The following is a 72,089-nucleotide window of genomic DNA, read 5'->3' as shown; positions in this document are numbered from 1 at the left end:
GGCAGCTACGAAGGCAGTTACATCAGCCCGTAGACTAGGCCACCAGAATTGTTGGGAAATGGCCCAAACGAGTTGATTCTTCCCAGGGTGGCCAGCTGCCTTGGGAGAATGTTAAGTCTGGAGCATGGCAGTATGGAGACTCTCCGGGACAAAGCAGTGATCACAAGGTTTCTCAGGAGGAGCATGGACCTGAGCAGCAAGAATTTTGTCACCCAAAGGAGAAGTAAGACTGGTGCGAACTGTAGCCAGAATACGATCAGGAGGAATCCTAGGAACCGGAACCGACTCCAACTTGGAAGTGGAGGAAAATTGTCGTGACAAGGCATCAGCCCTTACATTCTTAGTACCAGGTAAGAATGAGACAATGTAATTGAAACTTGACAAGAAAAGAGCCCATCGCGCCCTTCTGGGAGAGAGGAGATTAGCCTCAGACAAGAATGTGAGATTCTTATGGTCAGTAAGAATGAGAACCGGTACAGTGGTACCTTCGAGGAGATATCTCCATTCTTTCAGCGCTAAAATGATCACCAACAGCTCTCTGTCACCAATCTCGTAATTGCACTCGGCAGGTGACAATTTCTTGGAAAAGTAGCCACAAGGATGCAATAGCGCTCTCAGAGATAGGACGTTGAGACAGAAGGGTGCCAACACCAGTCTCAGAAGCATCAACCTCAAGGATAAAATGCAACGTAGGATCAGGATGTGCCAACACAGGAGCAGAAACAAAGGCAGCCTTGAGACTCTCAAAGGCCTTAATGGACTCCGGAGACCAACTCTGTGGGTTACCGTCTCTGGTCATATCAGTCAGGGGCTTGACCAGAGACGAGAAGTTATGAATAAACTTCCGTTAATAGCTTGCAAAGCCCAGGAAACGCTGCAGAGGATGTAAACCCATGGGTCGGGGCCACTGTAGGACTGACAAAAGTTTCTCTGGGTCCATCGAAAAATCAGCAGTGGAAATGACATAGCCAAGGAATTTAACCTGTTCACGATGGAACTCGCACTTCTCCAGTTTACAATAGAGATTGCTCTCTCTTAGTTTCTGAAGCACACGACAGACATCTGTGTGGTGGCTCTCCAGGGACTTGGAAAATATGAGGATATCATCGAGATAAACTACCACACATAACTGCAACAACTCTCGGAGGACATCGTTAATAAATTCCTGGAAAACTGTCGGGGCGTTACAAAGGCCAAAAGGCATTACGAGGTACTCATAATGGCCTGTTCTGGTATAAAACGCAGTTTTCCACTTGTGGCCCTCCTTAATCCACACGAGATTGTATGTCCCTCTCAAATCAAGCTTCGTGAAAACCGAAATAACTCTGTAATCAACAGAATGGGGTAGGCATTCTTAATCGTGGAATGACCCCTATAATCAACACAAGGTCTCAGTTCACTGCTCTTCTTCACAAAGAAGAAACCAGCACCAGCAAGAGACGAGGATTTGCGGATGAAACCTCGAGAAAGTGCGTTTGCAACATACTCCTACATGGCCTTATCCTCCAAGACCGACAAAGGGTAAACCCTGCCCCCTTACCTTTTTATGTCAATATCCCCTCTTACAGCATTTTTCCCCTTACATCAGTGTCCCACCTTACATCAGTGTCTCCCCCGTTACATCAGTGTGTCCCCTTACATCAGAGTCCACCCCTATTTTTGTTCCCCTTTATATCAATGCCCCCTTACATCAGTGTCCACCCCCCCTTTACAATAGTGTCTCCTGTTACCCTGAAAAATCTATATTTAAGATTTTTCATATCTCATAGATATGATGTGGGTTAAATAAGAGTTCTTTTTTCGACCAAGAGTGAAAGCTTCAAATATAATAACATTTATTAGGAAGCAGTTGAAAGTCTAGCTAATACACAATCATTTATCTATCGTCTTACACCAAGGAAGAAAATATTAGGTTGAAATAAAGTATTTACATGAAGGAATACAGGGTATATTCCTCAATACAGTAATCTACACACATATTTAGTTACAAGTAAAAGGGCATTCCTTTCCCATAATTACCCATCCTTACCCAAGTTCCTTTCAGCTTGCTGGTCTATCAGAAAGAGAGCGATACCTCCCCCTTGGCTCTGATTGGAGGGCTTACTCCATAAGTCGGCCCCCTTTCATGCAAATCCTTGTGACTATGTTGGCCAAGTGAGTTAATTGCATTTCCCCAGGAAGTTAGGTCCAATGCATATCCCAGCATGGGACCCTTTTAAAGGAGTAGGTGTAAAACAATGGAATTGGCTTTCCATTGTTTGTATATACAAGCCTTGGCCCACATTCTCTGCTCTTAGCAAAAGCTTAAATTAAAAACTTTTTAGCCCGGCTTTCATAGATGCCAGCTAAATTAAATATATTCATTATTACAATATTTTACAGTTATTAATGGAGATTTCACATAAACTCATAAGGCAACACTCCCTTACATCAATTCCCCCTTTACACTATAGTACTTCATTACATTAGTGTGCCCCCTTACATCAGAGCCCCCCTTACTTCAGAGCCCCCTTACATAATTTACCCACTTTACATCAGAGTTCTTCATTGCATCAGTGTGCCCCCTTACATCAGTGTCCCCCTTTATATCAATTTCCTCTCTTATGTCAAATTCCCCTTACATCAGTCCACCCCCCCTCCACTTACAATAGTGTCTTCTTTGCATCAGAGCCCCCCTTTACATCAGTGTTCTATCTTACTTCAGTGCCCCTGTTACATCAGTTCCCCTTTGTATCAGTGCCCCCTCTTAAATGAATTCCCCCATCTTACATTAGTGTCCCCCCTTACAACAGTACCTTCCTTGCATCAGAGCTTCCCCTTACATAAGCGCCCCCTACACCAATGTACCCCTCTTACATTAGCGTATCCCCCCTTACATGTGCCCCTGTTTACATCAATGTGCCCCGCCTCCTTTACATCAATGTGCCCCCCTACCTTAACCAGCATGGTTGCACAGTACACCAGGAGCTGGGGGTGGAGCAAACAAGTGATGTAAATGGTTGCTAGGACACCAGCAGACCTAGCAACCAAGGACTGGGGGGTGCAGAGTTTTAGAGCCCTCTCTTAGGTAGTGCAGTAGTTAGAACACAGAAGGGATCTTTCAGCTGCTCTTGTCACTGTTGGCTGCAGCTGAAAGATCAGATCAGCTCATTGAAGGATCAGCTGGCCTCCACTCCACTAGCCCTGGTCCTATGTCAGGGCTGGGCTCAGCCCTTCCTTCTCTGAGCTGGCCGCTGAGCTGTTGGCTAATTGCTCCTATCTCTCCACAGTTACTCAGCTGTTGATGATATCCTGCTCGTCAGTCCTGCCTACTTAAGCCGTCCAGTCCAGAGGAGCTCTGCCTTTGCCTTGGTCAACATCACAACAAACATCTCCTGTGTTCCTGTTTAAAGACTGGCTTTGCTGACATCCCTTCTGGCTCCAGATCCTGCTTGCTGTTCCACTACTTTGATTCCTGACTTCTGGCTTGTCTGACTATCCATTCCGGTTACTGAACTTTGGCTATGTTTTGACTACGTTTGTTCTTTTTACTTTTACTATTAAACAAGTTTGATTTAAACTGTACTTCTGTCTCGGTCTGATTTCATGGTTTCTGACATCCTAGAAGAAAATGATCTGGCTTACCTGGCTCTTTCCTTTACAAAAAGGCAATGTCTTTTTGTTTGCATTTGTAGCGGATGCGCCCTATCTTACTCGGGCCACCGCTGGAGTAACACAGTCTCTATTGAGAGGGAGAGCGTCACCAGTCAGCTCCTACGGATGATTCCTCCCCCCTCACTCTGCTCGCTGACACTGCATAATGCGAGCGCTCACACAACCATGGCCGCCTGATCTGCTCCTTCCCCTGCATCCTCATTGGCAGGGAGGCAAGTTGCAGGAAGGACTCTACCAGGACTCTCAATTACTTAGGACAGGAGAACCAGCCTGTAAATTCCAAGAGATGCCAGACCAGCGCTGTCAATAGCAGGGGCAGGACAGCAAGAGGAGGCTGGGGAACCCCACAGTGGCAGAACACCAGGGCCCAGAGGCAAGACAACCTTTGAAACCCTGATAGTTCTCCCACTGCTTTGGACCCTTATATTTTCTTGGTATGCTGGTGACATATATCTCTTGTTTTCTACCACCCTGGGGGGGCCCCAATACAGTAGGAAGGGAGCTCACTGCAGAACATGTGAAAGGGCCGTTGCGGGATCATAGTAAAGGGCCTCAGGATATATATATATACAGTATATATATAAAATTGCATTTTATAGTTGCCCCCCTACTTTCGTCCCTGTGCCCCCCCAAATATGAAAGCTGGAGACGCCACTGCCTCTGCTCCCGGCCAATCAGGACAGGAACCGTGTCCTGAGACCAGATTGGCTAGAAGGAGAAGCGACCGGATTGGCCGGGAGGAGAAGCCAGGGAAGCCGCCCAGGACCTGGATGGGGCTAGTGCCAAGGGAGCTTGTGGATGAGAGGAGACGGTTTTCTTGCCGCACCACAAAAAATGGAGCACAAGCCACAACTGATTGTGTCACTTTGCTGCTCTTCAAAAATCTATCTTTTTCTCAAACTAATTGCCATGGATCAGACCAGCCGCAGGTGTCACGGAATGGAACATAGCCCTGCTGATCAGCTAAGCAGCTCAGGTGAAGAGGCACCTATGCTTTGCTTTTAAATATGGACATATTGGAACATCGTTTGGATATACATACCATACAGATCTGCATCAAGGTCGTTTATCTCAGAGGGACATCCATGTTAAACTACCATCAGTGAGAAAACCTGGCTTTTTTTGCATATACCCTTGTCTGCACTTATGCTAGCTACAATATATGGAGGACATACAGCTATCAATTGTTTATTGGAATTGTGTCCTCATCTAGCATCCATTCAGCTGTGAAGACATACTGTCTTATAATAGACTCCTCAGCATATGGGTATAGTGCATATCTATTTACTCACATGTCCCCATTTGTGTGGTTACACATTGTTTTCATATCCAGTGGTAAACACTATGCTGGACATCTGTTATATCCTTGTCTAAAATAACACAGGAAGAGAACTTTGGATTGATTTACATCTCAGGATACTCATTTCTACCAGACGGAATCAGGCCCCTCTGTTTTCTCCTATATTACAGCATTTCATCATACATTTTTTGTCCTTCCATTTTTTTTTGTTTCTTTCCAATTTGTTCCTATTTTTTACTACCCATCTCTCCTTTTGACTGACTAATGGACTGCAGATACCATGGCTAGCCATTGAGCTGTTTGTGTCTGGGAACAGCGTGAACACTTAGACCCCATTCACACCGAGGCGACCTGCACACGACTGCCCGGGCGACTTGCAAAACGACTTCTGTATAGAAGTCTATGCAAGTCGCCCCAAGTCGTCCCCGAAGTCGTACAGGAACCTTTTACTTCAGTGCCCCTGTTACATCAGTTCCCCTTTGTATCAGTGCCCCCTCTTAAATGAATTCCCCCATCTTACATTAGTGTCCCCCCTTACAACAGTACCTTCCTTGCATCAGAGCTTCCCCTTACATAAGCGCCCCCTACACCAATGTACCCCTCTTACATTAGCGTATCCCCCCTTACATGTGCCCCTGTTTACATCAATGTGCCCCGCCTCCTTTACATCAATGTGCCCCCCTACCTTAACCAGCATGGTTGCACAGTACACCAGGAGCTGGGGGTGGAGCAAACAAGTGATGTAAATGGTTGCTAGGACACCAGCAGACCTAGCAACCAAGGACTGGGGGGTGCAGAGTTTTAGAGCCCTCTCTTAGGTAGTGCAGTAGTTAGAACACAGAAGGGATCTTTCAGCTGCTCTTGTCACTGTTGGCTGCAGCTGAAAGATCAGATCAGCTCATTGAAGGATCAGCTGGCCTCCACTCCACTAGCCCTGGTCCTATGTCAGGGCTGGGCTCAGCCCTTCCTTCTCTGAGCTGGCCGCTGAGCTGTTGGCTAATTGCTCCTATCTCTCCACAGTTACTCAGCTGTTGATGATATCCTGCTCGTCAGTCCTGCCTACTTAAGCCGTCCAGTCCAGAGGAGCTCTGCCTTTGCCTTGGTCAACATCACAACAAACATCTCCTGTGTTCCTGTTTAAAGACTGGCTTTGCTGACATCCCTTCTGGCTCCAGATCCTGCTTGCTGTTCCACTACTTTGATTCCTGACTTCTGGCTTGTCTGACTATCCATTCCGGTTACTGAACTTTGGCTATGTTTTGACTACGTTTGTTCTTTTTACTTTTACTATTAAACAAGTTTGATTTAAACTGTACTTCTGTCTCGGTCTGATTTCATGGTTTCTGACATCCTAGAAGAAAATGATCTGGCTTACCTGGCTCTTTCCTTTACAAAAAGGCAATGTCTTTTTGTTTGCATTTGTAGCGGATGCGCCCTATCTTACTCGGGCCACCGCTGGAGTAACACAGTCTCTATTGAGAGGGAGAGCGTCACCAGTCAGCTCCTACGGATGATTCCTCCCCCCTCACTCTGCTTGCTGACACTGCATAATGCGAGCGCTCACACAACCATGGCCGCCTGATCTGCTCCTTCCCCTGCATCCTCATTGGCAGGGAGGCAAGTTGCAGGAAGGACTCTACCAGGACTCTCAATTACTTAGGACAGGAGAACCAGCCTGTAAATTCCAAGAGATGCCAGACCAGCGCTGTCAATAGCAGGGGCAGGACAGCAAGAGGAGGCTGGGGAACCCCACAGTGGCAGAACACCAGGGCCCAGAGGCAAGACAACCTTTGAAACCCTGATAGTTCTCCCACTGCTTTGGACCCTTATATTTTCTTGGTATGCTGGTGACATATATCTCTTGTTTTCTACCACCCTGGGGGGGCCCCAATACAGTAGGAAGGGAGCTCACTGCAGAACATGTGAAAGGGCCGTTGCGGGATCATAGTAAAGGGCCTCAGGATATATATATATACAGTATATATATAAAATTGCATTTTATAGTTGCCCCCCTACTTTCGTCCCTGTGCCCCCCCAAATATGAAAGCTGGAGACGCCACTGCCTCTGCTCCCGGCCAATCAGGACAGGAACCGTGTCCTGAGACCAGATTGGCTAGAAGGAGAAGCGACCGGATTGGCCGGGAGGAGAAGCCAGGGAAGCCGCCCAGGACCTGGATGGGGCTAGTGCCAAGGGAGCTTGTGGATGAGAGGAGACGGTTTTCTTGCCGCACCACAAAAAATGGAGCACAAGCCACAACTGATTGTGTCACTTTGCTGCTCTTCAAAAATCTATCTTTTTCTCAAACTAATTGCCATGGATCAGACCAGCCGCAGGTGTCACGGAATGGAACATAGCCCTGCTGATCAGCTAAGCAGCTCAGGTGAAGAGGCACCTATGCTTTGCTTTTAAATATGGACATATTGGAACATCGTTTGGATATACATACCATACAGATCTGCATCAAGGTCGTTTATCTCAGAGGGACATCCATGTTAAACTACCATCAGTGAGAAAACCTGGCTTTTTTTGCATATACCCTTGTCTGCACTTATGCTAGCTACAATATATGGAGGACATACAGCTATCAATTGTTTATTGGAATTGTGTCCTCATCTAGCATCCATTCAGCTGTGAAGACATACTGTCTTATAATAGACTCCTCAGCATATGGGTATAGTGCATATCTATTTACTCACATGTCCCCATTTGTGTGGTTACACATTGTTTTCATATCCAGTGGTAAACACTATGCTGGACATCTGTTATATCCTTGTCTAAAATAACACAGGAAGAGAACTTTGGATTGATTTACATCTCAGGATACTCATTTCTACCAGACGGAATCAGGCCCCTCTGTTTTCTCCTATATTACAGCATTTCATCATACATTTTTTGTCCTTCCATTTTTTTTTGTTTCTTTCCAATTTGTTCCTATTTTTTACTACCCATCTCTCCTTTTGACTGACTAATGGACTGCAGATACCATGGCTAGCCATTGAGCTGTTTGTGTCTGGGAACAGCGTGAACACTTAGACCCCATTCACACCGAGGCGACCTGCACACGACTGCCCGGGCGACTTGCAAAACGACTTCTGTATAGAAGTCTATGCAAGTCGCCCCAAGTCGTCCCCGAAGTCGTACAGGAACCTTTTTCTAAGTCGGAGCGACTTGCGTCGCTCCCCTTAGAACAGTTCCATAGCACAGAACGGGAGGCGACTTGTCAGGCGACTAGGTCGCCTGACAAGTCGTCCCTATTTGAACGGGGTCTGAGTGCATTTGCATTATCACGCTGTCCCCTCAGGAACTGTATGGTTTAGCCTGTAATCTCAGGTAGTAGGGAGTTTCATAGGTGCTATAGGGGTGTGCTACTTATTGGGTAGAGAGGAACCTCCCCCCTGCTTGCGGTCTTCCTAGCTTTGCTATGAGGGATCATATACTGTTTACAGGGAGGGTTTAGACAGATTGGTTGGATTCTCTTTACCGGTATTCCCTCCATATCTGCCTTTTAGGGGTGGTTGTGTACACATTTTTCTGTGTTCAGCTTTGTATAGCTAATAAAATCTTTTTGTAGTTTACTCTGTTTGGTGTGCCTTGGTCATTTAGTTTTTTATTTTTTATTTTTTCTTCATGTATAGTTTTTTGATCACACCCCTTTTAATATATGTGGTGAGTACTACTAAACTTCCATCCTGACGGGATTCCCATTTTTTTTTTCATATTTTTTGGTTTATATATTTTCTGTCAAACGCATTAAACACAACGCAAACTCAAAAACTCACGTTAACACTATGGGCGTGTTTGTTAACCACTTCAATAGTCATGATAATGTATATCAGCCAAAATACAGCACCACATCCCGGGTTAACTGGAACAAAGAGAATAGAGTAATGGGACTTTATAAATGCTGAAACCTCTTCAATACTGGACACCCCCTTCTCGGCCAGGCCAATTTTCAGATTTCAGCGCTATCGCACTTTGACAATTGTGCGGTCATGCAACACTGTACCCAAATTAAATTTTTTATCATTTTTTTTAAACAGATAGAGCTTCTTTTGGTGGTATTTAATCACCAAGTTATCTATTTTTTGCTAAAAAACTAAAAATGCCAGAAAACTTTGAAAAGAAAAAGTTTTCTTAGTTTCTGTTATAAAATTTTGTAAAGAAGTAATTTTTCTCCTTCTCCTGATCTGTGCTGATGAGACGGCACTGATGGGCAGGGCTGCTGATAGAAATTGCGGGGCCCCTTATAGACTACCTCACAGGGCCCCCCAAGAAAATATTATAGCTATATTTCACTAAAAATACGATAAAATCATTATTAGCAGACACAAATACAACATAACTCACAGAATTCCTGCTAAATCTAAAAGACAAAACTGAGCTAATAAATAAAAATGAAAATGAGATGAAGAAAAAATATACAGGCTGCGGGATCAGAAAGACAGAGGGAGAGAAACAAATTTACAGAGATAAACTCATGAGCAGAGCTAACATTAGAGCCAGGGCTGGGAGGAGGGGGGCACACAGGGAGAGGGATTAGTGAGGGACTACTGCCTTTCTCAGCAGATAAAAGCTGGCAGCAGGGAGAGGGGGAGAGACCAGCTTTCAGCTGTTGGAGGAAGAGATTTGCAAGTGTCGTCCATCACTAATCCCCCTCCCTGCATGGGCCCCCTGTGTGCTCAGGCCCCTACAAGAGGACCGGTGGTCCCCCTATCAGCAGCCCTGCTGATGGGCACTGATGAGGAGGCACTAATATGCAACACTGATGGGCACTGATAGCATTGATATGCAGCACTGATGGGCACTGACAGGCATCACTGAAGAGCACTGAAAGGCAGCACTGTTGGGCACTGATTGGCATGACTGATGGGCCCTGATTGACATCACCAGTGGGCACTGGCAGGCATCGCTGATGGGGCTGCACTGATAATCATTGCACTGATTATCAGTGCAGATCTTCCCTGTGAGGAAAGCTGCTTATCAGCTATCCTCTCCTCACACGCTGCCAGCGAGAGTAGAGGAGTGCCATTAACTGGCACTTCCTAGTTACACTGTGATCAGCTGTGATTGGACACAGCTGATCACATGACATGGTAAAGAGCCTTTGTCAAAGGCTCTGTACCGTGATTGTAGATGCGGTGTGTCTGAGTGATACACTGCACCACCAATCGCCACGCAAGAGAGGCTTGTTCTGAGAGACGTCATATGGCATCCACTCAGAACAATTAAATCCCCGCCCGGCTGTCATTTTGCTATAGGCCGGGCGGGAAGTGGCTAAGCCTCAGTATTTTGAGCAAGCATGAACAATGGCTTACCCACTCAGCAGCTTCCTCATGGCTGCAAGAAATACGGGGCGGCTGGGAGATAAAGTTCCAAACTGCCACTCATTGGAAGAACAGTACAGGCAACAGGAGCGCTGCAGTGGCAGGAAGGAGAAAGGGGAGAGAGAACACAGCCTGCACTGCCACCCAGCTCTCTCCCCCGAGCTCCCATCGCTGGGCTGACAGGAGTAATGATGTCACTATCACTACACCTGTCAGCTGTGGCACCCCTCTCAATGTTCCCCTCTCCCTCTCCAGTTCTGGCCCAGATCACATGACCCTCTTTTGTTCTACTTATGGAAGTTGAGAACATAAATCAGAAGCAGCAGACTTACTGTCCCACCAACCAGTCTTGCTGAGTGATCTTACCATGTCGTTGTTGGAAGACTTCAGGTCTTCATGTGGACTCTTTAAGCACACTGCAAGGGCCATGTGGTGGACACTTCTGGCAACCAATTCTTCTGATGACGTCACGCTTGATGATGAAATGCGTAAGCCTGGAACGCATGTTGCGCTATGTCACCTCTTGGTGGAACGCATGTTAACTCTGTTTTGGGTCTAGTGGCTTCCATCACCTTTGTTGTCTACTGCGGTTGCTCACATAGGAGGTTTCATTGTTTTATTGGTTTACTTGTTATTAGGGATGAGCTTCGTGTTCGACTCGAACATCGTGTGTTCGGTCGTTCGCCGAATTGCAAACGTTATGGACCGTTCGCACCAAATTCGAGTGGCGCATCATGGCCCACAATTCACTGTGGCATCACAGTGCATTGCTGGCTGATGATTGGCCAAACATGCACTATGACCCGCATGCTTGGCCAATCACAGCGCTGTCTTACAGAGAGCCGTAATTGGCCAAAGCCAGGGTGGCTTTGGCCAATTATGGCTCAGGGGGTTTAGTACACGCCCCACACTATATAAGGCTGCCTGCATGGCCGCCCTGTGTAGTGTGTTCCGGCGTTGAGAGAGAGATAGACAGAGAGACAGTGTCATTTGATTTAAGTTAGATAGAGTAGGCAGGTCGAGTCAGTTAGCTGCACTTACAGTGTATTGTGTATATATATGCATCCCAGGTGTTGTGTGTGTGTGTATATATATATATATATATATACACTGTATTCAGTTTAGCTAGATCCTGTTCTTCTCTTCCTAATATACTGACAGGCAGGCAGGTGTTTTTACAGTATTTCCAGTTACTGTACTGTGTACCCTGCACAGTTGCACCTACAGTATAGCTACCCGAAGCCAGGTGCTTGTGTAGGCTCTTGACGTATTTCCAGTTACTATACTGTGTACACTGCACAGTTGCACCTACAGTATAGCTACCTGAAGCCAGGTGCTTGTGTGCTTCTTGTGATCCTATTAATATCATAAGCAGGCTCTTGACGTATTTCCAGTTACTGTACTGTGTACCCTGCACAGTTGCACCTACAGTATAGCTACCTGAAGCCAGGTGCTTGTGTAGGCTCTTGACGTATTTTCAGTTACTGTACTGTGTACCCTGCACAGTTGCACCTACAGTATAGCTACCTGAAGCCAGGTCTTTGTGTAGGCTGTTGACGTATTTCCAGTTACTGTACTGTGTACCCTGTACAGTTGCACCTAGAGTATAGATACCTGAAGCCAGGTGCTTGTGTGGGCTCTTGACGTATTTCCAGTTACTGTACTGTGTACCCTGCACAGTTGCACCTACAGTATAGCTACCTGAAGCCACGTGCTTGTGTGCTTCCTGTGATCCTATTAATAGCACAGGCAGGCTCTTGACGTATTTACAGTTACTGTACTGTGTACCCTGCACAGTTGCACCTACAGTATAGCTACCTGAAGCCAGGTGCTTGTGCAGGCTCTTGACGTATTTCCAGTTACTGTACTGTGTACCCTGCACAGTTGCACCTACAGTATAGCTACCTGAAGCCAGGTGCTTGTGTAGGCTCTTGACGTATTTCCAGTTACTGTACTGTGTACACTGCACAGTTGCACCTACAGTATAGCTACCTGAAGCCAGGTGCTTGTGTGCTTCTTGTGGTCCTATTAATAGCACAGGCAGGCTCTTGACGTATTTCCATTTACTGTACTGTGTACCCTGCACAGTTGCACCTACAGTATAGCTACCTGAAGACAAGTGCAGGTGTTCACACACTAATAATACTACAAACAGGCAGTTGATTCTGCTAGCTGCAGTGTGTATATGTGTATATATATATATATATATATATATATATATATATATATATATATATATATATCCCAGTTTTGTGCAGCTACATCTCACTGCAGGCCAACACTATGTCTGGAAGGCCAACAAGGAGAGGCAGACAGTCACAAGCCAATAAAAGAGGGCAAGCAGGTTCTGTGTCTAGAGGCAACAGTGCTGGTCGTGGACATGGTGCATCCTTATCAGCACGTGGCCGTGGGACACGCTTGGCCTTTTTTTCAGCAGCTGGCCATGTTGAGCCGCAACATGTGGAAGACTTGGTCGAGTGGATGACAAAGCTATCCTCATCCTCCTCATCCTCTCTCACCCAGGCTCAGGGTACGCTGTCTGGCAAAGCAGCTGCCAACGCGGCCTCTTCCCTCGGCTCAATGGCATCAGTCACTCCTTCCCTAGCCCCACCATGTTCTCCTGAGGAGTCCCCCAAACTGTTTGACCACAGTGTTGGGTACATGCTCCAGGAGAATGCCCAGCATTTTGTGGGCTCCGATGATGGTGCTCAGCTAGAGGAAGGCAGTAACGTGAGCCCAGACAGAGGGGGTGCACAAGAAGGACAGCAATCTGGCAGTCATGTTCCCCCTGCTGCAGCATACTGCCAGGTTTGCTCCAGTGATGAGGAGGGAGGGGATGATGAGGTCACTGACTATACGTGGGTGCCTGATAGGAGAGAGGAGGAGGAGAAGGCACATCACCAGGATGCCCTCCAGGGGCCAGCTTAAGGGCAGCACATTGACTACATCACACCACAGAGCTCCACATGTGCAGGGTGCTGCTGTCTCTGCACGTTATTCCAAAAGTTCTTTGGTGTGGGCCTTTTTTGAGACAAGTGCATCAGATCGCACCGCTGCTATTTGCAACATATGTCTCAAGCGTATCGTATCTCGCGTGGCCAAAACATCTCCCGCTTGGGCACCACATGCTTGACCAGACATATGTTGACCTGCCATGCAGTTCGTTGGCAAGCGTACCTAAAAGACCCACACCAAAGAACAAAGAGTACCTCTCCTTGTTCCTCATCAGCTGGGATCTCCTACCCCACTATACCTTCAGTCCTCTCTGAGACCTGCACTGAGAGGAATGAAGGTGTAGAATTAGGTGTGTCACAGCCAAGTACTTGCGGGCAATCTGCTATCGGTACACCAACGTCAGATTGTACCAGGCAAATTTCCCTGCCCCAGCTGCTGCTCCGCAGAAAGAAGTTCACTCCCAGCCATCCACATGCCCAGCGGTTGAATGCTAGCTTGTCAAAATTGCTAGCACTTCAACTGCTACCTTTTTAGTTGGTAGATTCTGCCCCCTTTCGTGAGTTTGTGGAATGTGCGGTTCCTCAGTGGCAGTAGTGACTATTTAATAGTGACTAATAAATAATACGGTAAGAGAAGCTAAGCGGAGTGTGGCTGATAGTCTTTCATATTTTCAAAGGAGTGTGGAGACAGACTAAACTTCCTTTTTGTCAGACTAAAGAGGCCATCACCCAAACCGTGTATGTGTAAAAAAAGGCCAGTTTTGAGTGGAACTATGGAATGATGTGTGTCAGGGCCCAGCCTGTCACATGACTGCAATATCAGGTGGCTAAACCAAGCCTTTTTTTTAATTTAATTAGTCTGTTGATTAATGGTGGGAAGGGAAAGAATAGTTGATCATTTTTACTTCTTTATTTTTAAGTTATGTATTAAAGACCAACATCATGTGACTCTTTTAATACAATGCAGCCGAAATACACTGTATCAGGCAGAACTACCTTTTTTTAACCACTTGCCTACTGGGTACTTTCACCCCCCTTCCTGCCCAGGCCAATTTTTAGCTTTCAGCGCTGTCGCACTTTGAATGACAATTGTGTGATTATGCAATACTACCCAAATTACATTTTTATAATGTTTTGAGACAGATAGAGCTTTCTTACGGTGGTAAATAATAGAAAAAAAGACCAATTTTATACAACTTTTTTCTTTTTCTGTTATAAATATTAGCAAATAAGCAATTTTTCTCATTCACTGATGTGCGCTGATGAAACTGCGCTGATGGAGAGACACTGATAGGGTGGCGCTGACGAGCACTGATAGACGGAACTGATGGGCATTGATATGTTGCACTGATCATCAGGGCATTGATTATCAGTGTAAATGTCTGCTGTCACAGGAATGCCGGTTATTGGCTTTCCATTCCTCACATAGTGAGAGCACTGAGAGGAGAGGAAAGAAAATGCAGATAACCAGCATTTGTTTACATGGGATCAGCTGCGATTGGACACAGCTAATCACATGGTAAAGAGTAAATGCCATTGGCTCTTTACCCTGATCGGTGATGGGCTGTGTGCGAGGGACACTGCTCACCACCAATTGCCGCGTTGTGACTGGAGGCGAGCACAAGTGGCGTGACTAGGACAACATCTTATGACGTCAACCCAGAAGGAGGAGAGTCCCAACTGGCCCTCAATCTGCTATAATATGTGACAAAAAAATTGTATTTTTATGAATTAATAATTTGGATTCCTGTAAAATCCACATATTTATTCTCTAAACATAAGAATTACCATTAGGTAGGGCTTTACAGAAAATTACACTTTGAATTCCAGCAAGAATGATGCATTTCATTTCTATTTATCACCTTTTATTCATGTAAAATTCCAAAAGAAAAAACTTGCTGTAATAGCAGTGTTCCTTGGAATTTGGCTTAAATTTGTTAGTGTCTAATCTAAATCTGCTGGTACAATTAATATTCCCCTCCCCTAGACTGACAATGCTGCTGTCCAAAGGCGTCTCTGTTGCTCCTTCATGCAGAGTGGGGGCGCTCTAATACAGGAGGTGTGTTACTGGCCAGATTTCCAAGTGAATACGAATGCAGCCATCACATCTAATAAATCAGGGGTCGGCAGCGTACGGCCCGCGGGCCGCACTCGGCCTGCCACCACTAACTCTCTGGCCCATCAGTGCCCATGATTAATTCACGGGCACCCAGCCCACAAACATTTTTGCCGCTGCCCTCAGCAGTGAGTGGCTGGTATCACAGGGCTGGATGGGAGCGGGAACTGCTGGAGTATACTTTTCACATTAAACAGCAGTTGATTGGTTGCTGGGCGATCCTAGCAGCCTATTAATGTGAAAGTTAACTTCAGCATTTAAAAGTAAAAATACTAATGTGTAAACCAAAATAGATAAAACTATATATGTGAGTGGCTGCCAACATGAAATGGTGTTCCCACACAGTGCTAAATAATTAATACTATATGTGGCGCTTACTCAGTGACCAATTAATATCTTCAAACACAGTATAAAGTGCACTGTCACTTTTGTATTTTTGCACTTTATACCGTGTTTGAAGATATTTATGCTCATTGAGTAAGCGCCACATATAGTATTGATTAACTTCAGCAGTTCCTGTCCCCATCCAGACCTGTGATGTCGATCTCTGCTGTGTAAGGTAGGAGAGTTCTGTGTTTGTGTGTGAGTGGGGTGGGGTGCAGGGGGGCAGGGGATACTGCTTGGGGGGGACACAGAAAACTGCTATGGGGGGGCACAGGACACTATAGGAGTGATGTAAAGGGGGACAGAGGACACTGTAATATGGGGGGGAACCTATTAGGGACCCCATCACCCCTGGAGACAAGGACCTCTTCTTACTTGGGGACCGGAACCCCATCTCTCCTTAGGAGAGGGGCCCCATCTTCCCTGTAGGCAGGAACCTCATCTCCAGACCATGCTGGTGGGCAGGGCTGGCGTCAGCCACCCTTGAGTGCTAGGATGGGGCAGTAGAATCTGAATCCCCAGCCACACACTCCCTCAGGGTGAACTGGCTTTTGTATTAGTGAAGCACCTTAAAGTGAGGTAAACCTGTACTGTTATTATTACTATGTCAGGATTATTATTATCTTTATTTATATGCATTCACATACATTGAATCCGACCCTTAAGTGGAAAAAAGGTTGCTGACCCCTGGAATAAATGGTTATATAGTTAGTCAGGTTGAAAAAAGACACAAGTCCATCTAGTTCAACTAAAAAAAAGAATACATTTTAATTTACACAATCCTATACCCACAATTGATCCAGAGGAAGGTGAAAAACCCCAGCAAGGCATGATCCAATTTGCTACAGCAGGGGAAAAAATTCCTTCCTGATCCCAGAGAGGCAATCGGATTTTCCGTGGATCAACTTTACCTATAAATGTCAGTACCCTTTTATATATTATGTACATTTAGGAAAGAAATGCTGAAATATATGATATTTTTGGTTTTGAGTTTAAAACCACTTTAAGGAATACAGTAGCGTCATCTACCCACCCCCATCCTCCTGGCTGGAAAGTGAAATAGTGACAAGACACTGGTGGGCTCATCTCTCTGCTCTCTCCTCCTGTCAACAAACCCTCATATTCTGCAATTAGCCAGACTGAGTGAAATCTTAAAGCTTTATTAAAGTGTTACTAAACTCACAACAGTAAAATCAGTCTGTATATGCAGTAAAGCATGGTGGTTATACTCACTGTGGAACCTAAGGGGTTAATCCTCTGCACTGAGTAAAAAGGCTGTTTGATCCTGCCCTACTTCCACAGTCCCCAGTCCATCTTCTGATAAGATGGAGCCTTTGGAGTCACTCTGCACGTGCTCAGTTTGATGTGTATTGCTAGAGAGTTTTATTTCTTGGGAGAGTGCATGTGATCAGCACAGGGCCAATCAGCACTGTGGAGACAGAGGGTCAGGGGTCCTGCAGCCTCTTAGGACGTCAGAGGAGAATGAAAACTCATCCTACAAACTTTAACCAGACACTGATAGAAGTTACAAGACTGCTATACAGTGGGGACGGAAAATATTCAGACCCCCTTAATTTTTTCACTCTTTGTTATATTGCAGCCATTTGCTAAAATCATTTAAGTTCATTTTTTTCCTCATTAATGTACACACAGCACCCCATATTGACAGAAAAACACAGAATTGTTGACATTTTTGCAGATTTATTAAAAAAAAAAACTGAAATATCACATGGTCCTAAGTATTCAGACCCTTTGCTGTGACACTCATATATTTAACTCAGGTGCTGTCCATTTCTCCTGATCAACCTTGAGATGGTTCTACACCTTCATTTGAGTCCAGCTGCGTTTGATTATACTGATTGGACTTGATTAGTGTGACAGACCTAGCCGGGAGAGAGAGACTTTTGGAGGGGACTGAATGCTAGCCTCTTGCCGATCGATCGTGGACCCTGGCATTTGGGGGAACGGTTCTCTTTGTGAGCTGCATGCCTGGGGACCCTTGAGGTGGTACTACTGTGGATTCGGGTCATGGTCCCCCAGGACACACAGACTCTGGGGACCCTGGATTTGCCATATTAGAAGTAGTGGCTGATTCATAATGCTGGGACAGATACTGTTAGGAGATGCTGATGTAAATTCCAGCCACCTGTCTGTCTGTTGCCTGCTAAAATGTGTATTGTAAATAAGTCTCTAGTATGGGATCTAAGAGTCATTAGATCCCCATTGTTGTTTGTGTTAATTAACTCTGCTATTGTGATAATGTTGATTGGGTTTTCTGAGCTACAAGACTGCCAGTCTGGCCTAAAGGTCATGTCTGAGTCATCTAGGCTGTCTAAAGGGATTAGTTAATTTGCCCATGTTAATTAGGTTAATTAGGTTACAGGTGTATTGTTAGGGTAATATGAGCCGGAGGTATGCACCTCCACTTTTAGTGTATAAAAGAGCCTGTATTTTTCAATAAAAGAGATTCCTGGTTGAACTTACATACAGCCTGCCTGGTGTTTGGATGACCGAACCATCAGAAGTTGCGATCTGCAATCTGATTCTATAGCTGCATAGGAGTGTCGGGAGAGTGGAACCGAGTGAGCAAGGAGCTTGTTACAATTAGGAAAGCCACACACCTGTCTATATAAGACCTTACAGCTCACAGTGCATGTCAGAGCAAATGAGAATCATGAGGTCAAAGGAACTGCCTGAAGAGCTCAGAGACAGAATTGTGGCAAGGCACAGATCTGGCCAAAGTTACAAAAATTCTGCTGCACTTAAGGTTCCTAAGAGCACAGTGGCCTCCATAATCCTTAAATGGAAGATGTTTGGGACGACCAGAACCCTTCCTAGAGCGGGCCATCTGGCCAAACTTAGCTATTGGGGGAGAAGAACCTTGGTGAGAGAGGTAAAGAAGAACCCAAATATCACTGTGGCTGAGCTCCAGAGATGCAGTCGGGAGATGGGAGAAAGTTGTAGAAAGTCAACCATCACTGCAGCCCTCCACCAGTCGGGGCTTTATGGCAGAGTGGCCCAACGGAAGCCTCTCCTCAGTGCAAGACACATGAAAGCCCCCATGGAGTTTGCTAAAGAAACACCTGAAAAAAAACACCTGAAGGACTCCAAGATGGTGAGAAATAAGATTCTCTGGTCTGATGAGACAAAGATAGAACTTTTTGGCCTTAATTCTAAGCGGTATGTGTGGAGAAAACCAGGCACTGCTCATCACCTGTCCAATACAGTCCCAACAGTGAAGCATGGTGGTGGCAGCATCATGCTGTGGGGGTGTTTTTCAGCTGCAGGGACAGGACGACTGGTTGCAATCGAGGGAAAGATGAATGTGGCCAAGTACAGGGATATCCTGGACGAAAACCTTCTCCAGAGTGCTGACTTAAACTCAATTGAGCATCTCTGGAGAGACCTAAAAATGGCTGTCCACCAATGTTTACCATCCAACCTGACAGAACTGGAGAGGATCTGCAAGGAGGAATGGCAGAGGATCCCCAAATCCAGGTGTATTAGATCAAAAGGGTGCTTCTACTAAATACTGAGCAAAGGGTCTGAATACTTAGGACCATGTGATATTTCAGTTTTTCTTTTTTAATAAATCTGCAAAAATGTCAACAATTCTGTGTTTTTCTGTCAATATGGGGTGCTATGTGTACATTAATGATGAAAAAAAATGAACTTAAATGATTTTAGCAAATGGCTGCAATATAACATAGTGTAAAAATTTAAGGGGGTCTGGATACTTTCCGTCCCCACTGTATACTGCTGATGAGAAAAGGTATTTAGCAGTTTATATTTACTAAAATTATTACATTTCCTTGTACTGTAGGAGACCAGATATAGTGACTTCAGGCTCTAGGGTTGGGTGAAGCTATTGAGAAAAACAGATAAGTACATACAATCAATGTATGAAGTATTTAAAAAAAAAAAGACTATGAAATAACTAGGCTGCAGATAAGTTTAGTCCACGACATGTGCTGAAAATATGATAGCCGGTTTCCTCTCCCTCACTTCTTAATATGGAGTCAGAGCTCCCAGGATGCACCTGTTTCCTTTTCTGAAAATGAAAGATGATAGGACTTTCTTTTTTTAACATTTTTATTGTCAGACAATGAAGTATCAGATTGCATACATGGATCATAACAAAGCTATACAGAACATATAACAAGGGACCGTAGTTTAATGTACAGTCTCAACATTGACCATTGTAGAAAGACTTACAATAGATTGTAAACATAAGCCAGGTATCATTATTTAATCCAAGTCTAGCATAGAAGTTTACATTTCCAAAAATAAAAGAAAAAGTAAAAAAACGCAGAAGAAAGAAAACAAAAAATAAATAGATACATTCAAGTATAAGTGTAAACATTACTGTCCATCAGGACCATTGGCATGTGATATAATGCTATACAGGCAGTTAACGGAAAGTCCACTAAAACAATAAGAAGGGGAAACTCCTCCATAGTTTCTGGAGAATCCTCCTATCAAACCATATCTTCATACATTTTTTGGGGGCATCTGTGGGCCTCATACTTCATTCTATAAGGTGGAAGAGTAACAATAACCAGTTTCTTCTACATAACCGGGTACACACTAGTAGTTTTTTTTTTTTTTTCATTCAACCCAGCGGAAAAAAAAAAAACTGAAGATCTCAGGAGGAGCCACTGTACTAACAATCTGATATTAGTACAGAAATCTCCCCTGCTGAGCTATTGTGTTCTGACAGGGGGTGCTGCCCCCGCAGGCCAGAACACATTGGTCAGCGCTTTCAGCCATTGGCTGAGAGCGCTGATTGGGTGCCGAATGGCAGACCATTTTCAGCCATGCTCCTTCGACAGAAGCCAGCCAAACGGCTTTTTTGCTTCTGAAAGATGGCCGCCTCCAGCAAGAAGAAACAATGCTGGAGGCAAATTACAACACACACTCATTTTGGCAGCATAATTATTAATGTGGAACGTATGTTCCTTGCTAAAGAAAATGTTTTTTCTCAACTTATTATAGGTAAAGTTCCACTTTAACTACTTAACAACCGGCCCATAGCCGAATGACAGCTACAGGGCGGTTACATAACTCTGGGAGGGCGTACAGTGACGTCCTCCTAGAATCCTGGTCTCACGCGCCCCCTGAGGTGTGCACCCGAACACATCCGTGACCCCTGAAACCAGCGCATCACAGATCACAGTAAATGGCCGTTCACCGCGTGATCGCTCCGTCAAATGATGGAACGATCATATATAAACAAACCGGCGTGATATCCGGTTCCTCTTTCCCCTCTCCGTCTAGTGTGAGCGGAGAGGGGAGAGTTCGGTGGCAGCAGCGCTGTGGGCTGCATGTGTAGTGCCCACAGCGCTGATAAGTGAAAAATCCATCCATTCTCAGCCATGCATACCCATCCATACTCTGCATACCCATCCATACTCTGCATACCCATCCATACTCTGCATACCCATCCACACTCATACATTTATGCTCCAAGAACGCCTGATGGTGCTCCCTGCATGTTGCGCCTCTGTATGTGGCCATGCTGTGTAAAAGTCTCACACATGTGGTATCGCCATACTCAGGAGGAGTAGCAAAATGTGTTTTGGGGTGTAATTTGTTGTATGCATATGCTGTGTGTGAGACATAACCTGCTAATATAACAATTTTGTGAAAAAAAAAAGAAAAAAAATCTTGATTTGCAAAGAATTGTGGGAAAAAATTACAACTTCAAAAAACTCACCATGCATCTTACTAAATACCTTGAAATGTCTACTTCCCAAAAAGGGGGTATTTGTACTTTCCTGGCATGTTAGGGTCTCAAGAAATGAGATAGGCCATCAGTACTTCAGGTGTGATCAATTTTCAGAGATATTGGCACCATAGCTTGTGGACTCTATAACTTTCACAAATACCAAATAGTATACACCAATTTGGGTTATTTTTAACAAAGATATGTAGCAGTATAAATTTTGGCCAAAATATATGAAGAAAAATTACTAATTTGCAAAATTTTATAACAGAAACGAAGAAAAATGCATTTTTTTTACAGAATTTTCTGTCTTTTTTCTTTTATAGCGCAAAAAATAAAAAACCCAGAGGTGATTAAATACCACCAAAAGAAAGCTCTATTTGTGTGAAAAAAAGGACAAAAATTTCATATAGGTACAGTGTTGCATGACTGAGCAATGGTCATTCAAAATGTGAGAGCACCGAAAGCTGAACATTGGTCTGGTTAGGAAGGGGGTTTAAAGTGGTGTTCCACCCAAAAAAATAAAAAAAAATAAAAATAAAACATTTGGAAAACATTTTTTTTTTACTCACCTCTAAATGGCTGTTGCTAGGGGGTCCCTCGTAGTCTGCCTCCTTCAGTGCCTGGGCTTGTGAAATCACTTCCCCTCGGCGCAGGAAGGGCTCAGCTCTGCCCCCTTCCTCTTGTCAATCATCTGGGACACGTGACAGGTCCCAGATGACTGAGCGGCCAATCACGGCGCGCGGCACCGCTCGCGCATGTGCAGTGGGTGCCCAGCTGTGAAGCCACGACTGGGCGCCCACAGTTGCAATGCCGGCACTGCCGAATGGGGAGGGAGACGAGCGGGGCTTCTATCCCCCGCATCGCCGGACCCTGGGACAGGTAAGTGTCTGATTATTAAAAGTCAGCAGCTGCAGTATTTGTAGCTGCTGATTTTTATTTATTTTTTTAAAATGGGAACTCCTCTTTAAGTACCCAGTGGTCAAGTGGTTAAAGTAGTTGTGGGTTGTTGTTTTTTTGTTTTTGTTTTTTTTTTTTTTTACACTGCTGCAGGTGTAAAGTGCAGACACCTAGAGGTGCACATGCTTGCAGCAGACTGCATTTTTCCACCATCATGCCTGAATACCTGACACTTCTGATGACCAAAGCTCCGGCTCTTCCTGGTTGTACTGAAGCTTTCCCTGACCCCATAGGAGGAAACTTCCACAGTCTTCTGCATCTGGAAGTGTCGGAATTTTCTCCATCAGGAGAGTTGGGAATTTAGGCGTAGCAATGGGAACTTGCAGTCTGCTGCAGACATGCTCACCTCTAGGTGCCAGTACTTTATACCCAATAGCAGCTTTCTTTTTTGTTTTGGTACTTTGAACAGTAATGAATTTTTGCGTACAAGATTAAACAGCATAAAAGTAATATAAATAGGTAATAAAGATGACATGTATATATGAAAGCAAAAGAATTGCAGCGGGGCTAGTCAACTATTATTTTCCTCCATCTTCTCTTCTTCTGTTTTTACAAGCTGTCCACGTCCTATAAAGAAAAGCAAAATGAAGGTCATCATTTACAGTAATTTCCTTCTTTACCTTTAACCATGCTTTTAAGATGTATTTTAGATACATGTGCGAATTCGATAAACTCAAAGTTTAGGGCTTGGGTCACACTAAGGTGATGTGACTTTCTTATGGTTTCCAGTGCAACTATGTACTGTATAGACATAGATGGCAATGTTGAATAAAGATACTATTCCATCCAGTTTAATCTGTGTAAAAAACGGTGGTGCGACTTGCTTGCAACTTTTGTGCGACTTTGATCCTACTTCAATGCAACTTTACTCACAGAGGTCACATCAGCATTAGAAGCAATTAGAAGAAGCGATTCGGATAAGATTTTGATTAACCACTTGCCGACCTTTAACAGGTGGCCGGCCACGATGTCCGCCGGCCACCCGCGATCGCTCCTCAAAGAGCCAGAACGGGATCTGCCAATGTAAACAAACAGATCCCCATTCTGGCAGGGGAGTACAGAGTGATCGTCTGTTCCTAGTAATTAGGAACAGCAATCTCCCTGTACTTCCAGACAGTCCCATCCCCCAGGGAACACATTTAACCCCTTGATCGCCCCCTAGTGTTAACCCCTTCCCTGCCAGTGACATTTATACAGTAATCATGCATTTTTATAGCACTGATCACTGTATAAATGTCAATGGTCCCAAAAAAGTTTTAAAAGTGTCTGATCTGTCCGTTGCAATGTTGCAGTCCCTCTAAAAATAGCTGATCGCCGCCATTACTAGTAAGAATAAAAAATAATAATAAAAATGCCATAACTCTATTCCCTATTTTGTAGACGCCATAACTTTTGCGCAAACCAATCAATATACGCATATTGCGTTTTTTTTTTTTTACCAAAATAATGTAGAAGAATACATATTGGCCCAAACTGATGAAGAAATTTTTTTTTTCTACATTTTTTGGGGGGATGTTTATTATAGCAAAAAGTTCAATATTTTTTTTTTTTTTTAAATTGTCAGTATTTTTTTGTTTATAGCGCAAAAAATAAAAACCACAGAGGTAATCAAATGCCACCAATAGAAAGTTCTATTTGTGGGAAAAAAAGGACGTCAATTTTGTTTGGGTACAACGTCGTATGACCATGCAATTGTCAGTTAAAGCGACACAGTGCCGTATCGCAAAAAATGGCCTGGTCATTAAGGGGGAAAATCTTCCGGTCCTCATATGGTTAAAGAAGTACAGCCAAAGCTCGTTTGGCTGTGCATCTCCTGTGGATCACAGGAGTGCAGTCCGTTCTCCGTTCCTGTGACTCGTTTTCAGCAGCTGTCCCCCACAGAGCTGGTCCAGGCTAGGGAAGGATCGCAACCATGTGGTCGGGATCCACCCACATGCCCGGACTGGCATCTGGCTCAGCCTCTCAGCGAGCTGCTGAGAGCCTGAGCCAGCCGCTCCCTTCCACAGCCCAGCACTCCAGTGAATGAGGGGGTGGCTAGAGCAGAGAGCCAGTAACTGATGGTCAGCAGCTCTCTGCTCACGGAGCTTTGAGAACCGAGCGATCAGCGGTGTTTGGGCCACTGGGGGACACCTAGGTAAGTATAATTAAAAAACAAAAAAAAGGAAAACCCATACTTCTCTTTTACATCAGTGTTTTTTTTTACTTTCACCTCTCCTACCCTTGCTGCCTAAAACTGGTCCTCTCAAGAACATGTTACTCACACTGAGTGCAGTGGAAATGTGCATTCGTGCTCATTTTTTTTTTTTTTTTTTTTTTGAGCGTTTTTCATGTGTAAACGCGTGTTGTGCATAGGGCAGCACATTCACCTGAGAAGAGGTGCAAAAAAGTGTGTGGAAACATGTGTTTCTGCTATGTCCAGATGACCAGGGAGGAGAGGTGACATTGCTGCTCACAGTGGGAGGATTTCAGCTCTACCAATCCAGAAATCAGTGGACAGAACTAGGTGTGGCCAGCTGCTGATTGACAAGCTACAGCAGTGGCGGCCCGTCCATAGGGGGCTCACGGGAGCCGCCCCCCAGACAGTCACAAAAAAACAAAAACCAGTAAAAAAAAAAGGCCCTTTAAAAAAAAAAAAGGTCCTTTAAGTGCACTGCGTTTGGGCGCCGGACACAGCACACTATGGGAAGCGCGATGTCTATGCAATCATGAGATTGCAGACGAGACGCTTCATTTGCAAGGTTTTGACTTGCCTTGTGGAGCAATGGATTGCGCTGGAATACTTCCACCCATAGTATCACTACAGGTGCTTTGTTCTAGCTTGGCACCGCCACAGGGCATGGGCGGTGCTTTCCCCCTGAGTTACGACATCACTTCCGGTTTCCCTGTGCCAGTGATAAACCGGAAGTGAAGTCAGCAGCTCCATGGAACGCACAGCCCGAGCGGAGCTATTTTGGTAAGCAATGTTTCTGCAGTGCACTCCCAGTGTGTAGTATGAGTAGGCTCTATAGTATAATTGTGTGACCAGAACCTCAGTCCTATAGTATGAGTCTGTGACCAGAACCTCAGTTCTATAGTATTATTCTGTGACCAGTACAACAACCTTATAGAATTAATGTGAGAACAGTACCTCAGTCCTATAGGATAAGTGGGTGATGGGCACAGCAGCCCCATAGCATCAGTCTGACCAGCACAATAGCCTGTGGCCCTATAGGAGTCTGTGACCAGTGCAAAAGCCCTATAGCATGTGTCTATGACCAGTCCAGCTCCCCATATGAGAGCCATAGACCCAGCAGGCAGGAATGTCAGTAGCAGAGCATAGCTATGTGTGTGTATATGTATGTGTGTTTGTATGTATGTAAATATGTGTGTGTATGTAAGTGACCTTATGTATGAATGTGTGTGTATATACTGTATGTGTGTATGTGAGTCTATGTGCATATATGAAAGTTTGCGAGTTTATTTATGTGCCTATGTATGTATATGTATGTATGTTACTTTTAACTGATAGTGCCATTGAATGTGACAGGGTATATTTCCTGCTGTGACTGAAGCATGTGTTTGACCTCAGCCACTGCTTCTGCAGCTAAAGGCGATGCAGCTGGGGGTGGTAAAAACAAAACTCAACCGCATAGTTTCACTGTCCCCAAACCTCATGTGTATCTATGTGCTGGGGGTAGGGCTGTCCTACCCAAAGAAACGATGGAAAGAAGTCCCTGACACTTAAAAAATCTCAGCACATCAACTTCAGAGACAACATGTTCACTTGCTGCCTAATATATCCCACTGACTTTCAGATGCCATTGTAAATCGGATAAACAGTATTATTCACAGATGGCTGGTCAGTGGTCATAATGTTATGGCTGATTGGTGTATGTGACTTGTGTGTATATACATTGTACATATGACTTTTATGTACATACAGTAATTGACTTGTGTGTTCATTGTATACAATGTACATATGCAGTATATGATACGTAGATACATTGTACAGAGAAATGACCTGTGGAGTATACATTGTAATATATATATATATATATATATATATATATATATATATGACCTGTGGGGTATACATTGTACAGATATGACCTGTGGGGTATACATTGTCTGTGATGCTGTGTTATATACCATGATCTGTGAGGCTGCACTATATACCCTGATCTGTGATGCTGAGCTATATACTCTGTCCTGTGATGCTGAGCTGTATACTCCTGACACTATGGGTGGAAGCAAGTGGAATACAGGGGACGGATTGGGTGGATTCTATACGGGGTGGGGCTTATGAGAAGTGGGAGGGGTCAAAAAGGAAGGGCGGGGTCTCGCACCCACCATCCTAAAACTACACCAGCCGCCAATGAGCTACAGGCTTATAAATCAAAGACAATGTGGATAGCCACACCCCCTACAACATCTTCTCACCCCACTGTAGTGCAAGCAGCCACAGCCTAGATCAGCCTTTTTCAGTCTCTTTGGGGTGCCTTTTTCAAAATGCCTAAAAACTTCCCCACAATTGTATACAAGCCGGTGGGTGGATGAAACCTGCCTTCTAATTGCACAAAGCCACAGGTTTTCATTGTACACCATTACAATTACTTCTAGCTGCCAACTTCCTAACGACCAATGACATCATCAGTTGATAAGGAGAATGCCATTTGCCTGCATATCATCCTTGTTTGACCCTTCCTTGCCTCTCTCCATCAGCTTTGGGTTCTCATTAGCTGAGTGATGGAGAAAAACTGAGGGAGAAGAGAAACATTGGAATCAGTGTCAGTTTGCAAAAGTGTATTCGCTATGGAAGAATAAATCACCTCTATCGTTGTTCTACGTGTATTGTTATTGCTGAATTAAAAGCTATTAGAAGAGTTTTTACATTTTAGAATGGGGGGCCTCAATGTTGTCCATAGTTTTAAAGGGTGCCTTGACTGAAAAAAGGTTGAGAATCACTGGCCTAGATGATGGTGACAACGCTGCTTTGAAATCAGTAGCAGTGCAGCAGTGCTGTCCACCCAGTCACAGGAAGCTGAATGGGGTGGACCTCACTGGTAGGCTCACCAAAGAGAAAGCAGTAGGTGCAGATGACCACATGTAAAAATAATGCATGCAGTTGCCTCCCATTTATTCTTGCATTGGTTCCTACCCCACTAGGAGCACCTCTCACGCAACAAAACAGTCACTTTGTTTCAGGTTTCCAGCATGTGCCTTCAACAGAAGTCGATCTAATAATCAACTTCTGTTGAACAGGAAAGGCAACACACTGATGGAAATGTGGCTTCTTGCTGAACTGGCCATAAAAATAAAACATATAAACATTAAATCACACAAAACCATTATACTGTATACCCTTTAAAACATACAAATTAACCCAAAGTACACTGTACCCATATACAGATCTTTCCAGCCCAAGCCGCCATACTTACTTGAATAGAATTTCTTCACAATGATCACAATGATCACAAAACCACAAATCGTCAAAAGAATTAAAACAATAATAACGATATACAATCTGGGCTGTTTTCCCGTTTTTGATTCTGTTCAGGGAAAATAAGAAAAGATAATGAATAGGTTTGCTGCATTTTAGTTTATTTAGAGGTACAGATAATATTTTTCAATGGCAGTTGAAAATAAGCCACATTAGCCATCACAAGTGGCAGTTGATGAAAGGGCCAAACTCCATCTGTGCTTTCATACCCCCTTCAATTGCCACATGTTGGCATTTGATAGTGGATGTACACACTGGCATTTAACTGCTTTCTGATGAGAAGATTGTTTTTATTCTGTTTTGTGAGGCATTCTTAAAATGATTATATGGGTGGCAGTAAGCCTCCATACACATTAGTGCATCTCCTAAGTCACACTTTCCAGGTGTGACTTTGGACTACCACTTTGATCCATCTTTACATTCTTTGGACCAAAGTCATACTAAAGTACACAGACACCTTTTCAAAACACCACACCATAAATACATATACATATCAGCAAGGTTATCACTATAAACATAATTATTAATAAAACTACTTATTCTTTTTTTAACATTTAGGCCTCTTTCACACGGACTGTCCGTTCAGGTCCGCCTGTCAGTTTTTTAGGGGGACCTGAACGGACCCTCCATAGACCTCTATGGAGTGTCGGATGTCAGCGGTGACATGTCCGCTGACATCCGACCCTCTCCGATCCGAAAAAGTGTAACGGAGGAAAAACCTACTTTTCCATCCGTTTTCGGATCGGATGACGATGGACTCTACGGTCCATCACCTGATTCCCCCATAGGGGAGAGCGGCACTCTGACAGGTCCGTCACTGCACAGTGTGCAGAGACAGACCTGTCATCTTCCTGCTCAGCTGGGATCGGCAGAGTGATCCCCGCTAAGCAAGCGGATGTTCACGGGGCGGATCATCACTGAATCGTCCCATGTGAAAGAGCCCTAAATGTGGTGGCTCCTGAAACCAAGAACCTTATAGGCAAATAGCAAAAGAGCTGTAATACACTTTCTCTAAGTCATTCAGCACAGGAGCCTGTTTCCACCCAGCTCCAGCACATTCAGGAGACTGAAATGGAATCTCTATTCTAATAACAGTTATTGAATTTCATATACCATATATACTCGAGTATAAGTCGAATTTTTCAGCACATTTTTTTGTGCTGAAAGTGCCCCCCTCGACTTATACTCGAGTCAAGCACTTTTCTGCAGCAAAAAATTTCATTTTCCGAACCGACTTTGGGGCCCCGTATCTCAGGGCCACTTGGTGCTAGGAACCCCAAATTTGGTGTGCCACAACATATCCAAAGCTAAAGTTCCTAGCACTAAGTGGCCCTAAGTGGCCCAAAATCGGTTCGGAAAATGTCATTCTCTGCTGCAGAAAAGTGTTTGACATTTTCTGAACCGAATTTGGGGCCCCATATCTCAGGGCCACTTGGTGCTAGGAACCCCAAATTTGGTGTGCAAACCCAGTGGAACTGGTACCATAACATATCCAAAGCTGGGGTTCCTAGCACCAAGTGGCCCTGAGATACGGGGCCCCAAAACTGGTTCGGAAAATGTCATTTTCTGCTGCAGAAAAGTGCTTGACATTTTCTGAACTGATTTTTGGGGCCCTGTATCTCGGGGCCACTTGGGGCTAGTAACCCCAGCTTTGGAAATTTAATGGTGTTCCACTGGGTTTGCACACCAAATTTGGGGTTCTTAGCACTAAGTGGCCCCAAGATACAGGGCCCCAAATTCGGTCAACTGTGTCCATCTGCAGCAATGTCATTTCGGGACCCTTTGGGTTCAGAGACCCCAAATTTTGGCTACAGCTAGAGGGGCATCTAGGAACCCTTAACTACTGAGTTTGAAGTTCAGGGGACCTATGGCTGCAAATGGGCACAGTGAGGCTGCAAATGGGCATTGTTGACCCTCTTTTCCACTTACAGTAGCTGTGCATTTCTCACCCTCGTCTTATACTCGGGTCAATACGTTTTTCCCATTTTTTTTGTTGTAAATTATGTGCCTCGACTTATACTCGGAACGACTTATACTCGAGTATATACGGTATAAAGAAAATCTCTAGAGACTTCTGAAACACTTGGGAAATGTAGAGTAATCTAAATGTATACTTATATACAGAGGACAAAGAACGTCCCAGCATCTTGCTTAGTCATATGCAGATAGGCATTACCTTTCTCTGGCTGGTTCTCTTATTGGCAGTGGCAGCAGGTGCCCAATATTTGAGGGGGGTCAAACTAACGCTAGCCCCCCATGGGTAATTGATGGGAAGGCGGCGATCCCCCCATTCCCACCCCTGCGGGAGCTAGACGGGAAGGTGGCAATCCCCCCATTCCCACCCCTGCGGAAGATGGATGGGAAGGTGGCGATCCCTCCCCCCGTGGGAGACAGACAGGAAGGCTGCCATCAGAGGCCTCTTTTTCTTAGGAGGCAGATGACGAGGATCTGGGGTATGGCTACTGCTCCTCGCTCCAGCTTGCGAAGCTTGAGAAGAGCAGGGGCTGTTGCTTCTCCTCCAGGCTGAACGGGAAGTGGGTCCTAAGACTCCCTGGCCAATCGGGTCACAGGACCCTCTTCCTGATTGGCCAAGAGAAGAATGAGGAAGACATTATCGAATATTTATTCCCTATTGTCACACAACTGGGTGGGCTCAGGGCGCAGTGCCCTACGCCCCGGGCCCACCCTTTTTTTACGCCAATTAGAGCCTCGGGCTCTAATCATGTGCTTAAAAAAAAATAACCCATGCGTCCGGCACCCTGCATATAGATTAGGGGCCGGGCGCATGGATTAGGGGGGCGGCGTCCCTGCTTATTGGCAAGGTGGGAGTGAACCATTATCCAAGATATGAAAAGCAATGTATTGTCTGCTGCTCTTAAAAAGGACTTTTAAAAGTTTAAAGCCCAGTTAAAGTTCTACAAATATTATATTTTTGTAGTCCTGTACCCTGCATTTTATAATTCATTTCATTTATCTTATGTTTGCTTGGAAAGGCCCTGTACTCTCAGAGAAAATGTTACTTCCAGGGCTCACACTGCAATGCTCTGTGGTAGTAGAGCTGACTAACAGCCACACCCCCTGCACAAACTTCCACACCCAGACTTGAATTGTAGAGAATGGGAGGGGCTGTCTGACCAGATCAAATCAAATTAACCCCTCCTGCCCCTTGCCAGTGGCCCTTTAAGTGCTTCTTAATGCTGGGAGGTGGTACAATCATCCCATTCGCATTATCTCCTCCCGCCACCTCCCAATCATAAACAGAGAGCAGGAGCTTTCTGACAGCTCAGTGACTGTGCAGGGAGAGCACAGAGAGCATGCTTTCAGAACAGAAAGCTAGGTCCCCATATATGTATATGTGTGACATGTGGGCATAAGGTCCACCATTCTTACAGCTGCATATAACAGGATCTGCACCTGCCAACCCCGCTTTTTTTTTTTTCACCTCACCCTACCTTAAAGGGTAAATTCACCTTTACAGAAAAATCTGTAAGGTGAACTTACATAGGACCCCCTCCCCACTGACCTGGAGCGCCATTCTGAGCCCTGCTATAGCCGCGTCACCGGACCGGGGCTTAGAAATCCCCTCGGCTTAATCTCCAAAACGTATCCTGCCAGGAGGTACATTTAGGAGCATTCTAATTGGTCGGCGCCGTCACATGGGCAATCAGAACCCACGTAACCCGTCCTGTCAGCGGGGAAGAAGAAGAGAGAAAGCTGAGGTCCCTATTTCTCACAGTGGCCCTGCCTGAACTTCTAAACTCCTTGTGATGCTTCTTCCTCTCACACTCTAAGCCAGGGGTCCTCAAACTTTTTAGACATGGGGCCAGTTCACGGTCCCTCAGACTGTTGGGGGGCCGCACTATAGTTTAAAAAAAATATGAACTAATTCCGATGCACACATCTTATTTGTAGTGCAAAAAAAAAAAAAACAGGAAAAAAACAGTACAATATTTAAAATAAAGAACAATTGTAATCAATATAAACTTATCAGTATTTCACAGACTCCCCTCATTTCAGAACCACTCCCAATCACATACTTCCCCCATCACAGATCCCCCCATATCAGTCCCCCTCCATAGCACAAAGTCCCCCACCATAGCACAGAGTCCCCCACATCAGTCCCCCACCATAGCACAGAGTCCCCCACCATAGCACAGAGTCCCCCACATCAGTCCCCCACCATAGCACAGAGTCCCCCACCATAGCACAGAGTCCCCCACCATAGCACAGAGTCCCCCACCATAGCACAGAGTCCCCCACCATAGCACAAAGTTCCCCACCATAGCACAGAGTCCCCCACCATAGCAGAGTCCCCCACATCAGTCCCCCACCATAGCACAGAGTCCCCCACATCAGTCCCCCACCATAGCACAGAGTCCCCCACCATAGCACAGAGTCCCCCACCATAGCACAGAGTCCCCCACATCAGTCCCCCACCATAGCACAGAGTCCCCCACCATAGCACAGAGTCACAGAGTCCCCCACCATAGCACAGAGTCCCCCACATCAGTCCCCCACCATAGCACAGAGTCCCCCACATCAGTCCCCCACCATAGCACAGAGTCCCCCACATCAGTCCCCCACCATAGCACAGAGTCCCCCACATCAGTCCCCCACCATAGCACAGAGTCCCCCACATCAGTCCCCCACCATAGCACAGAGTCCCCCACATCAGTCCCCCACCATAGCACAGAGTCCCCCACATCACAGATCTCCCCCTATCACAGACTCCCCCCATGTGTCACGGACTCGCCCAGTGTGTCACAGATCCCCCCATATCAATATTACACTGCCGCCCCCTATAATATCACAGCACTCCCACTCAACACTTACCTGTATCACGCAGGACACGAGGCATGGTAGGTCCAGACGGAGGGCGGGACTTTGGAAGTGAGGGGCAGGTGATTGGTTCCTGGGACCGCCCTGATGCCTAGTAACCAATCACCTGCTTCTTAGCACAGAAGGTCCTTTGTCCGGGCCTGTCATGTTTCCCGTCCTGTGTGATGGAGGGAGCAGATGGCAGGGGGAGTGCTGCAATGCTAAAGGGGCAGTCCGCGGGCCGGATAAAAAACGCTGGAGGGCCGGATTCGGCCCGCGGGCCGTAGTTTGAGGACCCCTGCTCTAAGCTCTTCTCTACAGGGGCTGCAAGATTCGGATACCAGGTCAAATTCAGATACTTACACTGCTTGTATTTAAAAAATACATTTAGAATTATAGTAATGATTGCAGAGCTGCAATTATTTGTCACATTTTATATCTGCCTGGAATTCAGCCATAATGTATCTATGCAATGGCAAAACCTTTTTCTAGCTTTGGATAGACTGCCATAGGATTAGATGTCCTATTGGGTTTTCCATTCTATCCATGGCTCCATTTGAAAAATAAATTACTCTCACTTCCTGTCCTACTGACAACAGCTTCCCCAGACAGGAGGTAAAGGACAATCTGCAGTAGAAAGCAGAGGCATGGGAATAAAAAATGACTGCAGTCTTAGTATGTATCTAATTTACTAAAGAAAAGTTTTTATGTTTGTCTGTGTAGCTCTTGGAGAGTAATGCTATGTACACACGATCGATGGATTTTTTCCGACGGATGTTGGCTCAAACTTGTCTTGCGTACATACGGTTACACAAAGTTGGTCGGAAATTCTGAACATCAAGAACGCGGTGACGTACAACACGTACGACGAGCCGAGAAAGATGAAGTTCAATAACCAGGGCTGCTCTTCTGCTTGATTCCGAGCATGCGTGGAAATTTGTGCGTCGGAATTGTGTACACACGATCAGAATTTGCGCAAACGGATTTTGCTGTCGGAAAATTTGAGAACTAGATCTCAAATTTTGTGTGACGGAAATTCCGATGGAAACTGTCCGATGGAGCCTACACACGGTCGGAATTTCCGACAACAAGCTCCGATCGCACATTTTACGTGGGAAAATCCAACCGTGTGTAAGGGGCATAAGGCCCCAATCACACATGTGCATTTTAGATGCAGTGCGTTAAAAAAGCCCTGATTGCTGCATCTTTGATACGGTTTCATCAACATGCATGCTTTATAGAGGTCAGTGGTAGTGCACCTACAACACACCACACAGATGTGAACCGGCCCTTAGAAAAAAGTTTTGGTTGGACACAAAAAGTTTGCATATTACTGTTTAGCTCTAAAAAAAGTGCTGTACCTTGCATGTCCTGTTCTGTCAGAGTCACAATAAGAACATCATCCAGACTGCTGTGGTCCACATGACAGGAGTAAGTATCTCCCTCCCTTGTTGGCACTTCCACACTCACTCTGATCTGATAGGTGCCATCAGGATGGGGGAGAATTGGACTAATTTCATCTGAAGGAACATCATCCTCCCCATTCCTCATCCACTTCACATCCACAGGTCGGGGGTGAAAACCGTATGCCAAACAATGAAGTCTCGTCTTCTCCTCTGATTGATGATGGCCCCACACCTTCACTTCTGGACTCACTAAAAAAAAAAAAAAACGGAAAAAAAAGACAATGATTTAAAGCAGAACTCCGGGAATTTTTTCTTCCCCATGCAGCAGGGAAGCCAACTGTTTGTTTTGTCCAGGGGTGCACACAAAGACTATACTCACCTGATTCTTCGATCCTCCGAAAAACAGCATTCCTCTATGTCCAGTGGTGGACTATTCATGCCATCCTCACATCCAGAGCTGGTCTATTGGCATGATGACATCAGGATGGCCACCACAGAAGACTGCTAGTGTTGCTAGTGTGCAGGGGGGGGAGCAGTAGGGACTGAAAAATTAGCAAATAACTCATGCAGTGCAGGCAGAGCCCCCAAAAAAATGGGGAAAAAAATCCTGGAATCCTTTATAATATTCTTGACTTTTCAGAGTGGTCCCTAAACTTGTGTTCACCATGTCAGCTTTTACATAGTGATGACATACAGTGGAGGCTCCAATGACAAAAAGTAAAAAAAAAATACATATTGTAACATGTCCATGCACTTCAATAATTGTATAAAGTGATCCAGTACGTGAAGTGATATACCTCCATCCCATCCCTCCATTTTTGGATTTAACCACAGTATTGAAAGCAGTATTTTTCCCCCTTTTTCCCCTTATTTTAGGAGTGCGTTATTCTATATCAATATTTTTAAATTCTAATTTTTGCCAATAGCATCTACTCCTGAAGAAGCAAACTAGGTTTACGAAACGCATTGAGAATTGGGGTGATGATGGATTTCGGCATTTAACTGTTAATTTGTGAACTTAATTACTTATATTTGTATGTAATTATGGAGCTCTAATTATAGTAGATCAACTAGATCATATTATTGAGAAATGTTTTATACATAATTGTTACATTGTAATAAAACCTTTTTTAATCACATTGTTGTCTGTGGTGTACTGCATATAAAGTCCCATGGGCATTTGAATTATTATTATATATGATTTCTAAGCAATTGTTCATCTTATAATAAAAACAAAGTAGTTTTTATTATAAAAACTGTGTGACAAAAAAACTTTATATGCCCTTAAAAACATGAATACATTGTTTTAAATTTAAAAATTAGCCATATAGTTTTTGTTAAAGCAGAACTAAAGTAAGCAAACACTCGCCTCTTCTCCAACGATTCAATGTCCCCAAGCTCCCCCACAGGTGCTGTCCTCCTCTCCCTGGCTTCTATCTGGTGTAGGGTTTTGGGCAGTCTTATTTGGCTGGTGTGGGATTATGTAACTTCCACGTATGTGTAGGAGTTGATTCATCCCAGCACAAAGGTACAGTGCCAAGAATGTTCAATGTACAAAGAGGGCAGATAGAATTATAAGATTTGGTTCTTATTGGCTTCAAGGGAGTTTGTGCACTATGTTTGAGGTTTGTTGATTTCACGTTGGGTTAGGCAAATGTTAGTTAGACAGAACTATGCTTAGTTTGCGCATCTGGATGTTTGCATGGCATCCCCCCCGACGGACCCGGGCTGCATGGAGCCCACGGGCCACGGGTTGGATACCTGCCTTCTTGGATAGTGTGAATGGATAGATAGGTGGGTCATCCTATTCCATAGTTTAGCATGCGGCCAGGCCCATCTGGAGAGACACTGGAGATGCCATGTAAACATAGCAGTTGTGGCAGCTTAGCTCAAGGTGAACTTTAATGGTTTATTTTAAGGGGACACATGTCAACTATGATATTCTTTCCATGGCTACCCTTCTATTGTACTTATTTTCCCCTAGAATGCATTTAATGGGCCTCCCTAATACCAATCATAATGTAAGGTAGATTATTGAGGAATAATGGAAGCTTTCTGAGGTCTGGTGGTAGAGAAGACCTGTAAATAGCATGTGTCATCTCCCTACAGAGCCATGAGATCTGGACCTGCAGCTCTAAAGCTACGAAGCTTAGCAATAATACCATTATGGAGGACACAGTCTGCACCCAGGAGCTCTTCTCATTTTATGGCAGGTACACTCCTATTAGAAGATAACAATTATAATTTCATCAATTTTTTTTTCTTACCAGGCTTTAAGGTCTCTTTCATATAGTCCAGGTAGACCTTGAACCATGTCTTACACTCTTGCTCCATATACCACTTTTGCTTTTCAGCGCTGGACTTGCGGCTGTTCCAGGCATCAGTAATCTTCTTCGCATCAACCATCAGGGAAACATACGTGGACATAAATGTATCCAACGCTATAAAAAGATCCCCATTGGCCGCAAACTCTTCATATCCGCTATAGTTGTCATCTTCATCTCCAGACATCAGGCACCAAAATCGAACTTGTAAAACAAGTCCGTTTTTTCGATCTGCAAGAAAAAGAATAGTGAATTTATATATACCATTTAGCAATAACAAAAGCAATTTAAAATGTACACAATTAGGTTTGATTAATAAGGCCCAGAAAAAGACAGTGACGATTAGTCAGCTGAGGCAACCAATCAAATCTTCCCTTTGATTAAATGGCAGCAGCCTGAAAATAACAGTTGCTGTTTAATGATATAGATGGTTACTGCACTATGCTTATTTGGCCAGTCAAATTCAATGTAACCACTTTTTTTAAACATTCTGGGCAAAGCAACAGGTTTGCTTTAATCCCCCCCCCCTACAGTAGCATACACAGCACTTTTTTGGGACATTTTGGGCACTAAATATACAGGTACCTAGAGGCGACTATGGGAAAAAAAGAGCTCCTAGCTAGCAATCAGGGACAGCTTGAGCACTAGAAATAACATGAACTGCTGGCAGTGATCAGAAAAATTATACTGACACTCGGGGAGGATTCTGCTAACACTGCATTTTTGGGGACACTATACTATTGGGGACACTAGTATTGTTCTGATCATGACCAGAATACTTATACATTTAGATACTATACTGGTAATGGTGGTGATTAGCAACTTATAGTGTGACTGTGATAGTGTGGCGGGCAATCTCCCTAGTGACACAAATAAAGTGTATGTAGGTGCATAGGTCCTGCATTTACTCACACAGTATCTGAGTAAAAAGAGCTCAGGGAGCAAGAAACAGCCTGATACTGTGTGTGTTCTATTTACAAACACACAGGGCTATGCTGTGATTTGGCTAAAGTGGCTGAAATCATTGGCTGAAACCTGCTGACAAACTCATGCTGTAGTCAATCACAACACAGGTCAACAAAGTGTGCATGCATGTCTGTCCCAAACCCAGAAGAAAAGGCTGTAGCGTACCCATAAGTTGCCTAGCCTGGCTGTGCTGCCCACTCATAGTAAATGTACTGCAAGCGGGTGGCAAGTGGTTAAATGCAAGCAGTGTAAGTATCTAAATTTGACCTGGTATCAGCCTTTTGCAGTTTCTGAACAGCAGAGCTTAGAGAGGAGAAGGCAGGAGCAGTACAAATAGCCAACCAGGCATGTTGCAGTGCAAGGATCATACTGATAGGAGGAAAGCACAGAATGACAGAGAGATGACCTCCTCGGTGTGCTGCTCCTCCTTTCGCTGCCCAGTCACAGGGTGGGGATGAGGGCGGAGATGTTTAAGTGGAAGTGGAACTGTAGCAGCAAAAGATCAGTTTCCCTACCCTGCAAAGGCAGAACTTTGCTGTGTAGCAGAGATGTGTAAGATCTGGATGGACAGGAATTGAAATCCTTAGGTAGGTAAAAGGAGGCATTTCATGCGTGTTATATGTATTTCAGCTGTTTGCCTGGAATTCAGGCTCATGTTTGTGTTCACATTATCTATGCAAATATATTTTGCTCTGCTTATGGTTGATATCTAAATCTTTACCTTTGGTGTTGTTGAAATGTTTTATTATGTCATGTGTGATCTCCTGCTGCCTGCCCTCATAATACTGAGCAATCTGGGTCTGATTCTCCCAATGCTGAGGATTTATATCTGTCTCCATCCAGGGCAGGAGAAGCTGTACTCTCCGGGTCTCACTGTCATATCTTGAAATCTGTATATCATCTACGTAACCCACAGCTTGATAGGATGGGTTCCCAGCTCCAGGAGTGGAGTCTGTCGTAAAATGATAGCGAAGGATGTGGGGTTCTGTAAAAATAAATGAAAAGGTAAGATTTAATTAATCTTTGAAAACCCTGCTACATTTTTCTCTTGTTTTCAAACAAGCTATCTCTTGAAGGAAACAGAGGTAGGCCAAATGATCTAGGAATATGCGGACCTAATTGCAATCCTGAATCTGTACATGCCCAATCTGTGTTGAATTGCAACATTTGTAAATACCATCTGGTTTCTGCAGGGAGGGATTCCGAAGTTTGATACTTTGATATTTCAAGAATTTGATTTGTCATAAAGTACCCGATTCAGCTTTGGCTTCAATTGGTGGCTTATTGAAGCTGTTCACTTTAGAATGGAGGATTTCTGGACAGTTAACCACATAATTTTGATGGGCACCAACCCTAAACTGCTTAGTTTGCCAACTGATCTTCTGGTCCATGTGAACCATAAATGGTAGTTATGGTAATTACGAACAGACTATGTTCTGAGACTGTAACTTTTATCAAAGGTAAAACATAATTTTCATTGACACAAGCATACATGTGATCTGTAATTTTAGAGTTTGCCAACAGGTGGTACAAGAAGCAATTTTTGTCTATAATCCACCATTTAGCAGGATCTGGGGAAGCACACAGAGTAGCCATATCCAATAGATGACATGTTGAGAGCAATGTGGCCTCGTGTTCAGAGAAACTTCGAAATACATCTTCGAGTCATCTTAGAAATACATTTGGTAGGAGAAATGGCCTAAATAGGGAACCTGCAAATGGGTTTTCAAAGTGCAGGGACTATAAGCCTCTGACAAGGTTCCACCATACACTTTCTCTCCCATGGAGTAGTTTGACATCCCAGTGCCTCAGGAAGTGAGAAATGTCCCTATCTCTTGCTATCCCCAGAAGGTAAAAAAATTGCAAGTACCAAGGGCAATGAGGTTCCAAGGGGATATGGAGATTACCATAGTAAGGGCAGCTCCAACTACTCAATGAGACATGAGCACAAAACAACAAATATAGGAGCGCTCCCAGCCCTGTGCAAGTCAATAGAGCTGCAAGCACAGGAATAGATCAAATTGTCCTCTCCACTGGCTTGATGATGTATCAGTCTGGGTACTCCTGCATGTCTTTTTAACTTTACATTAAAGTGAATTTAGATTTTATATTTTCCTGGGCTTGTGGCTATATTGACTTCCACAGGCCTGGGAGTGCTTCTTTATTTGTTGTTTTGTACCCCAGAAGGTGTCTACCACTATACTGATTTCCTGGAGGCCCTGCTATGGCATAGATGTAGAAATTTATAGCTTAGTTAGGCCACAGATTGGTCCACAAAATTCAGTAAGAACTTCATGCTGAATTAGGGCATCAGCTCCCACAACATAACCTGGAGATATGCACTACTGCTGTTCATTTGTGTCACTCTTAGGCATAGGAGTCCACTAGATGGAAAAGAGTGAGGATAATGTTGATTGGAGTGTCATCCTTTCACCTTGGTGCTCCTACCTGTATGCATCATAAGGAAACCATTTGCTAATGTCCTTCTACTAGAACTTGATCTACATTGCCCTGCATGTTTTTTTTGGTTGACAGGTTATTTATTATATCTATACTTTAGAATGCCCAGCTTATGCCTCAAAGTTCAAGCAGAACAATTTCACTAACTCACTTTTAATTTAATAAAATAATATAATATACAATATGCTGAAGAAGAGAGGATTATTGCTTTCAGGCCTGCCAAAGACCAAAAACATAAACTGAAACCTTATACATTTGTTTTTCATATGCATCTCTGTGATTTTATGATCATTTTCCAGCTTTGTTTTAGAGCTTTCAAAGATGACATACAGGATTACCAAGGTAGCTCTCAACTTCACTTTCCAAGTTCGTAAGAATGGTTTCATCCCTTTGCAGCTTGATTAATTAGAAATCCAACATTAAGAAGAATCTAATTGTGCAAATTACACTATTAGTCAATTAGTTGAGTAGAATTCGGAATTCTGATGGGAATTTTTTTTTTTTTTTGCCATGCACACCCAACAATTAAAATCAGAAGCCTAGAAAACAGGAATTCAAGCATACCTATACTAAAATGTTAATATAAAGATATATGAACATGCATAGATGGATAAATAGATCATCATAACTTATCTTTCCTTGAAAAAATTGCCCTAGGTACCTCTGATGTTAGTCACATATCCAAAATCCTAAGAAATGTACTTACATGATCACTACTAAAGGAGAGAATTAGTTACTCTTAAGTCTAATCCTCCCCAACAGCAAGTGAGATGAGTCTTTAGTATTTGGTGCAGCATATTCATTGAGGTACATTTAACATAAATATCCCGTTTCCTATCCAATCTACAGAAGAGATTGTGGATAGGCTGTACTGTTTTACCTCCAAGTCATAATTCGTCTGTATTTCAAACATTGTGGTCGTCAATAACGGAGATGCTATCATGACTCCAGAACCTGTTTTGCTCTCCGCCTGACGTTGGTCCCCATTGCACTTCTTCACTTTCAGCCATTAACATTTATGCCTTATCCAGGTATATCCAGATAAGGAAAATGTAGTTTACACTGCACCGGATTCACTTATCTCTCACTGCTGTAGTAAGAAAAACACATAAAAGTTTAATAAATATTGAGCCATTTTAACAAAGTAATGCATCATAACTGAATTACCCAGAATCCCCTGCCATCCTATAGTACTCCAGAAAACTGCATATTTTACCCTGAGATCAATACTACATTACACTAACTGTGCACACAGATTAAAGCGGAAGTCCAGGCATACAAAAAATTAATACATTTAATGCATTCGTGTACTCCTTTAAAAAAACATTGTAGAAGTATTTTAAACACACAATCACAACCTAAATATGCCTTAATATCAACCTCTTGTTGCCTTATGGATTATCCCAACATGGGATCCTTTGAAAGGAGTAGGTGTAAAACAATGGAATTGGCTCTGCATTGTTTGTATATACAAGCCTTGGCCCACATTCTCTGCTCTTAGCAAAAGCTTAAATGAAACCCTTTTTGCCCGGCTTTCATAGATGCCAGCTAAATGAAATATATTCATTATTACAATATTTTACAGTTATTAATGGAGATTTCACATAAACTCATAAGGCAACACTCTTGTCATCCGCTACACAGTACTTATGCCCCGTATACACGGTCAGATTTTCTGACGGGAAATGTTCGATGGGAGCCTGTTGTCGGAAATCCCGACCGTGTGTAGGCTCCATCGGACATTTTCAAATGTTCAATGGGAGCCTGTTGTTGGAAATCCTGACAGTGTGTAGGCTCCATCGGACTTTTTCTGTAGGAATTTCCGACAAACAAAATTTGAGATCTGGATCTCAAATTTTCCGACAACAAAATCCGTTGTCGTAAATTCCGATCGCGTGTACACAATTCCGATGCAAAAAGTTCCACGCATGCTGGGAATCAAGCAGAAGAGCCGCACTGGCTATTGAACTTCATTTTTCTCGGCTCGACGTACGTGTTGTACGTCACCACGTTCTTGACGTTTCGAAATTTCCAACAAGATTTGTGTGACCGTGTGTATGCAAGACAAGTTTGAGCCAACATCCGTCGGAAAAAAAACATGGATTTTGTTGTCAGAATGTGGAATCGTGTGTACGCGGCATAAGGATGGGAGAGGGATAAGCAGTACTAGGAGTGAATCCAATTAAGTTACATATACATTGTGCTGAAAAGAGACATGCTGACGAAAGGAGAGATCAGAGTGAGCAGAACTGATGACTTATGAGTGTGTTTCTGCTCTTTCATAATCCAGTCAGCAGGCTATGGGCAGAGCAATGATCCCACTTTATTCACCTTCATGGCAGTGCTGTTTGGCTGAGGGTATATGAATAGTAAAAGTGGCTTGACAAATTTATACATTTTTTTACAGAGAAGATAATTCATATTTGTGATTTAGTCTGAGCATTTAGCTGTTTGCCTGGAATTTAGCTTTAAAGCAGAGGACAATATTTAAAGCAAAGTAAACCCATCAGAGTTCATCTTTTACTGATATGGCATTCTAGAAAAAAATCATATTTTATCTTATTGACATTATTGAGTAACTTAGAGCAGGGGTATGCGGCCACAGTGAGTTTGGCATGCCAGGAATGTCAGAAGGGACGCTGGGGATGCCGTGCAAGCACAGCAACCACGACGGCCGACACAGACAAGCCAGGCAAATTCATGTCTGTAGGGACGCTGGGGATGCCGCACAAGCATGATAGCCATGGCAGCCTGCATTAGCAAGCCAGGCAAAGGCACATCTGGAGGGATGCCGGGGCTTCAATGTTTGCAATTGCACCGCCAACAAGGAATGCCAGGTAATCTTTTTCTGCTCATCAGCTCTCCTTATTGTTAGTGTATTTTCTGTGTGGCCCAAGACAATTCCTCTTCTGAACTCCTGGAACAAAAATGTTATTTAAAGTGGTTTTAAAGCCTCAAGTTTTTTTTTTTTACCTCAATGCATTCTATGCATTAAGATAAAAAAAAAACCTTTTCTGTGCTACTGGATTCCACAGCCCTTCCTTATACTTACCTGATCCCGATCCAGCAATGTGCACAAGAGCAGCAGATTTTAACATCTCCCTCCTCCATGGGCAGATTAATAGCAGCAGGAGCCATTGGCTCCCATTGCTGTCAATCAAATGCTGTGTTGATGGAGCGGGGGGCAGGGCTGAGTCACCCAGACATGGAGACTCGGGAGCGAGCCCGTACAAGTGTCCCCAAAGAAAGTAGCTCTCAATGGGGGAACTCACCGAAGAGGAAGAGCATGGAGCACCAGGATTTGTGCAAAACCATTACACAGAGCAGGTAAGTATAACATGTTTATTATTTTAATAAAAAATAGTGAAGTTTTAATGTTACTTTAAAGTGTTACTAAACCCACAACAGTAAATTCAGTCTGTATATGCAGTAAAGCATTCTTGTTATACTCACTGTGGAACCTAAGGGGTTAATCCTTCACATTGTCTAAAAAGGCTGTTTGAGCCTGTCTTCTCTGATCCTCCCCTTCTACTGTCCTCAATCTCTTCAACATAGAGAGCTTTTGGAGTCAGTCTGCACATGCTCAGTTTGGTGTGTATTGCTAGAGAGTTGTTTTTTTTCATGGGAGGGTGCATGTGATCAGCACAGGACCAATCAGCACTGTACAGACAGAGGGTCAGGGGTCCTGCAGCCCCATAGAACAATCAGAGGAGAACGAAAACTCCTCCTACAAGCTTTCAGCAGACACTGATAGATTGCTATATACCAGTGATGGCGAACCTTGGCACCCCAGATGTTTTGGAACTACATTTCCCATGATGCTCAACTACACTGCAGAGTGCATGCGAATAATGGGAAATGTAGTTCCAAAACTTCTGGGGTGCCAAGGTTCACCATCATTGCTATATACTGTTGATGAGAAAGGGTATTTAGCAGTTTGTATTTACTAAAATAATTGCATTTCCATGTTCTGTGTACTGTGGGAGACCAGATATAGTGAATGCAGGGTCCTGGGTTTAGTAACACTTTAAATATATTCCTCAATAGCCTAAAGCCCCCGTTCACATTGGAGCGATTTGTCATGCGATTTGACAGGCAATTGCCAGCAATGGCAGTGTTCAAATTGATACGACGCTGACTTTGCGGCTTGAAAAAGTAGTGCATGCACTAATTTTGGGGATTTTGGGTGCGACTTCAATAGACATCTGTGCATGAAGCTGCACTGATGTCTTCAAAGTCGCACTGAGATGCGGCTTTCAAATAGTTCGATTTCAGGTGAAATTGCACGATTTCAAAGCCACACTCAATGTGAACTGGGATATAAATCCACTTTGTGTGCGCCAAATTCCTTTGCAACCCAACATATTACCTTGTAAAAGTAGCAGCAACATCATCAATGTGCTGTATAAACCTGTTCAGAGAGCAGAACTGTGGGAGGGACCTGATAGGCCACACCCACCACAGACTGTTTACAGGAAACTACCGGAGGGGGCGGAGACAAGACCAGTCACCCTGTACAAGGAGAGAGAGCAGCAGTGAGCGGTCTTTATTACAGGAAACTCCTACATAGAGGGAAAGTCTCACACTGGATTACTGCACAGATCTGGAAGAAATACAAAAAGCACAACAAGATTCAATAAATAATCTCTCCCCTTCCTTCTCTAAAAACCTGCCAATAATGTATAGGGGGAAATAAACACTTACCTACACCTCTGTGACTTTTGCTTTATAGGTTTATTTTATTTATTTATTACAGGTACTTATATAGCGTTGTCATATATATATATTGTAAATTCCCTGCCCTCAAGGCGCTTACAATCTAAAGTCCCTAACTCACACACACTATAATACCAAAAGTATTGTGACGCCTGCCTTTACACACAGTCCGTAGGGTTCAATATTGAGTTGGCCCAACCTTTACAACTATACCAGCTTCAACTCTTCTGGGAAGGCCGTCCACAAGGTTTAGGAGTGTGTCTGTTGGAATGTTTAACCAAAAGCGCATTTTTTAGGTCAGGTACTGATGTGGACAAGAAGGCCTGGCTGGTAGTCTCCACTCTAATTCATCCCAAAGGTGTTCTATCGGGTTGAGGTCAGGACTCTGTGCAGGCTAGTCAAGTTCCTCCACCTCCAAACTCGCTTATCCATGTGTTTATGGACCTTGCTTTGTGCGCTGGTGTGCAGTCATGTTGGAACAGGAAGGGGCCATCTCCAAACTGTTCCCACAAAGTTGGGAGCACAAAATTATCCAAAATGTCTTGGTATGCTAATACCTTAAGTGTTCCCTTCACTAGAACTAAGAGGCCGAGCCCAACCCCTGAAAAACAACCCCACACAATAATTCCCCCTCCACCAAATGATTTGGACCAGTGCACAAAGCAAGGTCCATAAAGACATGGATGAGCGAGTTTGGGGTGGAGGAACTTGACCATCACCACTATGTTCAGGGAAACCAGGAAGTGGAAAATACAAAGGTAAGTACCGGTAAATAAAAAAAAACTAACCACTTCAGCCTTTGCGATGTACCTGTGCAACCTCCAGGTTGGGGTGGTTAATGTAAAAGCAATCCTAGTGGCTAATTAGCCACCAGATCGCTTTAACAGGCTGTGGAAGGGGATCTCCTCCCTCCCCTCTTGCTGCCCTCCGGTGCCTCTCTGGGCTTTTCAGTCCCACCAGGGAGCCCAGGACTGAAGCTGGTGGCTCTTCTGGCTTACCATAAAGGTGAACGAGGACCAGATCTTCCCCAGTCATCTCTATGGTATAAGAGACCAGGAGAGATGAGCATTGTGTCACTTCCAGTTTCGCCAGAATGTAAACAAGCAATTCCTGGCTTTTAAAAGCATTTGATCAAGCTGATTTTGGTTTGATCAGATGCTTTTGAGGCCAGGGGAGAGATATGGGATCTAATAGACCCCCAGATGTCTCAGTAAAGAGGACCTGTCAAGCTTATTGCTATCACAAGGGATATTATTCATCGACATCTAAAATAAAAAATTAAAGTTACAGTGTAAAAAAAAATTCTAATAAAATAAATAATAAAATATATATTTTTTAAGGCGCCTCAGCCCACCGTGCTGACGCACAAAGGCGAACGAGTGTGTCAGTCCCGCGCGCATACGTAAACAGCGGTTTCACCACACATGTGAGGTATTGCCATGAACATCAGGGCAATCATTCTAGCATCAGATCTCCTGGGTAACTCTTAACTGGTAACCTGTAAAGGCTTTTAAAGCCTCGCCTATGAAGAATTTTAAGTACTGTAGTTTGTCACAAGCGTGCGTAATTTTAAAGCGTGACATGTTAGGTATCTATTTATTCGACTTAACATCATCTTTTATATTGTACCAAACAATTGGATATTATATTGTGTTTTTGTGCATTAAAATTTACTAAAGTGTATTTTTTTCAAAAAATATTGTGGTTTATTTACTAAAGGCAAATCCACTTTGCACTACAAGTGCGCTTGGAAGTGCAGTCGCTGTAGATCTGAGGGGGATGTGCAAGGAGAATAAAAAAAAACAGCATTTTTGTTTATACATGATTGGATGCTAAAATCAGCAGAGCTTCCCCTCATTTCAGATCTTCCCCTCAGATCTACAGTGACTACACTTCCAAGTGCACAGTGGATTTGCCTTTAGTAAATAAACCCCATTGTGTTTGAAAAACCACTGAGCAAATACTGTGTGACATATAAAATTGCAACACCCAACATTTTATTTTCTAGGGCCCCTGCTTAAAAAAAATATATAATGTTTGGGGGTTGTAAGTAATTTTCTCTAAAAAAAAATGCTGGTTTATACATGTAGGAAAAAAGTGTCAGCATATGCCTGGGGCTGAAGTGCTAATCAGATTTACATCAGCATGCACAGATGCATGCTGATGTGAATTTTAGTGAAAAGAGAGAAAGGTCTACTAATATATCTAGACATTAACCATCGTAAAAGCATACAAAATTTAAATAAAAAGCAATGGTTAAAATTTTTTTTTTTTAAATGCAAAAGTGCAGATTTCTTCTGATAATGTGATGTGATCAAAGTCAAGATCACTACCACTAAGGTGTCCGTTTATGAAGCAGTGAAATCTATTCACTGCTTCATTCTCCGGCATTCACAGTGAAGATTTTTCTCCTCTGTGTGCCAGTTTATGAAGCTTTGTAGATCGCTTCACCTTTGGAGGAGTGAAGAGATCTACAAATGCTTTCAACAGTGGAGAAAGGCTCCTGATACTGGAATCTCGTGAGACTTTACGAGATTACAGCACCAGAAATACAGAGATGTCAGTTTATTAAGCAGTGATAAATTATCACCGCTCAATACACGGACAGACGGCGTGAATTACTGTTAATAAAATAATGAGTCCCCCTACATTATATACATATGTATACACACACACATTATATATACATGTATATACACATACATTATATATATATACATATACACATTATATGTATATATGTATATATATGTATACACATAAATATGACAGGGGGACATGCTTACAGTGTTGGGGGGTCTGAACGAGGCATAAGGAAGTTAAAAATCTTCCTCCTTCCCCCTCAGATCCCCCCAGATTTCCTCTTCACTCCCCGATTCTCCACCTCTGAGCTGGTGAACCTGGGAGTGTGAATTCTGACTCAGATCACCAGTGAAGCGGTGAGATCACCGCTTCATAAACTGGCCCTTTCTGTGTCATTCAATGAGGATTCTCCGTGTGTAGAGATAATCGGAGGGAGAACAAGTTCAAACACTTCTCCCCCAATTATCACTGTTTCATAAACTGTTTATGGACTGTGATCAGCGGTGATCCTCGGGATCACCGCTGATCACTGCTGATCACTGCTTCATAAACGGACACCTCTATGATGAAACAAATACATTCATAATTAAAAAAAGGAAAATAGACACACTAACCTGTCCAGACAATCAATAAACACAGATAGTTTATCAGGACATAGCCTAATAGAGACATCTTAAAGATCTGTGTCTTCTATTATGCTGAAATAACTGATAAGTTAAACATCAGCTACTTTCTATGGCCCTTTCCCACAATGATTGGATAACTGAGATCAGGCCACTTTTCTGAGCTCATTTCCTTTCTAAACAGTTGCACGGAAACTATGCCACTAATAAAGGCTGCGGAAGCACAGAGGGAGTAGATTGTGCAATCACATTACAAGCTGCTTCCAAAAATGGAAATTGCTGTTTATTGTACATGTGTTAACCACTTCAGCTCCAGAAGATTCACCCTCCTTTCATGACCAGGCCATTCTTTTGCTTTTTGGCACTGCGTTAATTTTATTGACGATTGTGCGATCATGCAACACTATACACAAATGAAATGTGTGATGTTACTGTTAACTTTAGCTTGATTTTATATAGTAATATTGTTTGCAGGTATAGACAATGTATTTGTCAACACCACCTGTGTGTATCCTTCCCCCTATTTGTAACTCCCTGAAAAATCAATAAAAATCTATTGAAGGAAAAAAAATGTAATTTATAAAAAAAAAAAAAATCCCACAAATAGAGCTTTCTTTTGGTGGTATTTGATCACCACTGGGTTTTTAATTTTTTTATTATATAAACGATAAAAGACCGACAATTTTGGAAAAAAAAAAACAACAGTTTTTTTAACTTTCTGCTATAAAAAATATATGTCATAAAAAAATGTAAATCTCTTAATACATTTTGGCCAAAATGTATACTGTTACATGTCTTTGGTAAAAGAAAATCCCAGTAAGTGTATATTGATTGGTTTACGTGAAAGTTATAGTTTCTATAAACTATAGACTATATACTGTAATTTCTATTATTTTATTTATATACTAGTAATGGTGGTGATCCCGGTCCACCGATGGTAGCCAATCAGGGCTACTAGAGGTGCTCACAGGGCTGGAGGAGAAGTTACCCGTGGGTATAGGGCAGAAGTAATATCAGCTTGGGGGTGGACCGCCTCTACATCTCCTCCAGCCTTATGAGCACCTCCTATGGCCTGTTAATGCTGGCTCTCTGACCTGAGTTCTAACATTTTTTAAACTGCCCACTAGATGGCGCTTTAATTCCTTTCTATACACACACACAGGAGCGGTGGGGGAAATAGCATGCAATTCGGACAGGAATCACACCGCATTCCTGTTCAAATCGCATGCAATTCTTTGCAGTGCAATGTGCGCCCACTCATCTTGTATTGACTCAAATTGCACCGCAAAGTATCGGTTTCGGTATTGGGAGCATTTGGGTGAGTTCCGATACTCACACTAACGCTTGGTATCGGCACCGGTGCATCCCTAGTAACATTGCTTTCTCAAGGGGCATCTGCACAGCTGAAGCTTTAACACTACTTTCAGGGAAACAAAAAAAAAATGCTAACTAAAGCAATAAAAAAAGTGTTAGTCAATTTAACATCAGCATGCAGAGATGCATGCTGATGTGAATTTTAAAGAAAGGGGGAAGGGTCCAACAGTATAAATGGTAACTGATGTAATAAGATAGAAGATGAAGTATAAAAAGAACACATAGTTAAAAAAAAAAACTGCAAGAGTGTAGTGCGGTGAAATAAATACATCAATAAATGATGATGATGATTGGAGCACTAACCTGCAAAGGAGATCAACAGATGCAGATAGGTTATCAGGACATAGTGGAGGAGATCCATCTTAATTGAGCCGTAATTTCTTTTATGCTGCAATAACTTTTCTCAATGAATTTTGCTTCACTTACTTCTTATGGGGATTCCCTGGAGCTCTCTGATTTGACAATTCAGGTCAGGCCACATTTCTGTACTACAGTAACCTTTGTCTCTAAACAAAAGGCAGGAAAAAGGAAATGTCACTCAAGAACTGTGAAGCCGCAGAGCCAGTAGGTTGCAGACCGGGTTTCTAGACTGAAAATTACAAATGTTTACTGTACATGTACACAAGATAATAAAAGTACTTGAATTGCTACACCAATTCAGGAAAGTTTTCATGCAACCCAATACACCGTGCACATTCCTCTATGTGTATCATTTACACACAATTTTCACTGTGTGCACCCACTTGTGAATGCTCAAATGCCAGCAAGTGCTCCAAACAAGAAATAAAAGGGAGGAGAGTGTTCCCGGAGGGTGATTGATGGCCTAACCACTTGAGGCAGAGCTCCAGCTCCCTCACCAAAAAAAAATGAAATTCAGCAGCTACAAATACTGCAGCAAAGTGTCATTTGTTCAGTGTTGTCACATGAAAAGATAGAATAAAATATTTACAAAAATGTGAGGGGTGTACTCACTTTTGTGACATACTGTAATATATATGTATTTATATTTATATATTCTTTTTTTTTTTATTGAATTAATACACAGATTTAAGAAAGTTTTTGTGCAATCCAAGAATTCATCATTCATGCACTTTCTTCTATGTTTATAGCTTGCGCTCAAACAATTTTTTCATGCAAACTAGGCTGTGTACACCCACTTTTGAATGCTCAAACACCAGTAAGTGCTCAAAGCAAAGCAATAAGTCTCTTGCACACAGGCAGAAAAAAAGCCTCCTATAAAGGCATTTACAAATTGACATGCATATATGTGCATTTAGGTGCATACAGGCATAAATCACACTTAAAACCTCCTCTCTAAATGCAGATTTAGGGCATTTAAATGCCCCTGAACACTGCTACAAAATACGTCTGTAAATAACACAACCCCCTCCAGCTTACCCTAAATGAGAGACTGGTGCCCTTTTTCGGCTATTTACCCTCTTCGGCTCTTTGGACATGTCTGCTACATTCAAAGTCTGAAGAGCTGTAGAGTCTCCCGATCCCTTGAGACACTTTTGCATTGTTGCCAATTGTCCCAATTTGTCAATTTTTCGAACCTGTCCTGACATGACCTTGTCCCGAGCTCTGTCCTGAAAATCAAGGCCAGTCATGGACAGTCAAGATCAGAGACGTTCAAGGCAAACAGAACTTAACGTGATATTAGAGGGAAGGTGTTTTTCTTTTAAATAACAAACATTTTAAACGTACTTGCTCTGTGCCGTTGTTTTGCACAGAGCAGCCCCGATCCTCCTCTTCTTGGGGCCCTTCACTGGCGCTCCTGGCTCCTCCTTCCTGCCGAGTGCCCCCAGAGCAAATAGCTTGCTATGGGGACACCCCTGCAGACTCTCTCCCAAGCTGCTGCTCTGTGTGTCCATTCACACATGGAGCCTCAGCCCAGCCCACTCTCTCTCCTCACTGGATGTGACTGACAGCAGTGGGAGCGTACTGTCTCAGCCAATGAGGAAAAAGAGTCACCGGAGAGCAAAGGCTCTCATGCATATCGCTCGATCGAGAGGGGGCTCAGTTAAGTGATGGGGGGCTGTGGCACATAGAAGGTTTTTCACCTTCATGCATAGGATTCATGAAGGTAAAGAACCTTGAGCCTTTAGTAACACTTTAAAGTGAATTTTCAGTAATCATCAAATAATAAAAAATAATAATAAATAAACCATCAATGAATCATAAACAAAAAAGCAGTAAAGTCCATATTATTGTAAATGTGGTAGTCCCATATAGAACTTGTGATATATATCACTCCTAGGTAAGTGCTGCAAAAACGTGCAAGTAGAAAGCACCTCCAACACGGTGAATCCCTTTTGGGCAAACTCTCACCTCACCCTGATCTAGCTATTTTATTGTTTATACACATTGTTCTTTGTTTACACTTTTCTCCTCTTGCAATGTTCAATGTATCTTTTTATCCCTTCAAGAGGAGGAAAAAAGCACAGGGACGGGCTGTACTGTGACTGATCAATGTAATAGCCAATCAGAGGCTATCATAGCGATCAGGTGGTAGGGAACCAGGTCACCTGATTCACAATCATTAGTACAAGTACTGTCGGTGTGAGCTCAGTCTGTGTGATGGGAGCACGCTGTGCAGTGCACGCTCAGCAAAATCACAGCAGCGCATAGATGCGGCCACATGGAAGAAGACCAGCTTCCAAGGGGCCACAAATACGCATATGCTCTATAAACCTGGCAATAATGTATAGGGGGTAGGCATGTGTGGTACCTTTCGTTCCGAAATGAAATTCGGACAAAATTTTTGTTATTTGGCGATTCAGATGTATCCGAATTTCCAAATTACAATAGTAACGAATTTAAATGAGTCCAAAATAACGAAATACACAGAATAGAATAGAAAAGAATAGAATAGAAAATAAAGAAATATAATAGAAAAGAAAAGAATAGAATGGAAAGAAAAAGAAAATAGATTTGAATGGCATAGAATAGAATATTAAAGAATAGAATAGAAACGCATAGAGTAAAACAAAATAGAATAGAAAATAAACAATATAATATAATAAATTAGAATGATTATAGCAGTCTTCCAAAATTAGAATTTCTAAAAGAATAAGAAGCAGAACAGAATAGAATAAGATAGAAAATAAAAAAAAAATAAAATAGAATAGGAAAGAATAAAATAGAATATAATAGAAAATTAAAGAATAGAATAGAGTAAAACAGAATAGAATAGAAAATAAAAGAATAAAATAAAATACAATAGATAAGGGATATATAAGTTAATAAGGGAATGGAATAGAAAACAAAAGAATAGGATAGAATAGCGTATAGAAGAATATAATAAATATATAATAAATAGTATAGAATAGAATATAAAATAAAAGAATAGAATATGAAAAAATAAAATAGAATAGAATAAATTAGAAAGAATATAGCAATCTTCCGAAATTAGAATTTTGAAAAGAATAGAATAGAATAGATTAGAAAATAATACGTTTTGGCAAGACGTGGCCAGTACCATCAGGGTTTACTTCCTCTTTAATGCTGGCTCTCTGTACTGAGTTCTAACATTTTTAACCATTTCAGCCCTGGAAGATTTGGCTGCTGAATTACCGGGCCATTTTTTGCGATTCAGCACTGTGTCGCTTTAACTGACAATTGCGCAGTTGCGCGACGCTGTACCCAAACAAAATTGACGTCCTTTTTTTCCCCACAAATAGAGCTTTCTTTTGGTGGTATTTGATCACCTCTGCAGTTTTTATTTTTTGCGCTATAAACAAAAAAATAGCGACAATTTTGAAAAAAAAAAAAACGCAATATGTTTTACTTTTTGCTATAATAAATATCCCCCAAAAATATATAAAAATTTTTTTTTTTCCTCAGTTTAAGCCGATACGTATTCTTCTACATATTTTTTGGTAAAAAAAAAATCACAATAAACGTATATTGATTGGTTTGTGCAAAAGTTATAGCGTCTACAAAATAGGGGATAGATTTATGGCATTTTTATTATTAATTTTTCTTTATTAGTAATGGCGGCGATCTGCAATTGTTATCATGACTGCGACATTATGGCGGACACATCAGACACTTTTGACACTATTTTGGGAACATTGTCATTTATACAGCAATCGGTATTATAAAAATGCACTAATTACTGTGTAAATGAGGCTGGCAGGGAAGGGGTTAAACACTAGGGGGCGATCAAGGGGTTAAGTGTGTCCTAGGGAGTGATTCTAACTGTGGGGGGGTGGACTACCACTCACATGACAGCGATCACTGCTCCCGATGACAGGAAGCAGTGATCTCTCTGTCATGTCACTAGGCAGAACGAGGAAATGTCTTGTTTACAAAGGCATCTCGCCATTCTTCCGCTCCATGACACAATGGCAGGCACCCGGCGGACATCGAGTCTGTGGGACCAGCGGTCACGGAGCTCGCAGCAGGCGCGCGTGCCCATAATGCCGCTTCTTAAAGGGGACGTACCTGTACGCCCATTTGCCCAGCCGTGCCATTGTGCCGACGTATATCATCGTGCACTGGTCGGCATGTGGTTAACTGATATATATACAGTATAAATGTTAATTGATGTAAAAACATATAAGATGAAGTATAAAAAGAACACATGGGTAAAAAAAAACTGCAAGAGTGCAGTGAAACAAATACATCAATAAATGATTGTAGGAGCACTATCCTGCAGAGGAGATCAATAAACACAGATAGTTTATCAGGACATAGTGGAGGAGATCCATCTTATAGGGGTTGTAAACCCTCATGTGTATTTTCACCTTAATGCATTCTATGCATTAAGGTGAAAAACCTTCTGTCACTCAGCAGCCCCCCCAAACCCCCATTATACTTACCTGAGCTCTGTGTTTTCTACGACGGGAACGAGCACACCAGCTCTGGCCGGTGTCTCGTGTCCTGATTGGATAGATTGATAGAAGCGCAGCCATTGGCTCCCGCTGCTGTCAATCAAATCCAATGACGTGGGCACTGGGGGGGGCGGGGCCGAGTCCTGCTTTCTGTGTCAAAAGATGCAGAAGCAGGACATGGGAGCACACCTGCATGGGTGTCCACTAAGGAGAGTGCTACCTCCGTAGGGGCACTCGAGAAGAGGAGGAGCCAGGAGCACCGCGGAGGGACCCCAGAAGAGGCAGATCGTGGCCACTCTGTGCAAAACCAACTGCACAGAGGAGGTAAGTATGACATGTTTGTTTTTTTTAAAACCCTGAACCTTTACAACCCCTTTCAAGTGGTTGTAAACCCTTACAGACCACTTTAACCTACAGGTAAGCCTAGATTAAGGCTTACCTGTAGGTGAAAGAAATATCTCCTTAACCTATACGGTTAAGGAGATATTTTCCAAAAAACAGGCACCGATGTCTATGGCGCGCGGCGCAGGCGCACTGAGCATGCCGTTAGTGAAGGCGATCATGCCGTCACTGACGGCTCCCGCGCGCATGCGCCGGAGTGACGTCATTGCTGCTCCAGCCAGTCACAGCGCCAGAGCAGCAATACCCGGAAGTCAATCGGAGCAGACAGAGGAGGTGAACGAGGGTCGCTACAGGCACTTCGATCTCAGGTAAGTAATTCATAATGTGCTAGTATGCTATGCATACTAGCTCATTATGCCTTTGTCCTGCAGGGTGTTTTTTTTTTTGTTTTTTTTAGAGAGGGTTTACTTCCTCTTTAAGGAGCCGTAATTTCTTTTATTTACAATAACTATGTTCAATGAGTTTTGCTTCAGTTACTTCTTATGGGCATTCCCTGAAGCTCTCTGATTTGACAACTCAGGTCAGGCCACATTTCTGTACTACAGTAACCTTTGTCTCTAAACAAAAGGCAGGAAAAAGAAAATGTGACTCAAGAACTGTGAAGCCGCAGAGCCAGTAGGTTACAGAATGGTTTTATAGACTGAAAATTACAAATGTTTATTACTGTACATGAAATAATAAAAGTACTTGAATTGCTACACCGATTCAGGAAAGTTATCGTGCAACCCAATACACCGTGCACATTCCTCTTTATATATCATTTTCACACAATTTTCCATGCAGACTACTTGGTGTGCACCCACTTTTTGTATTCTCAAATACCAGCAAGTGCTCCAAACAAGAACTAAAAGGGAGGAGAGTGTTCCCGGAGCGTGATTGATGGTCTTTAACCACTTAAAGAGAAGCTCTATCCCCTCCACCAACAATTTTTAATGCAGCAGCTACAAATACTGCAGCTTCTGACTTTTAATATTAGGGCACTTACCTGTCCAGGAATCCCGCGATGTCAGCACCCAGACAATTTTTCAATCGGCTCTCAGGTGCTGCCGCTGCCATTCCTTGTAAGGGAAGCCGCCAGTGTAGCCTTACAGCTTCACAGCCGGTTCCCTACTGTGCATGCGCGAAGCACGCTGTGCTTTATGAATAGCCCCGTGGCGGGGGAAGAAGGAGGGGGGGCGATCTTCCAGTGGATCCCGCCGCGGTGAGGTCTCCCGGAAGTGGGGACGGGTACCTGTCAAAAACAGGTACCCGCTCCCCCCCACAAAAGGAGGCAATGGAGGGGGGGTGAGGAAGCAAACAAGCGGAGCTTCCCCTTTTGGGTGTAGCTCCGCTTTAATGACCCAGCCTTTTTCTGATATTTGTTATTTACAAGTAAAAAACTGTAATTTTTGCTAGAAAATTACTTAGAACCCCCTAACATTAAATATAACATTTTTAGCAGAGACCCTAGAGAATTAAATGGCAATTTTTGCCAAATTGTTACAATTTTTTATGTCACACGGTTTTTGCGCAGTGATTAATCAAACAGTTTTTGGGGAAAAAATAAATTTTAACAAATTCAAAAAATCCAAAAAACATAATATTTACAACAATATGCTGTATAATATGAAAGATGATGTTACGCCAAGTAAATATATACCTAGCATGTCACACGTTAAAATTGCGTGCGCTCATGGAATGGCTCCAGACTATGGTACTTGAAAATCTCCATAGGCTACGCTTTAAACATTTCTACAGGTTACCCGTTTAGAGTTACAGAGGTGGTCTAGCACTAGAATTATTGCTCTCGCTCAGATGTTTGCGGCGATACCTTACATGTGTGGTGCAAACACTGTTTACATATGTGGGCGTGACCTATGTACGCGTTTACTACTGCATGCGAGGACGAGGGGACTTTAACATTTTTTTTCTTTTATTTATTTTATTACATTTTTTAAATTTTTTATACTGTCCCTTTAAAAAAAAAAATTGATCACTTTTATTGCTATCGCAATGAATGTAAACATCCCTTGCGATAACAATACAGCATGACAGGTCCTCTTTATGGAAAGATCTGGGGTCTTCCTCTACCCTTAAAAGCAAAAGTAAAAAAATAAATGAAAAAATGTATCTTTTGCTTTAAAAAAAAAAACAACCATGTTTACATGGCTCGAGAACTTGAAGTGACGTCATGAGGTCGCTCCAGTCCTCCAAGGGCAAAGAGATGATGGTCATCTTGCTATTGCTTATCTCTATGGCAAGACACTGCCGCGCCGGATGTACCACATGGAAGCGGTCGGCAAGCCCCAGTTAGGTGGTTAGGCGGTCGGCAAGCCCCACTTTGGGGCAAAAAAAAAAATGATCACCCTACCTACAACTTGCAAAAACGTTTTATTTAAAAAAAAAACTTCCAACACCCAAAAAAAATTACCCGATTCTGCCATCACATGACTTTCTTTAGTTCCTCTTATGGAAGTTGAGACCAGTGATCAGAAGTGGCAGACTGGACCCGCCCACCAACCAGTCTTGCTGTGTGAATTTAACCCGTCACTGCTGGAAGACTTAAGGACCTCATGTGGACTCTTTGAGCACACTGCAAGGACCATGCAATGGAAACTTCTTGCAACCAATGGGCAGCATCCACATCAGTACAAAGAAAGGTGAACAGTCTAAGCAGGACCCTCCTGCACTACAGACAGAGAAGAAAGAACACTCAGGACATATCCTTCTTTGCAAATATGAAGATAATATCAGCTGCACTCAGCTTAGCTCCCCATAGGGGACTGCCCCTATCCTTCTCCAGGAGTGGTGAAACACATCAAGGAAAGTTGGTTCTTGGCTGTATCCAGTCAATTTATTGACTATTAAATAACACGGTAAGAGGAGCTAAGTAGGGTTTGGCTGAAATTCTTTCCTATTTTCAATGGTGAGTTGAGACAGACTATAGTGGCCAGCATCCAGACTGTCTATGTGTTAGAAAGTCCGGTCTTGAGCGGAGCTATGGAACTTAGTGTCAAGTTTCTGTGATAGTGAGCCCTTGTAGAAAGCCAACTTGGGTGTTCTCGAGGGCGCGGAGTCTAAGCCTTTAGCCTGCTTTTTCACCAGGGCACCTGATGGTGGGGATGGACTGCAACAAGCTGGAACCAGGTAGTGGCCCCCCAGGTACACCCAACTGACAATTCAGAGACCACTCATGTATGCAGAGTACAGATGACAGGGGACAGAAGAGGACCGGGAAACGAACTGTGGGCAAGACAAAAGTGGTGGATGAAGTCATGGTTGGTACATGAAAAGTCAGACAGAATACCAAGTAAGAATAATAAGTAATGCAAGGCAAACCAGGAGCTCAGAGAAGCTGGGAAGTTGCTCAGGCTACGCGGGCTGCACTGAGCATGTCTTATATAGTCAAGCAGACTGGACGATCTAGCAGAAGCACTTCAGCAAGGAGGTAGGAATTTCACATGCAGGGAACTGCAGGCTAAACCATTACAGTGTACTTCGGGATCCAGCCTGTCACATGACTGCAATTTCAGATGGCTAAACCAAGCTTTTTAAAAATTACTTTTAATCCATTTACTAATTAATGGCGGGATATGAAATAGTTAGTTGATCTAATTTACGTTTATATTTTTAAAGTGATTAGTTTTACTTTTTTCATTTTTAATTTTAAAAGTTTTGTATTTTGGGAAAGACCTACATCGTGTACATTTTAGTTTTATTTTTTTATAAATCAGATTTTATGTATCAGATTTTCATGTACACACAAAAAAAACTATTGAAATCAAAACACAAATAATCATAACATCACAGAAACATACACAAAGCCTCAAAAGAAAAAAAAAAAAAGGGAAATTTTAACCCACCCATTTCCCCATTCCTTCCAGTCAATACACACTTCTTTTATCCTCTAAGTAAAAACTATCTATATTCCTCCTAACTCAAATCCGTATCCATATGGTCAAGCCACGGCTTCCAGATAGTATTGAACCTCTTAGATAAGTTCCTCATAAAGAAAATATGCCTCTCATAGGAAATGCATCTATTCAGATCGAATATCCAATCAGATATAGTGGGGGGAGGTCCACTTAATGGCAATTTGTCTCCGAGCCACAAAGAGCGCTCATGCAACAGTAAACCACCTTGGTGGTTTAAGTACTGAGCTATCAAGATAGCCTAGTAGACATATTAAAAAAATCCACATCATGTACATTTTAATGCAATCTACAGCTAAAATGCACTGTAGTAGGCAGAGCTACCTTTGAACTGCACAGACCACCAAACAAGAAAAAGAATGGTGTCATGTTTTCTGTACTATTAACAACTTCAATACCGGGCGCTCTCACCCCCTTCCCGCCCAGGCCAATTTTCAGCTTTCAGCGCTGTCACTCTTTGAAATGACAATTGTGCGGTCATACCACACTGTACCCAAATTAAATTATCATTTATTTAGACAGATAGCGCTTTCTTTTGGTGGTATTTAATTAAAATGAACATTTTTAAAAGAAAAACATTTTTCTTAGTTCCTGTTATACAATTTTGTAAATAAGTAATTTTTCTCCATCACTGATTTGCGCTGATGAGGCTGCACTGATGAGCACTGATAGGCTGCACTGATGGAACGGCATTAAAGGACACTGAGGAGGCACTAATATGCAGCACTAATAGATGGGCAGCGCCAATGAGCAGGCAGTGATGGATGCTGAAAGACAGCACTGACTGGCATCACTGATGGGCACTGACTGGCATCAATGCTGGGCACTGTTGGGGCTGCACTGATAATCAGGGCACCGATTATTAGTGCAGGTCTCCTCTGTGAGAAAATGCCACTAATCGGAGAGAGGATAACCGGCTGTGACTGCTTGTGGCTTCACAGCTGACTGCTTGATTGATATCATTGATTACGCAACTTTCTGGGGTCTGTGACTGTCCCAGAAGGCCACAGGGGAAGGGGGGCGAACATCCTCTCAGATCGCCGCTGTGATCTAACCTGGAAATGTGGGGGAGTCCCCTTAAAAAAAATATGTCCCAAATGTTAAGGAAAAGGGGGGGGAGGAGAAAGAACGGGACTTCCCCTTTTGGGTCAAGTTCTGCTTTAAGAGCCTTCTGACTCCTCTCACCATCCCCTGCACCATCTTTCTTCTACAATTCTCTTGCTGAATTTAGCCAAAAATATTGAAATATGGAAAAAAGGAAAGTAGAAAGTTTATACATTTTGAAGCTTGGTACCAGCCGTCTAAAGGTTCTCCCACAGGCACTAGCCCACAAGTGCTTCTATTTTAACCACTTGCCGACCAGGCTTTTTCTGGCACTTTTAGTTTAAATCAGTATTTTTTGCTAGAAAATTACTTAGAACCCCCAAACATTATACAATTTTTTAGCAGAGACCTTAGGGAATAAAATGGCAATCGTTGCAATTTTTAATGTCAAACGGTATTTGCACAACGGTCTTTCAAACACAATTTTGTGGAAAAAAATACATTTTATTACATGCGATTGAGAGTTGATGTAGCAATAGCACCTTAAGACCTATCTTTTTCCTTGATGGCCTTGAGGCAATCCACGAGGCCTCTGCGATTATCCTTCTATATATACCATCATTGCCATGTACTGCATGTTCACATATTTCTATGCGGAAAAATTTTGATTGTTATGTTTAATCATATTTTCAATAAAGACTTATGGAAAGAAAAAATAAATTTTAATTAATAAAAGAAAAAAAAAACATGTACCCCATTTTTTAGGGAAAATGCAGAGTAAATAGATACCTAGCATGTCACAGTTCAAAATTGCGCACGCTCGTGGAATGGCATCAGACTATGATACTTCATGTTCATAGGCAACATTTTAAACAGCTTTACAGGTTACCTGTTTAGAGTTACAGAGGAGGTCTAGCGCTAGAATTATTGCTCTCGCTCTAACATTTGGGGGGATACCTCAGTTTACATATGCGTGGGCGACTTACGTATACGTTCACTTCTGTGAAGTACGGAGGGATGGGGGCACTTTACATTTTTTTTATTTATTTTACTTTTCTTACTATTTTTACACTGTCCCTTTAATTTTAATTTTTATTTTTTTTAGCACTTTTATTCCTATTACAAGGAATGTAAACATCCCTTGTAATAGAAATAAGGATGACAGGTCCTCTTTATGGGGAGATATCGGGTCAAAAAGACCCCAAATCTCTTCTTTACCTTTAAAAGTAAAAGATCAAACACAAAATTATTTACTTGCAGCCTGGACCAGGAGTGACATCATGATGTCATTCCGGTCCTCCAAGGCCATAGAGGTGATCAAAGAGTATCTAATCCCGGTAAACCACTTGCAATCAGTGGCGTTTCCAGCTTTCAAATTTAGGGGGGGCACATGGGGGACAGGGACAAAAGTAGGGGGGCAACTATAAAATGTGTGTGTGTGTGTGTGTGTATATATATATATATATATACTTACTGGGGCCCTTTACTATGACCCCACAATGGGCCCTTTCACATGTTCTGCAGTGAGCTCCCTTCCTACTGTATTGGGCCCCCCAGGGTGGCAGAAAACAAGAGATATATGTCACCAGCATACCAAGAAAATATAAGGATCCAAAGCAGTGGGAGAACTATCAGGATTGCAAAGGTTGTCTTGCCTCCGGGCCCTGGTGTTCTGCCACTGTGGGGTTCCCCAGCCTCCTCTTGCTGTCCTGCCCCTGCTATTGACAGTGCTGGTCTGTCATCTCTTGGAATTTACAGGCTGGTTCTCCTGTCCTAAGGACGGGAGAAATCAGTCTGTTTTTTCAGTAACTGAGTGTCCTGGTGGAGTCCTTCCTGCAACTTGGTCTTCTCCCTGCCAATGAGGATGCAGGTGAAGGAGCAGATCGGGCGGCCGTGGTTTTGTGAGCGCTCGCATTATGCAGTGTCAGCGAGCAGAGGGAGGGGGGAGGAATCACCCGCAGGAGCTGACTGGGGACTCTCTCCCTCTTAGAGATTGATTTTTTGTAAAAAAAAAATAAAAATTTTTTTTTTTGGAGGGGCACAGCACAATGTTGGGGGGTCAGGGCCCCCTCTGGCCCCCCCTAGGGACGCCATTGCTTGCAATCCGCAACGTATCTATGTATTGCGGTCTGTAAGTGGTTAAATACGGCTCCAGATGTAAGCTCTGATTGCAGAATTCCCAACTGGAGAGAATGCTTTGGAGTGGACAGGAAAATGCAGCAATCTTCTCAGAAGATTATATATGAATTTAACATATTTTATTCATGTTATTTACCTGTAAAATCCTCCCTTGTGTACACATCCAAAAGCCCGAGAGACTGCAACTGGATGCCGTTATCTTGGATGTGATATCAGCAGTCCCAGGGGTGAGCAATAAATGCAGAGAGTTTATGAGGACATAGCGCAGTACATCCATTAATGAGTCGTAATTTTTTTTTATGCTGCTACAGTGCCTTGAAAAAGTATTCATACCCCTTGATTTTTTTTCCACATTTTGTCATGTTACAACCAAAAGCATAAATGAGTTTTACTGGGATTTTATGTGATAGACCAACACAAAGTGGCACATAAATGTGAAGTGGAAGGAAAATGATAAATGGTTTTCAAATTTTTACAAATAAATATCTAAAAAGTGTGGCGTGCATTTGTATTCAGTCCCCCTTTACTCTGCTACCCCTAACTAAAATCTAGTGGAACCAATTGCCTTCAGAAATCACCTAATTAGTAGAGTCCACCTGTGTATAATTTAATCTCAGTATAAATACAGCTGTTCTGTGAAGCCCTCAGAGGTTTGTTAGAGAACCTTCATGAACATACAGCATCATGAAGGCCAAGGAACACACCAGACAGGTCAGTGATAAAGTTGTGGAAAAGTTTAAAGCAGGATTAGGTTATATAAAAATATCCCAAGCTTTGAACATCTCACGGAGCACTGTTCAATCCATCATCTGAAAAGGGAAAGAGTATGGCACAACTGCAAACCTACCAAGACATGGCCATCCACCTAAACTGACAGGCTGAGCAAGGAGAGCATTAATCAGAGAAGCAGCCAAGAGGCCCATGGTAACTCTGGAGGAGCTGCAGAGATCCACAGCTCAGGTGGGAGAATCTGTCCACAGGACAACTATTAGTCGTGCTCTCCACAAATCTGGTCTTTATGAAAGAGTGGCAAGAAGAAAGTCATTGTTGAAAGAAAGCCATAAGAAGTCCCGTTTGCAGTTTGGGAGAAGCCATGTGGGGGACACAGCAAACATTAGGAAGAAGGTGCTCTGATCAGAAGAGACCAAAAATGAACTTTTTGACCTAAAAACAAAACGCTATTTGTGGTGGAAAACTAACACTGCACATCACCCTGAACACACCATCCCCACCGTGAAACATGGTGGTGGCAGCATCATGTTGTGGGTATGCTTTTCTTCAGCAGGGACAGGGAAGCTGGACAGAGTTGATGGGAAGATGGATGGAGCCAAGCACAGGGCAATCTTAGAAGAAAACCTGTTAGTGTCTGCAAAAGACAGACTGGGGCAGAGGTTCACCTTCCAGCAGGATAACGACCCTAAACATACAGCCGGAGCTACGATGGAATGGTTTAGATAAAAGCATATTCATGTGTTAGAATGGCCCAGTCAAAGTCCAGACCTAAATCCAATTGAGAATATGTGGCAAAACTTGAAAATTGCTGTTCACAGACGCTCTCCATCCAATCTGACAGAGCTTGAGCTATTTTGCAAAGAAGAATGGGCAAAAATGTCCCTCTCTAGATGTGCAAAGCTGGTAGAGACATCCCCAAAAAGACTTGCAGCTGTAATTGCAGTGAAAGGTGGTTCTACAAAGTATTGACTCAGGGGGGCTACAAATGCACGCCACACTTTTCACATATTTATTTGTAAAAAAAAATTCAAAACCATTTATCATTTTCCTTCCACTTCACAATTATGTGCCACTTTGTGTTGGTCCATCACATAAAATAAAATACATTTACGTTTTGGATGTAACATGACGAAATGTAGAAAATCTCAAGGGGTGTGAATACTTTTTCAAGGCACTGTATAACTATGCTCAACGAGTTATACTTCAGTTTTTTTCTTTTGGGGATTTCCTGCAGCTCGTTGATTTGGTAACTCAGATCAGGCCACATTTCTGTATTACAGTAACTAACATCTACCTTTAAACAGCAGCCAAGAAACGAAACGTGAAGCAGGAACTGTGAAGACAAAGAGCCAGTAGGTTGGGTCAGATTACAGAATGGTTTAATAGACTGAAAATTACAAATGTATAGAGTACATGTACAGGAGTTAATAAAAGTACACCGATTGTTACACCGATTCAGGAAAGTTTTCGTGCAATCCAATACACCATGCACATTGCAGCGATACCACATATGTGCATTTATTCGTTATTTGTACCTGTAGTAGGGCCCAGAAACAATAGTGCGCATTTTGCTTTTTTCGTGACTCTCTGTGATTGGACACAGCCGATCACCAGGTTTCAGCCAATGATTTTGAAAGTTGAATTACTCGTGCTGTGCCCAATCAGAGCATGGATCGTCAGGGGGCGTGTGCATCCCAAACCGGAAGCAGGCATGCAACTTATAGGTATGTTGTCCGGCCTGCCTGTGCCACTTGTCCACAGTAAGATTACTGTGGGCGGGTGGCAAAAGGTAAAGGCAGTTGGGTGCAACGTCCCAAGCTCAGGTTTTGAAAAGTAACATTTACATTTTTACATTATAGTCATAACATTTTGCATACTTTTAAAGGATGCGGCAACCTAAAACATTTTGAGAAACTCTGTTCCATACTGTATATAAACAGCATATTGGTATAAAATCTAAAGTCAAGTGACTTTGCCTAGGGTGAGATGATTTTATTGGTCTTCTGCAAGCAGAATGAAGCATCTTCTCAGTCTCTTTTCCTCCACTTATCTGACTGCAACTCTGTAAATTTGTAGCACATTCATGAACTGCACAGGCACCACAATTTACATGATTGTGTCACCTCTGAACCAAGCATCAGAGTCCAAGAAGTGGATGATAACCCTGGATGATGAACAAAGATGGGGAGTATAATAAATTTGTATCCAAGGATAGGGGTCCTCATTAGAATGCACCACCTCCCCATATTAAAGTCATTATAAGGAAAATGTGAAAATGGAAGTTTTGAGGTGCAAAATTACTTTACTTAACACAATCAAAATATATAGAATTTTATTGTATAAACATTAAAAATGTTAAAAACATATGAAGATTCATATGATCATGATACAAAGGATTTGTGGCTCGTCACGTTTCACCATAAATATGGCTTCTTCAGGAGATTATTTTAAACCTTACGTATAGTATCACTACAAATAAACAAAGAAAACATTAAGTATATTTTCAACACATTTAGAATAAACAATTCATTTATAGAGACCATAAAGGTCTAAAATTACACACAAAGTATAGACAATCATTTACATAGATCATCTAATGGTTGAATCCTCACCCCAAGTACAAGCACTGCTCCAAAGGACTATAAAGAACCCCGAATGGACAGTCTTGGCAAAGTATTAGTATGTCACAGAAGGGGTATACCCCTTAATTGAACCTGCAGGAAGATATCACTGATTAGGCTTAGATAAGCTGGATTATATCTAGTAAAACCTAATTAATCTATTTCCACCTACCCTGTATCAATAAATGGACAGGGGGAAGAGGAATAATGGCCTCTTTGAGATAAAAACCTCATCAGAAAACAAAGTATAAGCTGAGTAGAAACAGTGGAACCTAAAAGGCATATAATATGGTCATGAATATCAATATCCATAATCAGCCTCTTTAAGGATGCCATTATTCCTCTTCCCCCTGGACATTTATTGACACAGGGTAAGTGGACATAGATCATTTAGGTTTTCCTAGATATAATCCAACTTATCTAAGCCTAATCAGTGATATCTTTCTGCAGGTTCAATTAAGGGGTATGTATACCCCCTCTGTGACATACTAATACTTTCCCAAGACTGTCCATTCGGGGGTCTTAATAGTCCTTTGGAGCTGTGCTTGTATTTGGGGTGAGGATTCAACCATCAGATGATCTATGTAAATGATTGTATACTTTGTGTAATTTTAGACCTTTATGGTCTTTATAAATGAATTGTTTATTCTAAATGTGTTGATCAAATATACTTAATGTTTTTCTTTATTTGTAGTGATACTATACATAAGGTTTACAATAAGCTGATGAAGAAGTCATGTTTATGGTGAAACATGTCGAGCCACAAATCCTTTGTATAACGATCATATGAATTTTCATATGTTGATTTTAACATTTTTAATGCTCATACAATAAAATTCTATTTATTTTGATTATGTGTTAAGTAAAGTAATTTTGCACCTCAAAACTCCCATTTTCAAATTTTCCTTATGAAGATGGTGAGTCCTTCTAAAGAGAGAAGAAGAGGCTGTTGTCAGGGGGAGTACCGTGATCTCTTATGGCCTGTACACACAATCCGAAAATTGTACAGCATAGAGCTTTCGATGGCCAATCACGACATGTTCATCCAATATTATGCGATAGGATAAGCACAAAAATGTTCCTTGTACTTTACCAGATCATACGATTTTTGTTTAATCAGTACAGTTATCATCCAAAAATACAACGCAAATACATGACATCACTTCCGATTTTTTATTCTGTTGTACGAGAATTTTTGTAACTTTAGTAATCTCTTCATTTTCGATAAGAGAGATAAGCATACAAACAAAAACAGACGATCATATGTCCAATAATCTCATTGTGTGTACGATGCATAGGAGGGAAATAAATAACTGAAAGTGTAATGCCGTGTACACACTACACACAAACTTGTCCGACGAAACTAATCTGTCGGACAATTCAACAGTGTGTGGGCTTCATCCGACCTGCAGCAGACCTTTGCTGTCGAAAATGTGACGGACTTTAGATTTCGAACATGTTTCAAATCTTTCCGACGTACTAGAGTCCGGTCGAAAAATCCGCTCGTCTGTATGCTAGTCCGACTGACGAAAACCGACGCTAGGGTAGCTATTGGCTACTGGCTATGAACTTCCTTATTTTAGTCCGGTCGTACGTCATCACGTACAAATCCGTCAGACTTTGGTGTGATCGTGTGTAGGAAAGTCCGTTCATTAGAAAGTCCGTCATAACTCTGACGAAAGTCCGTCGGAAAGACCGTCGGACCTTTGATGGCGAAAAGTCCGCCCGTGTGTACATGGCATTATACTTATACAATACTTAGCATGCATGATTTATATCCCGGTCACACCGATCGTGACACTTAAATCATGCTACTTCACTTGAAGTAACACAAATTTCAAAATAGCATTTCAGTGCTACTTCATGCACAGATGTCTATGCAAGTCGCACCTGAACTTGCAAAAAGTAGTGCAAAAACTACTTTCAAAATCAAATCAGTGCGAGGATGATGGAGTGGACTTTGTCCATTGCGGACAATAGGGTGAGACTTGTCATGCGATTTGAAACTATAAAGCTACATCGGTGTGACCAGGGGCTTAAACTAGCCAGTTAGTTCAAGCTCAATATGATTGTTGTCAAAATGCATTTTTTTTTTTGTAACATTGGGGTTGATTTACTAAAACTGGAGAGTGAAAAATCTAGTGCAGCTGTGCATAGAAGCTACCGTTTTTTTTTTTTGTCAAAGCTTAATTGAACAAACTGAAGTTAGAAGCTGACTGGCTACATGCACATCTGCACCGGATTTTGCACTCTCCAGTTTTAGGGCCAGTTCACACCACATGAAGTCCAGTGGGGGTTTTTTTCTGCATCAAAACGCATGGAAAGTATATTATATGATTTGCAATGACATAGTTCACACCAGTGCTTTCCAGTTCCAGAAAAAAAAAAAGTAGAACATGCTGCATTTTTCCTGCACTGGAACGCAGTAAAATGCATCAAAAATGCATTGAAATGCACTGGAACGCATCAAAACGGACCTGACCCCATTACAGTTTAAAAGAAACAGGAAAAAAAGCACCTGGAATGTGCAGAAACACATCAAAAAAGCACTATAAAGCACAAAAAGTGCATTAAAAATGCGCGTGCAAAAACACATCCGGAACAGATCTGGAGAGTGTTTTTATGGTGTGAACCAGCCCTTAGTAAAACCAAATAATTGTGTACCCCATCTCAATCAGCTGCCAGTTTGGAGCTATATAAGAACAGAGACGTCTACAGGAAATGGCTAAATGATCTGTCGTCATCGCTTGGACATTGTCATGTGATCCTTTGATCCCCACTTGTGTTAGAAAGTATAATGTCATCAACCAGCAGGTATATTGCATGAGTGATCGTTCATTGACTGCGAGGTTTAATGGATCGTAATATTTCTCTTTAAAGTGATAGTAAACTTTGTTTTTATTTTTACCTACAGATAAGCTTATTATAAAGCTAAATGAATATCTCCTAAGCGTGCACCATTTAGGAGATATTCTAGTGCGCAGCAGCCGTTGACATCACCGGCACATGCACTCTGCAGGAATGACATAACCCGTGCATGCACAGTAGTACGGCTTGACCATTCAAGCTGCAGTAGCCCGCAAACCCAGAAGGAAGACGGGGTGAAGATGGAAGCCTCTGCAGAGGTGAAAGCGCGCTGCTGGAAGGCTTAGTTTCAAGGTAAGTCTTTCATAATGTGCTAGTATGCAATACATACTAGCACAATATGCCTTAACCTTGCAGGGAGTTTTTTCAACCTTTACTACCGCATTCAATGAGCTGTCCTGGAGATTTGAAATTTATTTCTCTCATTTTTATTCTACTTTTAAGAAAAATCAAGCCAGTTCACTTATTTTGTTACAAATTTTATTACACATGTATTATACAAACTTTATTAACATACAAGTATAGACAGATTCATTAGGTTTCTTTTTTTTTTTTTTTAAACAATAGATTTTTATTGAAGGGATTTTCTTAACAATACAGATTGACATTGTCACGATAATAATTGTGACTAACTTCTTTGCAATAGTTAAGAATATTCTTATACAAATACAGTAATTGATAGTTTGTACCAGCCTACCCCTATTGGATTCAAACTGTAGGCATGGATAGGCCATCAATTGCGTTAATTAGTTGAATACAGAAAATTGTAAGGAAAACAAAAAAAAACAAAACACATATACATACACATATATATTTAAATTAACTGAACAAAACGTGTTGCATAGGTTAATAAAGTGGGTCCAGGATGATATACTACATCTGAGGTGTGTTTATATATGACTTCAGTGTACTTCCAATTTGTCATAAGATTATATATTACATTGTTTTAAGTAATTGGATGCTTTGGGATGGGATATGCAAGTACTCCATTTCTTTCTAAATGTAATGGTGGAATAGTTTTTATAAGCCAGTATTAATTCGTATTGGGCCTGTGTGTTAATTCTGGCTATAACTGTCGATAAATTGGGTGCATTACTGGATTTCCAGAGGCTGGATATAGCGAGTCTTGCTGCTATTAGTGTGTGGAATACAATTGTTCTGAATTCTTTAGGATATATATCTAAATTAATACCTAGCAAGGCTGTGGCAGGATTTAGTTTATTTAGGATGCCCGTAAGGTCTGCAATGAAGGAAGTTATTGAATTCCAGAAGCTTTGCAAACTTTTACAGTTCCATAGAATGTGTAAAAGGTTACCCGTCTGATCATTGCATCTCCAGCATAAATTAGATGTAGAGGGGTATATTTTCGATAATCTATATGGGGTCAGATACCACCTATTGAGTATTTTTTGTGCATTGTCCCAGTGCTCGATACATGCTGATGATTTGCTAGATATATGAATGGCTTTTTTCCATTGTTCCCAGGTAAATTTTTGTTCTAGATCTCTCTCCCATTTAATCATGTGTGTGTTTTTATTGTCAAGTGGGTGAGTCGATAATAGATCATAAAAAAGAGAAATTCCTTTTATTGATAGTTGATTTTGACGTGTGAAAAATTGCCGTATAGTTAAAGGGATTTCTACAGGGTTAGTCGGTTTGAAATCTTTTAGTTTGGTATGTTTCCTCAATTTAGTTAGAGTGATCTCTTTATAATGCAAGGGTAAATTTACGTAAAGATGATAACCTTCTTTAACCCATTCGTCAGAATTTAGACGTATTTTACAATAATTGATTGCTCCTGTCGGAATCATTAACTTGATTTTATTTTGGATATTTTTAGTTTTTGAAAGCGCAAGGCTGGAAGCCCATTCCTCCATTTATTAGCTTCAAAGAAAACAGTCCAGAGCTAAACGGTTTTCCTTCATTCGTTTTGGTTACTTCTGACATTAAGCAAAGTGAGCTCAATTCACAAAAATATAATGATTGTTATATTTAATTCTTTAATATAAAAGACAACAATCAATCAAAAACCCAGGTAAAATTCATAAAATACAGTAAGCAAAAAAAAAAACATATACACAATGTACGTATAATTACAAACATATAATAAATAATAAAAAGGTATATCCCCTAGAAACTTATCCTTACAACCACATAGCTCCCAAAAAAGGAGGCAAGAGAAAAGTGAGAGGTGGAGGAAACCCTCTGCCAAGAACACATACCCTTTCTGATCTTCCTCCCATCTATGATCTAGGGCAGGGATATGCAATTAGCGGACCTCCAGCTGTTGCAGAACTACAAGTCCCATGAGGCATAGTAAGACTCTGACAGCCACAAGCATAACACCCAGAGGCAGAGCATGATGTGACTTGTAGTTTTGCAACAGCTGGAGGTCCGCTAATTGCATATCCCTGATCTAGGGGCTACCTGGCTTCTCCGCCTTGCCCCCACTTTTCAAACCCCCCCCCCAGCTCCCCCAACCACCCCCCTCTTCCTGTGTTAGGCTGGGTTCACACATATGTGATGCGGGAACTAGCGCAATTCCTGTGTGGGTTCCTGCATTACGTCACTGGGATACAGTTCAGACTGCCCTCTGCGAACCGTATCGCATACTAGCACAGAAATACTTACCTTAGAATGAAGCCCTCCAAGGGCACGCTGTCACCGATGAGAGGGCTTCCATCTTCACCTTCCAGGTTTGCGATGATGCCACTCCCGCACGTGAGTCTCCGGCACAAAGCTCTGAAGGTCCAGCAAGGTATGCCGGACCTTCAGAGCTCATGCACCGGTGATGTCAGCGGCTGCATCCAGGGTGAATATGTCGTAAACGGTGCACGTTTAGGAGATAATCATTTTACCTACAGGTAAGCCTTATTATAGGTTTACTTGTAGGTAAAAATCGCAAAGCGGACTTTACTATCGCTTTAAGACTTTCCTGCCATCAGTAGAAACATTTTGGGAATTAGTTTGTGGATTACAAATAGTCTCACTTTGAGAGTAAGTACTCTAATGATAGTTTACAGGCACCACCACAAGCAGACTTTATATCCGTTCTCCCTCTGTCCAGTGGTAAAGTTAGGGAATAAGAGCAAGAAGGGGGGCCCTATACCGTTGTTACAAGGCCAATGGTGGCTGAGTAAGACATACCGGTAAGTGCTTAATTTCTCTGAAACATTAAAAAAAAAAATGCTTATCTGAACTTTTATTTTTTTTAATAGCAGGCAACGATTAGAACCCCATTCAGGTCTTAACCTCCCTGGCGGTATGATTATGTCAGATTTTTGATGCTGAAAGCTGTACAATTATTTTGCATGGAAATTTGGCGTTTTATATTGAAGGTCTGTAATTCTTAGAAATAACTCACTTAAATCTGTCCAAACAAGAGTCTAGTAGATATCCCGGGTATGATAAAGTTTGAAACACGAAATCAAAAATTATAATATAATAAATAACTATGAATAATTATGAGAAATAATAATAATAAAAAAAATTATTCAATAATGTAATCAAATCAAAAACACTGAAATTTGCTCAGTTGCTGAATAGTCGCTGTCATTACTTTCAGTGTTTGATGACGGATTTCCCCACAAATCACTATCGCTCAATTCTGCAAGTGATTCTAATTTATTATCGCTGTTTTCTAGCTGGTCTAAAACCACTTTTGATGTAAAGGGACGGTTTTGGTTGCCATGGACAATCTCCAGTTTCCAGTCAAAAAGAACAGTATTTGTAATATAAAACTGCATGCAGGGCACTGGACAAATCACTAGGGACAAAAGTGAGTTGAAATAAATTGATACAGTAATGTAATCTATAAGATTACAGTGTACTGTATATGTATTGGGTTTTTTACTTTTTGAATTTGGCGCCGTTCTCCGTCCCCGTGCGTCGCAACGCTCGCAGGGAACGGAGCCCGGGAACAGTGATAGATCGAGCGGAGGACACGGCTCACACATTCAGCTGGAGGACATAGCAGGATCAAGGGGACAAGGTAAGTAACTTTGCCTGGATCCTGCAATGCATTGCCGAGTGTGGCTCGGGGCTTACTGCTTTTGGTGCTGAAAATCCACCCCGAGCCACACTCGGGATTACCGCCAGGGAGGTTAATTGCCCTATGTGACCTCACTAGGAAGATTCACCCTGTTTGTTTTGCTGACCATAAATCACCAGATCTAAAAGTGGAAAGAAATCCAGCATTTTGAATTGTTGTCAGAACAAGAAGAGAAAAAAATCTGCTGATGGGGATATGCCTGTTTCTGTCACAAGTTCACTCTCTCAATCCTTTTTCTCAACTGTCTTAAGAGGACTTTTCTCATTTGGGAGACATTTCTTTTCACTTCCTGCTGTGTCTGCAGGACAGGAGGTGAAGG

At 42.5% G+C, this 72,089-nt stretch overlaps 1 protein-coding gene across 5 annotated transcripts; it reads right to left on the bottom strand.

The window, feature by feature from the left end:
• Positions 1 to 22,322: 22,322 nt before the first annotated feature.
• Positions 22,323 to 49,637, bottom strand: LOC141107510 (major histocompatibility complex class I-related gene protein-like). 5 transcript variants are annotated; one of them, XM_073598285.1, is made up of 7 exons: positions 49,471 to 49,608; positions 40,752 to 40,961; positions 38,133 to 38,396; positions 36,389 to 36,676; positions 34,077 to 34,370; positions 27,836 to 27,946; positions 22,323 to 22,985 (listed from the first exon to the last, which is right to left on the bottom strand). In XM_073598285.1, the coding sequence occupies exons 3-7, from the start codon at positions 38,248 to 38,250 to the stop codon at positions 22,930 to 22,932; spliced, it is 867 nt and encodes a 288-aa protein (XP_073454386.1). In that variant the 5' UTR covers positions 38,251 to 38,396; positions 40,752 to 40,961; positions 49,471 to 49,608; the 3' UTR covers positions 22,323 to 22,929. The 5 variants fall into 5 exon arrangements, with proteins under 5 accessions (XP_073454386.1, XP_073454388.1, XP_073454387.1 ...); XM_073598287.1 differs by lacking the exon at positions 49,471 to 49,608 and adding an exon at positions 47,785 to 47,968; XM_073598286.1 differs by lacking the exon at positions 49,471 to 49,608 and adding an exon at positions 44,241 to 44,383.
• Positions 49,638 to 72,089: the final 22,452 nt, after the last annotated feature.

Source organism: Aquarana catesbeiana, linkage group LG09 (genome assembly GCF_042186555.1).
Source record: "Aquarana catesbeiana isolate 2022-GZ linkage group LG09, ASM4218655v1, whole genome shotgun sequence".
Taxonomy (NCBI): domain Eukaryota; kingdom Metazoa; phylum Chordata; class Amphibia; order Anura; family Ranidae; genus Aquarana; species Aquarana catesbeiana.
The sequence above is the reverse complement of the archived record's forward strand: the minus strand, read 5'-3'. Positions and strand labels throughout refer to the sequence as shown.

Bases quoted from the DNA above. Each gene is read 5' to 3' on its own strand.
- LOC141107510 (XM_073598283.1), bottom strand. From the start codon at position 49,528: ATGGATCTCCTCCACTATGTCCTGATAACCTATCTGCATCTGTTGATC. The intron at 38,397-49,470 runs GTTAGTGCTCCA...TTATTTTTACAG, and splicing joins TCTGTTGATCTCCTTTGCAG to AACCCCACATCCTTCGCTAT. The intron at 34,371-36,388 runs GTAAGAAAAAAA...TTTTTTTTTTAG, and splicing joins GAAAGAGACCTTAAAGCCTG to TGAGTCCAGAAGTGAAGGTG.